This window comes from Oryza sativa, chromosome 2 (assembly GCF_034140825.1).
Source record: "Oryza sativa Japonica Group chromosome 2, ASM3414082v1".
Lineage (NCBI taxonomy): Eukaryota > Viridiplantae > Streptophyta > Magnoliopsida > Poales > Poaceae > Oryza > Oryza sativa.
Window position 1 is genome coordinate 14,529,116 of NC_089036.1, and position 72,089 is coordinate 14,601,204.

Genomic DNA, 72,089 nt, shown 5'->3' on the forward strand with positions numbered 1-72,089 from the left:
ATCATTTGGCCACCATTTGTGCGAGTATGATAATGAATAAGTACCTGTGTTTGATGGTATATGTTCACGAGTGGCTAAACGAAAGGCATCTATTTTGCTCCCTTTATTTAACCTAAAATATTCCTTAAAAAATTATGTGGTTATATGTTTGAATGGAATATCTCTTAATATGCCTTAACATACCCATGTAAGTAACACGTTTCCGCCACTAATTAAACCCTATGTAAGTACCATTACTAGCTTGTTTAAACAAATATTAATTTACTTGTACGCTTGCATATACGTGCATTTGATAGTGGTGTAGAGCTCCTAGGCTCCTAGCACTGTACTATCGAGTTGATTTTCCTCGTCGGCGTATTCCATAAGGCACATTGTCGGTGTATGTAACTGTGCGTGGAATACCTTTTAGGATGACAAGGGTACACTTTTTACATTGCCCTGATCGTTTTGACGAATTGGCCAGCATGAATGTCCTGTTGTGTGTTGATGCTTCACTGCACAACAACTGCCCCACATGCTTGACGCCCGGATGGCCGTATTCAGAAGCAAAAATAAATTAAATTAAATTGTCTCGAGGTGTGCTCCTCTGTGTCCAGTTCTTTTTCGTGCCCTCTCTGATGTAATGTACCAATTAGTACCTAGTTAATCATGAATACGTGCCAGCTCGACCAACAAAGCTAGCTCCTGTGAGGCAAAAAGTGAACTATACGTTGGCATATATCATGGCTGCCCAAAGAGCACAGTACTATATGTCATGTGTACGCCATAGTTTGCTAATGCCACATATTTGATGCCAATACTCCATCCAGCTTGCTGTCCTTCACGGTGCATGTACACGGTTGTGGCTTATTTCGTTTGCTCATCAACATGGTTTAATTTGCAGTTTTGCACAAAGTAGCAAATATTATGTTTTTTTCCTTGTATTTCTTATAAAACCTAAAAAAAATTTCAGAGCTTTTTATTTTTTTAATTTTATTAATAGATCTTCCACGCCACCGTAGCTAGCATGGCCAACCAACGCTGCTACGCCAGTTCGGTTTTTAAAAATAATTTTTGGAAAGATTTATTAATAAAATTAGAAAATAAAAAGAAAATAAAAAAAATTATAAAACCTCCTGCCTTTTCCCACACATATGTCACACTGAAAACCAGACAGCGGTGAGAGAGGGGGGGAGTGGAAGAGAAGCAAGCGCGAGACAAGGCGGACAGGAGGCGTGGCTTTTTTGTGCGGTCCGTCACACACACAAACACACGCGCTGTCGCTTTTCTCGGAGAGGCAGGATTTGCAAGGGTGGTTAGGGCAAGTACTATAAGGTTTTAAGCACAAACTCCAAAGTGCCATGTATGCTTAAATAATGATGTGGAGGAGAGAAAAGAAGAGAGAGGGGAGGAGCCACCCCTCATGCAAAGGGCAACCTCTACACAAATTTTAAGGAACAAGAGAAAATAAAAGGACTGATTGGTGGCAAGTGTATTGAGACTAGTGTATTAAATGCAATGCATTTACATAAGTTAATTTTGATTTTTTGGATGGATGATGTGAATAAAATTGGAGGTGACCACCACATTTATTATAAAACTTGCCCTTTGAGGACGAGGCGGCAACAGCTGCAAACCCAAGTAAAGCCAGCCAGCCTACCCATGCCACACCAGTACACCACAGAATGTGATGGTGATTGTGATCTTTCACAGTAAAAAAGAAAAAAAGGAAGATCTGTTCTTGAAGCCAAACAGCGATTGCTGGTTTTGCTGGTGTTGGCGATGAGATTCTATTATTCCCCTTGCCCCTAGTGGGCGATCAACACCGACACCCACTGCACTGCCCCTCCCCTCCATTCTTTTCTTTTCTTCAACCCACCGCGCGCTCCAATTCGGAAGCTCGGGGAGCAGCAGGCAGAAGCAATGGCGGGCTCGTCCAGGCTCAAGTAAGTGTGCCAATCCGGCATCAATCTCTCATCTTCTTTACCCGCAATTGTTTGGCTGCCTTTTTGGTTCCATTTGACTTAGTTCTTGGTCTGAGCAAAATAAGATTTGTTGGACACATGCTGCAGTTCTAGCACGGCCGACGCTGCCAAAAGCAGCAAGAGCACGCCACATGTGGCCGCCACCGCTAGGCCGGTGGCCTGTGGCATCCCACGTCATGCGGCGGCGCGTGCCGAGAGGTCCCCGGCGTTGGTGGAGAAGACGCCGTCGCCGTCGTCAGCCGACCACCGCTCGCCCAAGATCTCCTCCCGGATCAGTACACTGCCTTCTGCCGAGGTACGGTCCATTGATCATCTTTACTGCTTGCTTAGATTCTTGAGAGATGTTTGTTTGGTTGTAAATTTTTTTTGAGCGACTCCTGTCCTGCGCCCACTGGAATTGAATTGAATTGCTGGCTGCAGAAGCACAGGACTGCCGTGAAGAAGCAGTCCATGGAACAGCTCGCGGCGATCCAGGAGGATCTCAGGAGGGCAAAGGAACAGCTGGCAAAGAAGGAGACGGAGCATCGTAAGGTCGCCGACGACGCCAGGAGGACGGCCGATGAGGCCAATGCCAAGCTCCGGTACGCCCTCGCCGAGCTCAAGAAGGCGGAGGAAGCCTCCGAGACCGAGATGTTCCGAGCCATCGAGCTGGAGCAGACTACCATCGAGTCCACGCAGAGGAAGGATGAGCTCCAGCGGAGGCTGGAGGCAACGCGGCGCCAGCAGGAGGCCGACGCCGCGGCGCTGCGGTCCATGGTAGCGCAGCTGGAGGAGGCGAGGCTAGAACTGGCTGACGCTATTGACGCCAAGAACCTGGCGCTCAGCCACGCCGATGACGCCATCAGAGCCGGCGAGGCGAACGCCGCCCAGGTGGAGCTCCTCAACGCGGAAATCAACCGACTCAAGGATTCGTTTAATTCTGAGCTAGAGAGCAAGGTAAAAGAATCCGCTGAGAAAACCAGGAAGCTGGAGGCCGAGACGTCGGTACTAAGGATCAAGCTCAAGAAAGCCAAGGTTGCCGAAGAGAAGGTGGCTGAATTGGAAGGTGCCGTTGAAGGTCTCAGAGCTGATGTTGCCAATGCCATCAAGGCCAGGAGAGAAGCAGATGGATTGGTTGGTGAATGGAAGAAGAAGGCTCAACTTTTTGAGATCAAACTGGAGCTAGCCAACCAGTCCAGCATCCTCAAGGCTGAATCCATGAGTTCGGTGATGAAGGAATTGGATGCGGCGAATGCTTTGTTGCAGGTAAAAGAGTCTCAAATTGCTCTTCTTCACGACAAGATAGAGTCCTTGGAACATGAAGTGGTGAGGCAGAATGAAGATATCAATGCATCAGGTCAGCGCGTCGATGCCGCGCAGAGAGGAGCATTAGCCTTAAGGACAGAGATCCAGGAGCTTAGGTCAAGGCTTGGCGCGATGGAACAAGAGAAGAGGGGTACTATCAAGGATGGAAGCTTTACAAGCTCCCAAATTGAGGCCATATGTGAAGAGAAGGATAAGCTAGCTAAGGAACTAGAATCTAGCAAATATGAATGCGAGAAAGTTAGAAAAGCAATGGAGGATATGGCCTCTGCATTGCAAGAGATGTCTGCTGAGGCAAGAGAGTCACAGGAGAATTACCTGCACAAAGAAAAAGAGATCGAGCACACCAGGGCAAAATTACAAGAGCTCAACATCAGCCTCAACAACACCAGGGATAACTATGAGGTAATGCTTGATGAAGCAAACTACGAGAGGATCTGCTTGAAGAATAAGGTGGAACAGCTGGAAGCAGAAGCCAAGACCACATCTGAGGAGTGGCGATCCAAAGAGCTTAGCTTTGTTAGCTCTATCACAAAATCAGAAGAAGAGATCATGTCAATGAGAACTCGGTTGGGTAAAGCACTAGAGACGGCAAGAGACATGGAGAACAGAAATGCTCAACTAGAGGAGAAGGTAAGAGAACTGGAAGCTCTGATGGACAAGGATAATAATTACAGAGGAGGCAAAGACACAAAAGCGTACAAAGAGAATGATGGCCTGCATCTGCATGTCAAAGAATCATCTGGTTCAGAGAAAATCAAGGACTTGTATTCTCTGATAGGAAATGACGAGGGAAACACGGAGAAAGATGGGCCAGTTTTGCTAGTTTCTAAGATGTGGGAGAACAGCTACAACTTATCTAAGGAGAGGGACGACGGTGAACCGGAAGTTGATCTGTTGGACACAGACAGAGACATTGCTGCTGATGGCAATGGCAGTAGGTTGTCCACAGAGAAGACCAACAGTAACACCAAATTGGTAGTCAAGCAGAACCAGCAAAAGAAGGCTTTGATGAAGAAATTCGGTGGCTTACTGAAAAAGAAAAGCCAACATTAGGTAATCCTTATCAAATAAAAGGAAAAAATTGCTTGATCTATAACACATATGACTGTTTTATCTCGTTTATATATTATTACGTCCTGCTGACGTGGCAGTGGAGATGATAACTGTAAGCTTAAGAGGGAAGAGAAAACTGAAGGGTGGTATATTTCCTTTCCCTTTTTCGGGTTAATTTCTTACGTTGTGTATTTGTGAGAAGTATTTATGCTCTAGTTTTGTTTTCTGACTGGTTCTCTAGTTTTTGTATCTATATGTATGCTGCGGTTATATGAATGTAAAGGAATATGAGGTTGCACTTGGGTTGTTCTCCAATACATTTCACAACCTATGTATATGCATCATGCGTGCATAGAACACCAACCAAGCAAGGGGTATCAACTATTGGTGTGTACTTTCTACTCCCTCTATATCACAAAATAGAAGTATTCCTTGTATCCAGTGACAATTTTATTAATGGAAAAAATATTATTGGTGGTGAGTGGTAAGTAATATTGAATTTAATTTGCTGATAAGGGTAGATAGGATTGTAGGAATTTATCGAACTATTCTTGAGAAAGTTTAAATCCTAGAGATCAACTAATTTTAGAATGGAGGGAGCATATCGTATATAGTTCTAACAGATTGCGCATCAACTGACAGCGTATCAGCTGAAAATAGAGTCGGAGTTTGATTGAGCCGATATGGAAAGCAGCCGATACAGTTAGACTTGGGTTCGGTTTGGGCCACGAGATAACCAATATTGCGATATAAAGATGGAACTCATTTAAGGCAAATGTATCTATTAATTAGGATATTAATGACAGTTTGAATTTGAGATATGGTAAGAGTCCATCGTATGGACTTATTTGTTGTTTTTATCCATGGGAAAGTTTGAGTCAAGCCCATAATGGACAAGTTTTGTACTTGGGGTATGAATATAAACTCTAGATCATTGTAATAAGGGACGAGAATCCAATCAATACAACTTTCGGCGCATCGCCACTTTTTTTTTTACTTTTTCGATGAGTTCTGGCTTCGAGTCGGGTATTGGCTGCGATATCTCGACAAGAGGTAACTTGTCTTGATGGCTTGCACTATCAGGGCTATTATGTCGATTTTAGCCTTTTTACCGTGGTCATCATTTATCATATATCTTAGTTAATCTAGTTTAGTATTTCGATTTAGTCATATCGGCTGATTCTCACTTTAGGGTTTATGCTGGTATAAGCTAAATTGCTTTACTGTATTAGATTAGCTAACGTATTTACCATCCTAACAAGTGGTTAATTTCTTGATTGTTTAGACTTTAGGTTTCTTAACATACTTTGAGTTGCAACAACCCTAGTCTTGTCTCGAACCCTATAAACTAGCCTGGAATTAATCATAACTAAGGATAGCATCGGAGTTTCAGCTGATCTTACCTAATATACATAATAATGCATATTTCATAATCTGTTTTATCTATATTTGCCACTTATATAGATAGATCACTCTGTATAAATATATCAAGTCTGATTGATCTCAACTAATCTATTATATCTGGTGATAGATTATTATTTGATACATTTATCTAGATTAACCTGTTTATATAAGTTTGTATTGGATTATTATATATTCTCGCTCTAAATATTGGATCATTGGCTATTTCTATAATGCTATCTAAAAGTGATTGATAAAAACAAAAGACATAGTATTACAGCCGATAGGACATATTCAGACTTTTTGCTTTACGTATCCATCTCAAAACCGCAACCGATTTGATTTAACTTATCGGCTGGGTCTTGATGATACGTTATCGGCTCTATTGGCCGATCGGGTATCGTTCATCTAATTACGTTTATTGTCTTTCTTGATACTTGAGGCAAGCCTTGAACCAGCATAGGAGTGAAAGAAATCTCCCAGACCGTTGTGTTTCTCATCAACACTCTTTTAGCGCGCCCGGTGGGACCACTTCACCATTCATCATGCCGCCATCTCTCATTGAAATCACCGACGACAACATCATCCCCGTCACTATTGAGCACTTGTCTGATGAAAAGAAAGCAGAGAGAAGCTTGTTCAACATATGCAGCGGATGTATCTCAGTTCTTATAGTATGACTCGGCAAGGGAAGCTGATTCAGAAGAATAAAGTCGAGTTCCCAAAGCTTGTTGAAGAAAAGATAGATAAGAAGTCTGAAGGTGATGGAGATAAAGAAGAATACAAGCCAACTCTGGAAGGTCACATTGACTTAGCTGTGCATCATGCATTTGATTAATTAATCTGGTGTGCTAGTCAATACATTGACGGGTATGATCAGATCAGTGGTAGATACGACCATTGCTGAGGAGAAAGCTAAGGGCCCAGTATAATTTCTAAAGGAAAAAGTACGAATTACCCCCCTAAACTATTGCGGTAGTCCGAATTACCCCCTAACTACAAAACCGGACATTCTTCACCCCTAACTATGCAAACCGGATGAATTACCCCCCTTGATCCAATCCACGGTGGTTTTGATCTACGTGGCGTACGCATGGCAGTCCAGTCAGCAATTTATTTATTTAAAAAATGTGGGACCCACCTATCATACTCCTATTCCACTATTCCCCCCTCTCTCTCTTCTCTTTCACTCTTCCTCTCTCTCTCCTCTCTCTCTCTATCTCACGCGCACAGCAGCAGGCGGGCGGCGAGCGGCGGCGGCGGGGGATGAGGCGATGAGCGGTGGTGGGTGCGGAGGCGGCGGCGGCGGAGGAGGCGAGCGGCGGCGGGAGCTCGCGCTGCTCAAGCGAGGCGAGGCGGCAGCGGCGGAGGAGGCGAGCGGCAGGGGATGAGGCGGCGAGCGGTGGCAGGGTGCAACAGAGGAGGCGAGGCGAGGCGGTGGCGGCAACGGGAGCTCACGCTGCTCGAGCGAGGCGAGGCGGCGACGGTGGAGGAGGCGAGCGGCGAGGGATGAGGCAGTGAGCGTCGGCGGATGAGGTGGCAAGCGGTGACTGGGTGCGGTGGAGGCGAGGCGAGGCGGCGGCGGCGACGGCGGCGGAGGAGGCGACCCCGCGACCACCGATCCGGCGGAGGCGGGCACTCGCCTCGCACCAACGCCTCCACGCTCCACTTCCGCCTCACCCACCGCGAGCACTTCGCGCTCAACGCCACCGCTTCCGATGTGCTCGCGCACCTTCTCGCCCGGGACACCGCGCGCGCCGCCCTGCTTGCTGCACCCAACAATGCCACGCGCCCGCGCTGCCGCGGCGGCTTCGTGGCGCCCCTGCTGTCCGACCTGCTGCAGGGGAGCAGGGAGCTCCAGCTCCACGAGCACCACAGGCACCACGGGCACGTCCACCGCCCGCCCCCATGCGTCGCGCCCGTAGCCGCCACCGTAGTCGCCTTCGCTCGGCCGTCGCCGCGACGCCGCCGTCCGCCGCCCGCCCTCGTGCACACCTGTAGACAAAGAGAGATTGAGGGGAAGAGGGGAAGAGAGAGAGAGATTGAGAGGAAAGTAGGAAAGAGAGAGGTGGGAGAGTATGACAGACGGGTCCCACCATTTTTTATTAAAAAAACGCTGGCTGGGATGCCACGTGTACGCCACGTAGACCAAAACCACTGCGGATTAGGTTGAGGGGGGTAATTCGTCCAGTTTGTATAGTTGGGGGCGAAGAATGTCCGGTTTTGTGGTTAGGGGTGGTAATTCGGACGACCGCGATAGTTCAGGGGGTAATTCGTACTTTTTCTATTTCCAAATCATATTTTTCCCACAGTACAGGAATGTAAAAACTGATCTAGGTAGGCTGGGAGGAGAAGAGGAGGGAGTGGGCTGGCCCGGAAGGAGGGCAAAAAGGGAGGAAGGAAGAAGAGGGAGAGGAAGAGGACTTCGGCCGGGGGTCGAGGGACAGAGGGGAAGACTCTGTGCCAGACTTGGCCTAAATGAAGGAGATGGATTATTTTTAGGTTTTTCTTTTTTAATATGAACTCTGAAAATTGTTTTTGTTGCTTAATAAATATTTCTGACGCTCTGAAAATTCAAATAAAATTTGAGGGCTCCTTTTAGACCATGGATAATTTAACAAAAATACTCCGGGACACATTCAGATTTTTCATGTACGAGTTTTGATGTTTGTCAATTTCTTTTTGAGTTTTAATTAATTCTATTATTCCTTTTGGAGAATGATTTTTAATTGGGATGAATTTATCAAGACGTGATAGATTCTTTGCATATTTTTAGAATAAAAATGTAAATTTTAGACTTGGGTGGCAAGTGATATGCATATGGTGGTAGTTGCATACCGATAGGGGGGAGTGTTTGTCTGAGTCAATTTAGGACCGAACTACATGTCACCCACTTATGTATACTGTACTATTCCTCCCTCCAAAACCGCGTAGCTAGCCCATCCAACGAGCGGACCCACTTACACATACCACTTCACTTATACTTTTGTGCTCGCTTGGTGTAAAAGGGTTAACCCGGGAGTGATATGGTTGGAGGGACAAGCCCTTATAAGTTGGTTCAACTCTTGCTAAACTAGCAAGGACTAAACGTGCTGTGTGTGGCCTAGATCTGGCGCACGCGGAGTGACGTGAAGTCGCCATGCTGGTGTGTTGAACACGTTGTCCCTTGTTGGCATGTAAGGGAAGTGTCCCGACCTAGATGCTTCCTGGGTGGGGTGAACATGAGGCGGAATTTGGAATACCTAGGGACGTGGTTGTGCCGTGGGGACGTGGTTGTGCCGTGCTCATCGGGGGTACCCCTGATCTAGCTGACCCCCTGGTGTACTCCGGTGCTGGGGTGTGTTGAAAGGAAGGACGACTGTGAGATGGTTGTGCTGCTTCGTACCCGCGGCATGACGAGGAGGGACCACTGTGATCCACGCTGGAATGTCGGGGTAGTGGTGGTGATGCCCTACGGGCCGACGGCTGCACCACATCTGCCGCGCTCCGACAGGAGACACGACGAAGTAGTGCGGCAGCACGGGCACGGAAGTTGCGAAGGATGCTCGCCACGTCGTCAGGCCTGACGGCTGGAGGTCTTGACGGTTGGAGGTCTCGTCTCTAGTCTTTGCAGCAAGGTGTCCGACTCGACTTGCACGTGCTCAACAAATTTTGCATGTTCCACAAATAAGCAAGACAATTAAAATTATGATATAGTTGCACATTTATTCAAAGTATTGAATAAGTTGCACATTTATTACGAATATTGACCAAGTTGCACATTTATAAAAAATACTTAACTAGCACATTTATTAAAAATATTGAACTAGTTCCACATTTATTAGAAATACTGAACTAGTTGCTCATATTCCGCATGTTCCACAAGTAAACACATACCATTGAGTTGTAAGCTGATCGAGGCTGAGGGGCAAACGTGTCAGTAATCGCTGCCTGGTGGGGGACGGTGCTATCTCCTTGTGGCGGAAAACACCTCCATCGTGTGACACTGCGGTATCAACGAAGGTAGGCCCCATAGTAACTCCCATCGTCTGGAGGTTTCTGAAGCGCCAAATTATCAACTGCGTGCTCCCACTCTTGTACAGTCGGCTGAACCATGGTCACAATAACAAGCTCGTAGGAAAGCCCGAGCCCCTTTCGGGAATACCTGCACAGCAAGAAATGGACACATTTATTCAAAATCGTACGTACACATATTTTTGTTAAAAATTGGATTAAACAACTGTTATGTGTACCAACCTCTGAAGACTATCAGCCAAAGCATGACCAACTCTGGGAGAAAAGTCCTGATACATGCCCAACTGTTTAAGAACCCTTTGGACATTGTGTGGCTCGACGTGCACGTCCAGCACGAGGTGACAAGTCGTCCTCCATAGTGCTTGATCCCGCGTGCAAAGGTCCGCGAGACCGTGCGGTGCACGATCATTGACATCGTGTTGAGTGTACGGAGTCTACCGCACACGGTCAGGCGTAAGCTGATCAAAGTTAGCTACGAACTGTGTGTACACACGACGCGTCGTCCCGCTAACCCACTTCGGCTGTAACAAGAAGATAGTACTTATGATTAGTTATATCAGGAAATTATTCAACTTGTGGTGAACCGTATATAATGAGAAGACAAACGAATTAAACAAAAATTACCTCACAGTGTGTCCACAAGGATCCCATAGTGGGACGATTGTCGAGGTCACCAACCCCGGACTTGTACATCTCTCGCAATTCGTAGTTTGCGTACGAGTCCAGCTGAGGCCTCCCAATGTCGAAGCGCTCGTGCGCCCACAACATGAGTAGCAACGGGCATCCAGGGAGTGAATTTGCTTGCTGTTCCTCAAGCAAGCATCACATAGTCCAGCATATGTGGCCGCAAGTACCGCCGACCCCCAACTGTACTGTGGAAACTCTGCGATAGGTAACTCTGCAATCTGCTCCGCGTAGTGGATGAAGTGCTTGTCCACCGAGTCAGTGTGAGTTCCTGTGAACATCACCCATCCAAACAACCACAACAGGTAAGCGACTAAGTGCCGTCGCACGATCCAGTCCTCCTGATCATCAGGAAAGACATCATGTCGAAACTGATTCAACCAACTTTTTGTCGGCCCGTGCCCATCCATGAGATCCTCCAGTGCAACAGGCAGCACACCACCAAAATTGGCCAGAAGGTCGTCTGCCCATCCAGCTTGTACCATTGTTGGGCCAACTGCTGGCCCAGCTATCGGCAGACCCAACAGATAAGACACATCCTGCAAAGTGGGCACCATCTCTCCAACTGTGAGGTGGAAAGTGTGGGTCTCAAGCCTCCATCTATCCACGAGAGCACTCAGAAGCGCCGCGTGAAGGCTCGACCAATCGTGCAAAGGTCAACAAGCCAGCTGCTCTCAACCTACAAGAAGAGAGAGTGCAAGTTATTAATACAGGGAAATGTCAAAATCTTATAAGGTTAAAACAATATATTATTACGCACCTTGGAACCCAACGAGGATCAATACGCCAATATTGATCCGGTCCTCGCATTTTCAGCACATTGCAGAAAGTTCCTCTACTAAGTCGTCGCGACCGATGGTTCCTATCAATCTCCTTGTCGATCAGCTGCACGTCATATTGTTCAGCCATACCTGCATATTGAAAACCATATTAGTACAATGTTCATATGGTAACAGTAAATTAAATGCATGACACATAATTCAGATACATAATTTAGATAATTAAATTGCAACACATTTATTCAATTTAAAATTACAATACCTTCAGATAATAAAAGTGCAGTATATTGCAAATTAAAACTACAAGCCAACAACACGTAGATTTGGATATTAAAAGTGCAGTGCACAGTTCGAAAATTAAATTACAAGCCCATTACAAATAGATTCGGATATTACAAAAAACAAGCCCACAACACATTGATTCGGAAGTTAAAAGTGGAGGATTGTTCAAATTAAAAATACAGACGCGCTAAACATAAATTTGAAGACACCAACTTAAAAGTACAAGCCCACCAAGGCTATTAGCGATCTAAGGATTATTTTTCTTCTTCGACTTTCCCTTTGGAACGCGACGAACATCAGCTCCTGCGGCGTCTTTCCCTACATTGTACATGGCACAATCTTTACGGGCATGGTTCTCCCCACAAAGAATGCAAGCTTTCTTACGACGAGAACGATCTTTCGCTTTAGCTTCATCCATAAGGTTCTTGATCCTACGCGACTGGCGACAACCTTTAGTATCAACTAATAAATGAATCCAGAACCCAATTGGCTTGCCCTGGAGGAGGACGAGTGAAATCGCACACGGCTCGCCAACCACGCAATTCACCTCGCCAAGTTGCCTCCCACGCTTCCTTCATAAAGTACGGAGAAACAAAATGGTTTGCATCAACACCTCCTTTTGTGGAAGCGACAAGAACATGAGAACATGGCTGGTGTAACAGATAAGGCTTGTGCAATTGCATTTGCAAGCATGATACTCTGGCCACAACGTGCATTCCAATGTGATGTCAGTAGTCCCAATGCCGACACCACTCTTGTCACGAAGTCGTATCTCAAATAGCAACTCTCTATTCCCAGCAGGCCACACTCTATGCATTCCTCCCTTCTTGCTTTTCTCATCCATGTACTGTGTAATTGCTGGGCTATACTTAACACTGGGTTTGCTGAGGTTAAGACTAGCCATAGAATACCTTTTACAGAGATACTTCTGTGTACCCCTAGTGATGCCCTCAAGGATAGCAACAAGTGGTAGCGGTCGTGTATTTTTTTCATAACCCAGTTATACACTTCAGCAAGATTAGTTGTTATCACACTATACCTCGATCCATTTGTATCGTACAATAACGACCATTTCTCCCTTGGCTCAAATTCAACCCACTCCGTGAAGCACTTCGTGGCCCTTCCGCGCTTCCTGCACCGAGTAATACTTGGTGCTTCATTAGGAATGGGTTCAAGTCCCTCCGGCTCCTCCTGTCTGGCAACTACGGGCTTTTTCCTAACCTCTTCCATGTGTGTAGTGGTCAAATGATCAAGTTGTTCCCATATAGCATCAAACTTTCTTTGTTGATTCTGCTTGCATAACTTCTTGAACAGGTCCATCAATCTCTTACTCCTAAATTGCCTGTAAAAATTAGCCCCAAGATGTCGCATGGACCATCTGCTATGCAAATCTGGCCATGGCACGGACTCTGTCACATCTTCTTGAAGCTTCTGTATCGTCGATAACAAACCGGCATGTCGGTCATGCAGAACACAAACATTTGGTCTGTTTTGAACAACACACATTTTAATGTGCCACAAAAACCATAGCCAGCTTGATGTGTTCTCGCTTTCAACAAATGCAAAAGCAACAGGAATGACATGGCTATCCGCGTCGACTCCGATCACGGTTAGAATTGTTCCTCTATACTTGCTTGTCGTGAAAGTGCCATCAACACAGAGCAAAGGAATGCAATTTCTAAAGGCCTCTATCATGCACCCAAATGACCAGAAAGCCCGACGAAGAACATTCTCTCTATTTTCATTCACCTCGTGGAGAATAGCCATGTGTGTGCCTGGGTTTCTTGCCTGCATCACCTCCAATAGTGGGGGAAGATTGTGATAAGAATCCTCATAAGTTCCAAACCTCATCTCAAGTGCTTTCTGTTTTGCCCTCCAAGCCTTGACATACGATATCTCATATCCGTACTCTTTCTCTACGTCATGCATTATTGTGAAAGGGGACAAAGATGTTTTTCTAACCACCTTTGAATATACCATTTGTGCCACAAATACCGCTGTCATGTTCCTATGTACCAGATGAGTATTCTCCAACAAACACGTATGTTGCTCAACCCTCGAAGCTACCCATAAAGTGTCATGTTGTGGCTTGTAACCATGCACTCTCCAAGGACATCCAGCCTGTGTGCACTTCACGTCGTACGTCGTCCTATTTGAAACCTTCACCCTGAACTCACGCTTCTGGTCAAATGCCCACCTCTTCACCGCATCTTGTAAGTGACCTTTGTCATGAAACATCTGCCCAACTTGCACCTGCTTACTATCATAACGCCAGTGGGCATCTAAACCATCGTTAACCTTCATACGACTCATCGATATGGTCGTCCAATCATCGGGTATGTTGGTTTCGTTGTCCCACAGTGTTGTATCTTCTCCTTCCACTACAAGCGCAATGTATTCTTCGTTTTCCACTTCCATCCGATCCACTACCGCCTCATTCTCCTTTGCTGCATCAACACGCATAGGCGAATCTGGTTCTTCATCGTCCGAGTCGTCGGCCTCACGATTATTGTCACGAACAATGACCTCTGCTTGTGTATTACCCTCTACTACTTCTTCCCCCGACCTTGCTCAGTCCGCCAAACATTTTCAGCTTGTGCACCTTCCAATGGAGTTTCTTCCACCACGGCATGACTTGACTCCCCCGATCGATCAACACATGTTGTCTTCTGCACCACTATTGCCAGGCTATACCCTTTCTCCCTTACTTTACTAACAAACTTCCTCCAACTCCCAGTTGACGCAACCTCCACTACTCTCCGCTGCCATCCATGTTGACCCCTTACTGGCCACACGGCATTTATGACAAATTTATCGAGCACTGGATCTACCCCAAACATATTATACAACCACCCTAACACATCGTTCAAACCCATATGCTCCGGTGCATTCAGACTAGTATTATAGAAGGCATATACAGTCAAATCCACTCCGCTATCACATATTTGTATAGGAGCATCTCCATAATACAGACGAATGGGCATATCACCTGACATCCTGATAAAACATTATAAATTGTCTTATTATACGGTACTGACCGACACATATCTTACCCTTACGTTTAATAATCATCATACCCAGTTGTACTAACCTCTACCTATTTAAACACATCAAACATTAAATATATGTACTACCATGTACTAACTTAACTAATTTCAGCATACGACTAATTTAATATCTCTACTCACATTTCACAATGACAACTGTTAACGTATCATATGATATGTAGTCACATTGGAGAATGATAAACAATTAACAAATCACAAGTCTTCTTCTATAAGATTAAAAAATCGTAATCCTCATACTTAGGGATTACAAATTTATACCTCAATGTCGTCGCTTCAAGCCGTTGCCTTCACTGCCCTCCAGGCCGGCGCCGCCCTGGCCTTGTCTCTGGCCGCCCACACCCTCCCCTCACTCCCTCCAGCGCGCACGGCGACAGCACTGGCGACTGCAATGGTGACGATGGCGATGTGGTCCTCCTCAATCGGTTTAGAGAAAGCTAGGTTCGGGCTGCCGATATAAAGGGACCTGTCGAATGCCCATTGTTCGACAGGGGCGGCGGCGGGACCAGTCGAACTCCCCGTATTCGACAGGCCGCGCGGCACCGGGTGGTGGGCCCAGTCGAACAACCCCGGTTCGATAGGCCGTCCTGTCAAATGGCTACAGTTCGATAGGGCCCAATCGAAGGCTGGATGTTCGATAAGCCCCTTGTCGTTCCTCCCCCATTCGATAGGAGCCTATTTTTGCGATTTCCAACAGATGGCCGCTAATTTTGCGATTTTCCATAAAAATAATATTAATTCTCAAAAAAATTCCTTCAAGGCATGGCAACATGTGTTGAATTGTGTCTTCTCGGTACAATTGTGCACATCTGGCCAGAGTAAAACTATTTAAATAGTTGTGCCCTCGGTTATGGGCGATCAACCAGATTCACCGTGATTAATCACATTCTATTAATTAACTTGACTTAATGAATTGGTTTAGATCAGGTAGAATGGTTGGGCCTGTTCAACATGGTGTAGCGTTGTTCAGTGGAGATTTAATAGTGCCTTAATTAATCAACCGTTTTACTATTTTAAACTATAAAATGTTTGCAATCGCCTTTATGCAACTAGCCACAAACCCCTCTTTGTTCCCCCTTGCATGTCTGCATCATTGGTGTGGCTTGCTGAATATTTGTACTCAACCTTGCTATTATTCACCCTTTTTCAAAAGTGTAGTGTTTCTGAGTTGAAGACGAAGTTAGAGGACCAAGGCTTATACCCCAGTTGAGTTTTGCCTATGGAGTGGAGCTAAAGCCCCATTAGGATCGCCTTTGTCCGTTGTTGCTGTTTTTTTTCTGTGTGAGGACTAAGTGCCTCTTATGTAAGTATTTACAGTTTATTTATATTTGGATCTGTATATTTACTTGTTGTTTTGTGTACCCTAGCTGATTCCTGGACAGGGACTTAATACACAAAATAGTCTGAAAATTTGGGCTAAATTTCTAGATGTGACAGTTTTAGGCTTTGCAGAGTTTGTACAGATATCCACATGATATGAACACTCTAATTTGTTTTGTGCTCGCCAGGCACTGCCATACTCTTCATGGTGAATGTGGTCTAGAGGTTATAACAAGGCTTTTACATTGACTACCGTCTGACCTTGCATGAGCACGATGAATTTTCAATCCCTACTAAGTCCAGAACATTAGTGTTGTTAGGACGGTTGGCCTATCGAACCTGACACCGTGGCGAAGCAACTCTTCCCATGAGGCATTCAGCATTGTATTGGACAAACTTAGACACCCACGCTGTGAGGCGGAACAGTACACTCATCCCCTCACAGAAAACACACACTTAGGACTAGTTCACTCATCCTAAAATTCAACACACACATGGGTAGCTCCTCTAGATAGCCTACAGTTCACTCGTGGCCACTACCTATACTGCATCGGTCTCCTTAATGCAATGTTAGACAAGTACTCAACTTAATAGGCCAAGGTTACCCCATAAATAACATATGTGGATGTACGGTATATGTGATATCCCGGCCCAATTAGAATGAGGCCTGTGTGGCCCATGAGAGCTGTGTTTAAACAATAACACGCTTTAGTTTCAAATTATATGCATGTATCATTACTAACTACGCGATTATTTGTTTCTCCCTCTTATGCAAACAGACGATGAGTACGGTTCGGCATCGACGTATCATGGAATGCCTACTTACTCCCCTCGCACAGCATTCGTTGAGGACTTCTTTTCCACTGAGCCTCCTCAAGGGGAACTAGGGATGGATTACTGGCACGCAGCACCTCAGGTGACACAGCCGACGCAGGAGATGGGGGCCATTCAGGCTCCCAATGTGACACCACAGCAGGCAGCAAGAGAGAGGCACCCCCCTGATAATTTGACTTATCCCACTGAGCAGGTTAGGCGTAGGAAGAAGGGGGGACCTAGCAAGCGTGCGAAGGGCACTGATCGTCCTTGAGTTATCTATTTCTGTTAAAAATTGAGACATTTATGTTGTGTCCGTACTATTTGTGAACAATTTATTATTAACTTAGTAACTATCAGTACTATTTTTGTCTTTTTTTTCATACCCTTTCCAATGACGGAGTACAAAAGATTCGCTTCGAACTTTGCAGCGCACTATACTACAATAATGAAAATATAAATTCATTCATCCAAATATTTTAACCAAAAAATAAATACTAAAATTTCCCACAAAATATTATTAAAAAATATTAATTGTAGAAAAGTTCCAGAAAAAAATTCACAAAATTCACAAATAAAAATTCAGCCTGAGGACAAGTCGAAGAACAGTTGTTCGACAGGGATCCTATCGAACCAACGCTATTCGACTGCTACCTGTCGAACTGCCCCTGTTCGACAAGGCGCCAGTCGAACTACCCCTCTTCTATCGCGGTCCACCCGTTCGATAAGGCGCCTATCGAACTGCACCTATTCGACAGGACCCCATTTTTGCGATTTTCCACAGGTGGCCACTAGTTTTGCGATTTTCCATAAAAATAATATTAATTCTCAAAAAAATTCTGCCTTGAAGTACCACGATGATACTGCAAAGGGGGAAATGGTAACTCCCCCTAACCAATCGCACTACACACCTCAGGTTTCACCCCCTCCTTAAGCCAAGTCGGGTAGGCCCCTCTCGTGCCTAGGTGAATCCAGAAGCAGCATAGGCCGTCTGTCGACCTCCAATTTTGGAAATCGGAAATCTTCTGTATTTATCAGTACCAATCCCTGGATCAGTAGTTGGTACACACATACATAGCCAAATCACAACATATCATGAATGAATTCAGGCTAAGAGAGTTAAATGCTTACATTAGGGCAAGGCAGGCCAACAACTATCAGAGAACAACAGCGGAAGACAAAATAATACAAGGGCCCGGTTGACATGCCACAAGCAATCGACTGGGGAACGAGACCTAGAATGGAACCGCACTCCGATCATCTTGTTAGGTACGCAAGCATACTAACAAGGGCTTCTCTTCAACACTCTGCTAAAAGATATATATAGAGCAACAATGAGTACAAAAGTACTCAACAAGCCACCACACAAAATGCAATAATGTACAGGATAATACAAGGAGTGGCTATGGTTTCTTTGCGTAAAGCTGAGTTTTCAAATATTGTTTCACAAACCTAAGACCTAGCATAAACTGATCAAGTTTTAATTCCATTATTCATTAAACAGCGATGGTTCTGTCCACCATCTATTGTGTTCCCAAGGATAGCTTCTCGCCACTGGTCATCATGGTTTTCTGGGGTCTACCACTTCTCGCCTCTCGAGAAGTTGATCCACCAGCACAAAATCATCATGCATATCCCATCCATCATTTTAAGAATTTAGAGTCTAGCCAAGTGTAATACATATCCCGGTGCTCAATATCCGCGAGCATGGCTATTCGAATAGATTGATTTACTCACACTGCAGTGGATGTACACTTTACCCGTACTCGTACTCCGCGACTTGCCCATCACATAAGCCTATGTCCCAACGAATGAGACTTGCTACGGCAAAGCCTTTCAACAACCTCACTTTGGCAGTACCCGCTCCATGAACTTTAGTCCTCATGCACTCCAGGCGTCCAAGGTTTCTAGCAGTGAGAGGAGTTCTGGCGCTCGCGAGGGGGAAAGACTCACACATTCATTAAGTTATAGTTAAGTTTAGGTTTGCACATGACAGTCCTACCGATGGCGACACCATTGTAGGCACCCGCCCCTTGCGGTCCTACCAATGGCTGCCCCACCGTAGGCCCTGCCTCACACACAACAAGAAAACCACTATGGCTTGGGTACCGCCTCCGCTCGGCTATTTACTCCGCTAGGTCTATACCCACACGAGAAGTACGGTTGTACAGGGGTTGTTTCATGCTTAACTTCATGGCTCGGTCCTTAACTAACCAGGGACGGCACTAGCCTTTTCCGGACACCACCCAAGTCCTCTAGCCGCCCCAGTCGAAAACAGTTGTTTAGTTTCATTTTTTTCATTTAACAAATCATGTCACCAATGTTCATGGCAATGTGGCGCTCATATCTCCACATGCCGAATCTCAACTACCTTCCCTAAGGTAGTTGCCCAAGCATATAGCATTTAATAAATATGAGAATGCATGATTCTAAAATAGCATTACTAAGCTTTTGTCATAATTGACTAAGGACTCATACGTAATCATGGGTACAAGGAAATAATGAGGGAAATAATAATCAAAGGCATGGCATAATAACAAGTAGGATATTCATCTTGCATGCAATTTTATTTATAAACAAAACAATTTCGCAATTCGGATCAACATGCTAAAGGGATGGGGTGATGACTTGCCTGCTCAGGATAGTTCTTATTCTTGATATAATCTTGATCAACGTTCACCTCCTAGAAGCTGCATATGTTACCTCACAACTAATTGATACACCAATACTATAATACGCGAGAGAAACCAATATTCAAACAACAATCAAATATGCACAAACAAAATATAATTGTTGAAGACATACCTAAGGCTGTTGGTACTACTCGCGTTTGCTAATGGATAATCTCTTAATCATTCTTATTGTCATGGCGGCTTATTTAGGAGCTAACCAGTATAATATGAATGAGGTACATACTACTAATATGTGGTTTATTCTAGCTACAGGGTTATGGGAGGGTTATAGTCAAACAAATAATTACAGTGTTTCATTTGTATTATTATTTTATCAATGGAGTCATTATTTTAATCATGATCAGGTTTTACTTGTCACTATAAATAAAAAAAGGTAATAATTATCCATGCTATATATGTTAGATTTGTGAGGTTAATAATATTATAGTTACAGATTATCTTATTGTATAACTTTATAACTTTATAATGAACAATCCTCAGTTGTGGTTAAACTAAAATTATGTGTGGTCAAGATTTATAACTAGCACTAGTATTTAGCTAATATACTGGTTCTTCATTTATTACCTAGTTTAATATATGCAACTTGTAGATTATCTAAAAGGGTATGTGTGTGCAACAGTATATTAACATTGAACCATTTACTGAATATAGGCAATCGACTATAAGCTATATCATATTGGTGATCTAATCACACTAGCTCTGTTATTATTTCTCAAAAGCAAGTCAACGATTCATCTATGAGTATTCATATTTTAGTTACAGGATATGAGGCCAAATTTGATTTAGATAACCTATAAGTCATGGGTTTAATTATATGGCCATCGAATATTAAATAATACTAGAATTTTCCTATACATCCATTCATTTGAGACATTACTTATATTTAATTTACATGGTTGCTACTGTGACAAAACATGCTAGAAACAAATATTATTACATCTACTCTACTGTATAATACCAATTTTATTTATTAGCATATTTTCAAGTTGACCATAATCTAATCATTTGATATTAATTATGTAATAATTATAAATATATTTTATTAAACAGTGAGTTATATACCATTGGAAAGCTTATGAATTTAGATGAATTTAGGTTCAAGTTTCACTTGAATCGGAGCTAAAATGAATAAGTTATGCTAGTTTAAATATTCAAATTTGAATAATTGCGAAACAGTACTGTTCATATCCGATTTATTTTAATCCGAAACCTATCTACAGCTCAGAGTCACAGACGTGTGGGGTCAGGGGTCTTATTATCTTTTCTACTGAATTATTTTTGCTAGGGGAAATATGGGAGTGGGCCCGACCTGTCAGCGACTTGGCCAGGAGTCGTCTTCTACCTTCGTCTTATTCTTCCTCCCGACCGAGCGGGAGCAGCATGGGAACACGGCGCGCACGGGAAGGCCGGCCGAGGGTGACCCGACGGCAGCCAGGAGAGGCGCGGAGGAGCTCCAGCGATCTCCCGCCGGTGACCACGACGCGTGGCGATGCGGAGGCGAGCGGCGGCTAGGGCAAAAGGGAGAGTTTCCGATCGAATTGGTGGGCGTGGGAGTATCTACGGGGTATGGGGATTTCTTTTTTCTCGCTAGATGGAGAGGGGAGCTCCCGGGATAGTCTACCCACGAGGGGCTTGCCGGCGGCGGAACGGCGGTCGGGCCGGCACGGCCATAGGCATTAATAGTACAAACTGGAGCCGACGCTAGCTATTAGAGGTACAGAGAATGCTATGGTCTCGAGGGTTTACCCAGGGATGGAGAGACAGTGAAGGGCGGCGACGCGTGGTGCAGTGCAGACAAAGCAGAGGTGGCTAGCGGTCGGCGACACACGAAAGTGTTCGACGCGTGTTTCCCGGCGTCCAGCGGTCCTCGGCTTCCCCAATGGCAACGGCGGCAGCACGACACCCCCGCCCCCCCGCCCCCCACTCCCTCCAACCTCCAGCTCTGGACGGGGAGTCCCGCAATATGGTCTTTGGTAGCGGTGAGATTACGCACACAAGGTGTTCGACGCAATGTATTCGGGAAGAAAGCTGAGAGGAATGGGGATTTTTGTTGGGGGCTTAGCTTAGGTTGTAAGGAAACGGTGTGGATAAGATCGCCAGCACATTCCCAGGCGAAATAGAGCTCTAATGGCTATCGGATAAGGGCAAGGAGGTGGATGACACGGATAAGGTTTGATCTCCTCCTCCATTAAGGTTCTATGGCTCCATCATCATACCTAAAGCCTAAAGTCTGTGCGTTCTAGCTCTAGCTGTGGTAGGAGGCTCCGTTTTACCCAGCGGACATAAGGAGGGGCGCCAAAACATCATGAGATGTGGATAAGGTTTTCTCTTCTCTCTCACACTCAGGGATTTGGGGAATCAAATGGCCGGTATTAGGTTTGCAGGCCTCGGAGCTAGGGGTGACGAAGGGCGAGGTGGCGGCCGTTATCCCTCGGCGTCGAGAGGCGACGCGCGATGGCGACATCGATGACGCCGGCGCTCGTGGCGGCATGGGCGGAGCGGCTTCCGCGGCTGAGGTCCATGTGCGAGCGCGGCATGGCGCACGGTCTCGCGGTGGAGTGGCGCACGGTTAAGTAAAGACGGACGCGTGGTGGGGGCTGGGTCGCTGGGTGTTCGACTCACTAGGTTCGAGTCGAACACCTGGCGCGCAATGAATAATGCCATGCTGGAATAAAAAGAGATTTTTAGGGTTTTGGTTTATTTAAAAATCGAGAAAGATAGCTAATTCAATTTGTATTTTCACCAGTGCATTTGATCAACAATATTAAGTATTCAAATGTGAATTTGGTCCAAAATTAATATTGTCCAATATTTTAAATTTTACTATAGCTTTTATGATTTCCTATATACCTTGTAGGCTCTGATATTTATAAAAATTAATTAAAATATTCTAATGTGACTACTATTAATACAATAGCTCATTGGTTGAACTTATTTGTCTAGCAATGTATTTTACATGGAAAAGTTTAATCTATTTTATTCTAGAGGTAATTTGAGACTTGGTATAATATTGATCTAAGTATTTAATTAGATACTCCCATCCTTCAATCTTTATATATAGGGATAAATTTATTTTATGTGAACAATTATTTTATATGAGTGAATTTTATGCCATGAGAGATTTGTTGTAAGTTATAGATATTAATTTAATTATTTCAGTGAAACACTCCTATATATATAGAGTCATTGTAGTGACGACTATTTCGTGGTTACTTAGATGTCAGGACACTATTCAATCCGTAACTTATAGAAATTAATAAGTGACTTGTACTTTATTTGGCTTTGCTATCATGTGCACAAATATTTATGGGATCGATAGATAGCGTATTCTTGCAAATTGTACATCTTTAATTTAATGTTTCATTGTGACAATTTATAGTTTGGCAAGCAATAGCAACCATAACATCCAGCATGATGCAAAAGTTTTAAAAAGTTCGAAATTTTAGTGATTTTTATTGTCGGGAATTTTCAGGGTGTTACACCGTCGCAAGGCCCATCCATACTCCATTACGTCCACCCTTGCCCGGGTACGTTAGCTAGGAAAATCTACGCTACAAAGTGCAGCTGTTGCCCACGCTGGCTTGTGTAAGCGCGGTAATTCTATTCTTCCAGGGTTTCCCCCGAACCGGTCCTTAATTGCCATGGGTGCGACTAGCAAAACCATACACCCAGAGCTCGTTGTTAAGCCATATTTTAGTTAGATAATTACGACCAATAAAACATGACCATATGTCTCGAGCTCATAGCTCATCAAGATGCTAATGCATATAGTGTGATTATCCCATAATGTGAGCTAGTGGTAATTAAAAATGGCTAAGCATATAAAGATTCTAGCAAGATCAACATAAGTGACACAAGCTAGTCAAATTATCACCCAAGCTTGACAAAGGAGGGATCACAAGTAAACATGGAACACGCGAGGAAATAGGTAGTCCCATAATCCCATGTACTCCTAATTAGCAAAACGTGCAATTTTAGTTGCAAAGAGTAAAACATTTGTAAATTAGCAAGGAGGGCTACCGGTTTGAGGAAGAACTGGGGAGTGAAGCTCATTAGCTGCAAACTTGAGGGGGATCAATCAATAAAACATCACGCACCAACAGAAAAGAGAAGGTGAGAATTTCCCCCATACTACCACCACAACCACATCCTCTAGTAAATTAAACTTAAAACAATCCATCACCACTGTGTAGTTTTTCCCTAGCACCTTAGTTCAGCTTTTAATAGAAAAGAAGGAGCGGTAGCAGGCTAGCAGCAGATAAAATGGAGGAGGAAAGAATAGGAGCACTTACCTAGGGGATGATTGCTCGGTGAAGTCGAGCTCCATGGGGCGCTGGTCATGGCGTCTGGGTCTAGAGCTCCATGCGTGACCCTATTCTAGCCATGGGGGGGTCCACTTCTTGGAGCTGTGGGTTGGAGAGCATAGAGAGAAGGATTAAGAGGGGAGGTCTTGCTGGTAGCCTGGGCATTGAGGTCGCCGAGAGCAACATGGTGGTAGCAGCAGCAGTACTAGAGTAGTAGAGTGAGGATTTGAGGGAAAAGATATCCACTGCTAATGGCAAATGGAGGAAGGAAGAAGGGGATTAGCTAGCTGATGCTTTTACCTGCAGGAGTGATAAGAGGGGAGAGACGGGGAGAGGTTTCTGCAGGTGAGAGAATAGAGAAGAAAGGAAAATGTGGACTGATTGCTAGATGTACATTAGTAGGCTACACAGAACACCAACCTGAGCATAGTGACCCAATTCTGTAGTCCAAGTATAGTTTGATAAATTATCTAGCACATCACAACTGGAGTTTCGGTACAATAAAAAGGTTACAAATTTGTAAGCACATTTGTATTTGTAAATTATTGTATTTCTATTAGTATAGTTTAATTAAATCTCGACGCATTTGACGGAATACAACAAGGGAACTAGAGGCGGAGTCTGGTCAGTTGGGAGCGCCAGCTATTTTTGATTTGAACTACGAGAATTCAGGCAAGCGAACCTTTGATCTTGATGATTTGAATTATTTTGCATAAACCTTATTTTGCTTCATGAAACTGTCACCTTGCATAAAATAGATTTACCAAACTATAAGTCGGATATATAAGGATGATGATAGATACTGGGAGGGGCAGTTGATGGAGAAACTGATCACCTTCGGACCTTCCAACACTTATTAGGGTGTCCACAGATGGGGATTGACTGGAAACGGGACCCTTTACATATGGCTATAATATAAGGACTAAAATCACTCTCACATGCATATGTGTGCTGTATAAAAATCATGTCAACCATATCCTTGTTGCAAGGCGAGCAACGCTTTGTATCTTATCAAGTTCTTACACTCCGCATGGTGTGTAATGATAGATAGTGCTAAGATGGGAGACCCTATAAACCCCATAGAACATTAGTACTTGGATGGGAGATGATATAAACCCCATCAAGATAGTAGCACGTGGTGGAGTGGAGTGTAATGTGCTGAAATAAGAGAAGAGCATCTAGCTATCTATTAGTCCATTAAATTTTCTATAAACGCTTCTAAACCGCCACGTGGCGCTCCTACAAATGTTCTTATATCGCCACGTGGCAGGTGGACCCAATATTTTATAAATCATTAAATTATACTAATTTTCACCACTACATCTTATCTCCAAGAATGAAAATCTGTACACGCTCCACTTTCCGTTCGCATATTTATCACGTAATATATTTGAAAAGAAAAACAGAACGTGCACATATATGTACATACTCTCCCTCCCTCCCTGTCTGACCCTCTTCCCTTCCGTCTCTTCTCCTAATTTCTACCTCTAACAACCATACATTATAAAAATTAATTATACATTAAACTTCCTACAAACGCTTTTAAACCGCCACGTAGCGCTCCTACAAACGCTCCTATATCGCCACGTGGTAGGTGGACCTAATATTTTATAAACCATTAAATTATACTAATTTTCACCATTACATCTTATCTCCAAGAAAGAAAATATGTACACGCTCCACTTTCTGTTCGCATATTCATCACGTAATATATTTGAAAAGAAAAATAGAACGTGCACATATATGTACGTACTCTCCCTCCCTCCCTGTCTGACCCTCTTCCCTTCCGTCTCTTCTCTCTCCTAATTTCTACCTCTAACAACCATACATTATAAAAATTAATTATATATTAAACTTCCTACAAACGCTTTTAAACCGCCACGTAGCGCTCCTACAAACGCTCCTATATCGCCACGTGGTAGGTGGACCTAATATTTTATAAACCATTAAATTATACTAATTTTCACCATTACATCTTATCTCCAAGAAAGAAAATATGTACACGCTCCACTTTCCGTTCGCATATTCATCACGTAATATATTTGAAAAGAAAAATAGAACGTGCACATATATGTACGTACTCTCCCTCCCTCCCTCTCTGACCTCCACCCTTCCGTCTCTTCTCTCTCCTATTTTCTACCTCTAACAACCATACATAGTATAAAAATTAATTAGTTAGCTAAATAATCTATTAGTACATATGTTTTTATATAAAAATTATAATATATATACCCTTAATTTTCGGTGACAAACCCAGAAAAAAATATTGGGACATCACTTGGATATATACCCTTTCTTTTCAATGTCAAACCAAGAAAAATATTATTATGACACTGCACATATAAATTATTTAATTATTAATTGATATTATTAATTAATATGGCATGAATTAGTTAAAATCGAATAATCTACCTTGAAGGTGAATGTAGTTACGCCACTATATATTTTGTATAGCAACCAAATAGCAATAAGATATTATAGAAATGAACATATATTTTGACATCTGGAACCATTCGACAAACATGAACCATGAATAAATTTTCATATAAAAGAATAATTTATCTAGCGGCCACAAAGAAACATTAAAGAGTAAATTGCATCGTCGGTACACGAACTTGTCAGGTGGGTGCAATATAGTGCACAAACTTGTAAAATGTTCGTTTTGGTGCATGAACTTGCGTGGTGCGTGCGGGAGAAGTCAAAAAGGACACTATATGACTAATCCTATTGATTTAGGGGCTGATTAGGATGCTATGTAAACATATATATATATATATATATATATATGAGAAGGTTGCCACTAGACTTACACCTATTCAATAAAATATAGAATAGGATTTAGTGATAGTAGAAAAAGATTTAAAATATCGAGCACTGATATAAGGGTTAGAAACATATAAAATTCATCATTTCAATGATGAAGGATAAAGTAGAGACTAAATTTATAAATATTGCATGTCCTATGCATACTTGCTACAGGTATACACGTCGCATCCTAATCAACGTCAACTTCATAAAATTGACATTGCCAAGTTATTTTGGTCCTCATTCGCACGAACCAGACAAGTTCGTGTACTGAAACGAGCATTTTATAAGTTTATATACTAAATTGCACCCACCTAACAAGTTTGTGTACCACCAATGCAATTTACTCAACATTAAAATAAATGAACATGTATTATGTAATCTTAAATCAGTGATTCCACAAAATTTCATAGCGAAATTAGATCGACGGTATTAGGATAAGAATTTATAAACTCACTGGCTAAAGGAGTAATTTATCTAGGGACCACACTATTACACTTTGCATATAATCCAAATTACCGTACAAAATTGTAAAACAATTTAACAATATATGTTGCTTCATCATACATTAATTACTTTGTAAGCACGCATAGAAAAATTGGATATATAATATGTAGGTGAAAAAGAACTAACTTAACTTTGACTAACATAACAATTATGAAAAAAATATTTTACCTTTAGTCAGATGCAACAATATCCAAATAATTATGTCTTTTGAAATATGCACAATTGATAAGACAAATTAAATCAGTTGATCCTTTACATAAGCGCTCTAAAATATAATATATGGTGCCATTTAATGGACTTACAGGTCCTTTTAACAACCAGATGAATATTGCTTTGGCTTCCATACCTTCTATATATAAAGATAATTTTGTCTATTTTATATGCGTAGGCTATTGAAAATGTGAATACTCCTATAATAAGTAGTAGTAGAGAAGAAGAAGTTATGTTTGTTATTCGTACACATGCATAACCAACTTTAAAATCCATTTAGATTTTATAACATACTTATTATAAACACGCTATACTGACAACTCAGACAAAATTGCAGCCATGGAACACATATAATGATTAACTTATTTCGATTTTCTATGTACCAAGAAAAATCAAGGTATATCAAATGTTAGCAAACTATGATACGCATATATTTATATGTATTGTTTCACATAGGGAATATCAATAATCTATGTACCATGATAATTTTAAGCCACTTTGTCAGTTCTACATATTGGCAATAAGAAAAAGGTGGTGTACGAGATCGAAAGTGGATAGGTAGAAAGCAAAAGGTTTAGACAAGTTCAGACCCTCTTGACAAAGAGGTAATACCCCTACTCCTGTTTCGGCGATTGAATTCGTCGAGTGTTGTATTGATCTAACGATCTTGGCTGTGGTTATGCCTTCAAAACACCCCGTGTCCTTGTATAGGTTGGTGCAAGGTTAGAAGGGTAGAAACCTAACCGAATCCGGCATCGGTTTCCTTATATATTACATAACCGTATATGAGTAAGACTTATGAGACTTGCCGTAGGAAACAAGGCAATAATAAATCCCCAGTCCTAATTATTACATAATTCCTAGACTCGACCCACCTCCTATCTTCAATCGAATATCCAAGCGAGTGGGTATGTGGTATCCATAATATCCACACACTTATCCATTATTTTTCATTACACTATTACATAAATGTTTTTTTACATATGCGGCTAAAATGTTAAGCCGCTTGTATTGATGCCTTAGCTGCCTCAACCTCAGTGGCCACTTTTGCAAATAACATTTGTAGTTTACACGGGTGGAGAAACCTTTATTAGTTCCGGATGGTAACCCCCTTAGTCCCGGTTCTCAAACCGGAACTACCAATCCGGGACTAAAGATCGCTATCATTAGTCCTGGGTGGAATAACCGGGACTAAAGATCGATCTTTAGTTACCGGTACCAACCGAGACTAAAGATCGATCTACCTTTTTTTTTATTTGCATGGCCCTGTTGCTGCATGGTTTATATATATATATATATGTGTGTGTGTGTGTGTGTGTGTGTGTACACATATGTATATATATATATACATGTATATATATACATGTATATATAAATGTATGTATATATATATATATATTACATATATACATGAATAATATATATATGTATTTATACATATTTATATGTATGCAAATGCATATGGATATGTGTACAAAATAGACATATATGTATATATTAAAGCACTTAACATTTTATGTGCATATATGACCAAAATATATATTTACAGTAAAGTAAATGTGTACATATATAAATATAGACATGTATTACAATTCATTATGTCCTAGCTACGACTTCGACGTAGTCGTTATCTCAGAAGATAACGTCTTATGAATTGTAGATTTGTCGTAGTAGAATTCACCCTCGGGATTAAGGACTTGTTCTTTGATGAATCCCATGAGTTGTTCTTGAACCGCCGTGATAAAGTCCTTGTGTGTGAGGTTGTCCCTCATGTGAATAACCTATGAATGTATGAAGTTATATTAATTAGTAAACAAGAAATCGATACGTATGCAATGAAATTTTGAATGGTTTATTTATACGTACATCGAGCTCTCTTGTGGTGATGATTTGAGTTGCAAAGCAGTGGCAATACTCACATACGTAGTAGCCACACAAGTTAGTTCCCTCTTCCTGCTTTGCACACTATATACATGACAAACGACGAGAGATTTAATATACACTTATATTTGAATTAGAGATTCAATATAAATTTAGATCATGTACTCACTGGAAATTTGAACCTCTGGCTAAGTTTTTCTTTCCAAGTGCCGCGGACCAAATGACAGAACCGATACCAAGCCCTACATGGAGTTTAAAGCTACGATTTGTACTAGCAATAGCAAAATTCATAATAATAACACTGGAACATATGACATTACCTATCTATAAGTTCAAAAACCTGGTCAAAAGTAGACTCATCTTTATTCATTGAGTCATAGACATTAACTCTGCATGCCTCCAAGTCGAAGAGTAAAAGGACCCAGTGGAATATGCAATTTGTGTTAGATGATATATGAAACACTGTACATGTATATGTACGGGAATGAAATTTGTTCGGTAGACAATAAAAACTAACGCTGTGTTGTACGGCAGTAGTATGAACGTCTTGAAATGCTGCTCCTTGAGGAGATGGACGAGATTTTCCTCAGTGGCCTGTGGATACTTGGTGACCATTTCGACGTTTACATTCCGAGGGTCGATGAATCCAGTATCGAAAACCCCCCGCCGTCGGGCCCATTGAATCTCCATTTTACAACAATAAAGGAATTGTTATTTATGGTGTACATATATACAAGGAGCTAATTAAAGGAACGTAAGAAATATAACTCTCAACGATACGTACAAAATCCATGCGCTCAGAAGAGAGACGTCGACGACGTCTAGCTGGTATAGTTCGTAGATATCCTTAAAATTGATCCAGAGAACATCTTCTCCTTGTAAGAAGTCGGCGTTCTTGATCCTCGCTCCGATAATCTCCCTACCGCTGGTGCTCATCTCTATGTACCGTTCATGGAATTGGTACGTCTGTGTCGGTAGGGACTGTAGCTGCTCAGGTGATGAGGACACAACTAAGCTTGGATATAACCATGACTACCTTATGTATTAATCAACCAAAGGTGCATATGCTCTACATTAGATTTACTTGTTATATATTTGAACAAACGTTGCAACACAATGAGTTTCGTGTGTTTTTGTTTGCAGAGGTACTTGCTTGGGCGAAAGAAAAGAGACCGAGCGTAAGGAATGCATGGATGATTGAAGAAGTTGATTGGGGACCAAACCAAGACCTTCTCCAAGTCCACTTCCATCTCACCACATCACTTTTGGTCCATAGAAGATAAGAGATAAAGTTCTACACGTTTTGGATTCGGATTCGGGCCTCCTAGCAGCATCAACTTCAAATGGATCTAGGCGCTGATCTAGAAGGAATTTCGGGGTCCATGAGTACTTGTTGAAAAGCTTATGGAGTCTACTTTCAGATGGTTTTGGTCCTGCATCAAAATTCCTACTGAGCTGCCGGGAATCTGCAAAACAAGCCATGTATCTCATCCAGTCCGAATCTGATTTGGGTTTTGGGCCTTGTAATTGTGTCGTGGGCTTAGCCCAAGGGGGTGTGCGCCCTAGTGCAACCCTAGGACGTCCCTAATCACATTTATTCAGTAGCCGTCATCGTTTAGAGTTGGGTTTTACTTAGATTATTCTGTTAAGAACAGTTTCGTCGCTAGATCGGTTTGTGGAACCCCAAATTCGAGTGCTTAATCATTCATATGCAATTTGGTTGCAATCTATCTTGTTCTTTCTTGTGTTCTTCGATTCGCATGCAGGGATTAGCCTTCTCGGCGAGGTCAACCGGGTTTCAGCACGGTTGATAACCAGAGGAGACGTAGTGCTGCGATTGCGGGGCTCAGTAGCGTGTTCGTTCAGAAGCCGGATCGAGTTGTGTCTCGACTCCGTCCAAATCAATTGTTTATCAATACCTATCGGAAGATCAGGACCTAACATCCCTCATCAGTAGGTATCAGAGCCCGGTTGCCCGTTAGGTAATTTAAATTCCCATAACCAGAAAATTGCCACACAAAAATATTTATTCTTTACCTAGACAATTTGAACTGTTGCATTGTTCTATTAGATTTTGCTTCGTTGAATTTTAGATTGCATCGTCGTGTCGAGTGCTGGTTTAGTTTTAGATTTAATTTTAGTTTTGAGTAATGCATCTGTTCATCACTTTGGTCCAGGGTTCATCACTCAAGTGTGTGAGTTGTACGTCAGTTTTGGGTCCATTTTTTCATCTCGTTGGTTGTTGCCGGGACATTGAAAAATTGAATCGTCTCGTCATCGGGTTTCCATTTTTGTGATTTGGAGAAATTTTTTATGAGTTGCCGTACTGTGCACGTGAGGAGAGTACTGCGCGCGTGAGGAGAGACTCCGGATCAAATCCGATCTATCCGTGACCGTCCATATTTTCCTCTTTATAGAAGTGTTAAGTAACGGATTTGAGATATTTTTTATAAAAACAGAACATACATGACATGAGCAATCCATTTTTGAGATGATCCAATTTTAGTTTTGCACTTTATGTTTGAGTCCTTGTAATATTTATATTTACATTTGAGTCCCTGTTCGAGGTCAGTGGTCAGTTTCTGTTGAAAACAAAAACACACGAAACTCATTGTGTAGCAACGTTTGTTCAAATATATAACAAGTAAATCTAATGTAGAACATATGCACCTTTGGTTGATTAATACATAAGGTAGTCACGGTTATATCCGAGCTAGTTGTGCCCTCATCATCAGGCTTGACAAGCGGTTTACCGAGTTCGTACTGGTGTCTCACTTCTGCCTTAGGGATTGGTGCGCTTTAAGCAACTGAGCCCTAGTTAGCCCGGTGTCAGAAATGAATTTTTTTATTCCAAATTCTTGCCCGGTCACTAACAACTCGACCTCCTGGTTTGGTTGCTCTCCAAGCTGAGGGACTTTTTTGGACTTTCCAGAATGTGCTTTCCTAAGTGTTCGCTCATAGTCCGTTAGCTTTAAGGCCTCCTTGAGTGGTCCCGACATCTTCTGGAAGAACTTCTTGGCACTCGGGTCTATAGGAATCTTCTTTTTTGGACTCTGAGGCTTCAATTGCCTCTTCACTTATTCTGCCACGTAAGCGTCGAGCTCCTCTTGCGTGCAATCGTACGGTGGCTCCTTGTTCTTGGCAGCGTCAACTTTCGCCTTCTTCGTTGCCCTTGTGCGGGCAAGCGGTGGAGCTTGGTGAGTTCTTGACTTGGAAGGTGCCGGAGGACATGGCAGAGGAGCCTGAGGAGAAGTCGATGCAGGAGCCTGAGGAGGAGACGGTGCAGGAGCCTGATCAGTAGGAGACGGTGCAGGAGCCTGAGGAGGAGATGGTGGAGCCGGAGGGGATGGTGCACGAGACACCGCTTGTCGCCCAGGGAGGATGATGTAGCGCTTGCGCCATAGTATAATGGCGTGGCTTGTGTCGCGTAGATACGTCTTACCGTCTCCTCCAGGGTAGTCCAACTCGAGTTCCTCGTACGCGGCTTCCACCAGTTCAACTTCGACCCTCGAGTATCCTGCTGGAATCAGCCTGCAGTGGTAAGTCCCTGAAGGGTCCGTTGGGATGGTCATTCCCGACGTAACCTTCACGTGATGAGAGGTTATCTATTAGTAATCAACCTAAGCAGAAACTTGCGGAATGTACAAGTCCAAAAAAACATAAAACTACGGGCATACCTTGATTGATAAGTTCTTGAAGGGAATATGCAGCTCACATGGTGTCCGCTGCGTGATCTCATCAATGGGGCAAGTGGTTTCGTCCTGAGTTTGCACGGCGTCCATGCTCTGTGATCCTACCTGCCCCGTTGAGGCGCAGCTGCTACGATTGCCTGAGGGGCTGACCATTACAGGAGGAATGTATGGCTGGGCATCATGGCACCGATGTGCGGCCATGCGTTCATCCACCTTCCTTGCCACCTCCTCTTGCATGCTGAGCTCGTAGCTCGATACCCTGTACTCAAGATCTGCAATCTTCGCCTCGGTATCTCTCTTGCTCCTCATCCGACTCTTGTACGTGTGGATGTCCTCCTTGAATCCAATCTTCCAAGGAACCACGCCTTTCCCTCGTGTTCGTCCAGGATGCTCGGGAGTCTGCAGGGCGAGTGACAGCTCGTCCTTATCTCTGTTGGGTCAGAACGTGCCCTGACAAGAGGCTTCCACTACATCCGTTAGTCGACTGGCAGCCTCGCGTATCTGATCGCTGAACACCAGGGAGCCGTCAACAGGGTTAAGCGTTCCACCGTGAGCATAGTACCAGAACTTCGATCGATCCAGCCATTTAGCGGTGGCCGGTTCGACACCCCTCTCAATCAAGCCGGCCTCCATCTCCTCCCACTTCAGCATTGTGACGCTATAGCCATCTGACCCCAAGAGGTGATGGTACTTCTTGGCGGCATTTTCTTTGTTTCTGTCCATCATCGCTTGCCCTTGTTGCCCTGTCTTGTAAGCGACGAACTCGTCCCAATGATCCCTTAGCTTCGGGAATACGTCGAAGTTCGGTGTCAGCCCCTTCAGGATGTATTTCTTGTAGAGATCTCCCTTGAAGCTCTGGAATTGTTCTACCATTTTCTTAAGAGTCCACTGTTTCACTATGTTCTCCGTACCCGCAGGGAGCGTGAACGTCTCGAGCATTGTGATCCACATCGTATCTTTCTCTGATTCCGGGACAAAGCTGTCATAATCCCCGCGTGCCCTTGTTCTGCGCCAGTACACCTTGCTGACAGGCACGTTATCCTTCACAACCCAACCGCTGTGTCGTACAAAATTCTTGGCTGCTTCAGCCGGGGCACTAGGTCGATCGTCTTCGTCCACCTCAGTTATGATGTGCCGACCCTCTATCTTCTTCGCGGCACCTCGTTGTCCGCGTGCCCTCTTCTGTCCAGCGGAGGATTGACTTCCACTAGCCTCCGCCTCCTTGTTCCCCTCCTCAGTCCCCTCTGCATCACTCTCCACGTTCCCCTCCTCGTTCAGGTACTGGTTTGGATCCTCGTTCCCCTCTTCTTCGTTCCAGTACTGGCTGCTTCCCTCTGCGATTGTATCGTATAGTATATGTTTGTCATCGCGATCAGCCATCTGTTCATACAAGAAATATTTGCAGCCGTTTGTTATTTACGTATATAATATTTGATTAGAACTCTAATAATCATATATTAAAACTCTAATAATCATATATGCTAAGTCTAATAATCATATATGCTAACTCTAATAATCATATATTAAAACTATAATAATCATATATGCTAACTCTGATAATCATATATTAATACTCTAATAATCATATATGCTAACTCTGATAATCTTATATTAAAACGATAAATATTAATACATGCTAAGTCTAATAATCATATATGCTAAGTCTAATATTCATATATGCTAACTCTAATAATCATATATGCTAAGTCGAATAATCATATATGCTAAGTCGAATAATTAATCATATATTAAAACTCTAATAATCTTATGTGAAAACTCTAATAATCATATATGCTAAGTCGAATAATCATATATGCTAAGTCTAATAATTAATCATATATTAAAACTCTAATAATCTTATATGAAAACTATAATAATCATATATGCTGAGTGTAATAACCGTATATGCTAAGTCTAAGTTTCTAATATTAAAACTCTAATAATCATATATGCTAAGTCTAAATAATCATATATTAATACTCTAATAATCATATATGCTAACTCTAATAATCATATATTAATACTCTAATAATCATATATTAATACTCTAATAATCATATATTAAAATTCGTAATAATCATATATTAATACTCTAATAATCATATATTAAAACTCTAATAATCATATATGCTAAGTCTAAGTTTCATATATTAAAACTCTAATAGTCATATATGCTAAGTCTAAATAATCATATATTAAAACTCTAATACTCTTGTATTAAAATTCTAATAATCATATATTAATACTCTAATACTCATATATAATTACATCACTTGCCTGCGCAAATTCCTACTAGGGCTAGCTACCACTTTGGCTTAAGGGACGACGACGACGTCTTTCCTACAACATGGAAAAAAATGTGTTAGTCTAAACACAAAGGAACATATTTTGATTAGTGCGCTGCATGATTAAACTAGGACGGAGGGGAGTAGAAGTTTAGGTTCATGGATTAATTTGTGAGACATGTAACTTTGCGTTCATTCGCGTTTTATTCCCGTTCGTTCGCGGTTCGTTCACATTCGTTCGCGTTCATTCACGTTTCGTTCTTGTTCATTCGCGGTCCGTTCACATTCGTTCGTGTTTCGTTCCCGTTCGTTCGTGTTTCATTCCCGTTCATTCAAGGTTCGTTTACATTCGTTTGCATTTCATTCCCGTTCGTACACGTTTCGTTCCCGTTCGTTCCAGTTCGTTCACGTGTCGTTCGCGTTCGGCAGTGGCGGCCACGGCGTCGGCAAAGGCGGCGGTGGCAAAGGTGGTGGCGTTGCACGGCACTGGTGGCGTGGCACAGCGGCGTCGTCGGCGTTGGCATCGGCAGTGGCTTTGGCACGGCGGCGGTGGCATGGTGCGGCGGCGGCGGCGGCGTCGGCGTAGGCGTTGGCATCAGCGGTGGCGTGGCGCGGTGGCGGCGGCGGCGGCGTTGGCGTCGGCGTCGAGAGTGGCGGCGGCGTCGGGAGCGGCGCGAGGACGACGACGACGAGCGAGGCGGCCGGTTTAGAGAGAGAGAGAGAGAAAGATTGAGATCGCGGAGCCTCTCACCCCAATGCGGCGGCGGCGTCGACGGCGACGACGACGACAGCGAGATGACTGCGGCGTCGGAGCAAGGGATGCCCTAGGCGCGGCGGCGAAGGTGATGCAGCTGAGATCGGAGAAAAACATCTAAGTGTTGGTGGAGAAGACGAGTGCGCCTTGGGCATATATATACCCCATGATCTTTAGTCCCGGTTAGTGAGAACAACCGGGACTAAAGATATCTTTAGTCCCTATTCATGACAACAACCGGGACTAAAGATCTTATCTTAACATCTTTAGTCCCGGTTGTTCTTACGAACCGGGACTAAAGATATCTTTAGTCGGACTAAAGATATCTTTAGTCCCGGTTGTTATCACCAACCGGGCCAAAAGATCTTTTCCCGCTATTTCCAAATTCTTTTTTAACACGGTTAGGGTTAAGAACCGGGACTAAAGATAATAGCATTGCATATTAAATTTCATTACATATGGGTTTCTAAAATAGTAAATAATGCATTAAAATGATTTAAAGTCACAAAATTAATGACAAAACCTTGAAAATATATTGTTGTCTATAGTAAATTAAGTGGATAATATATAATAAGCACATGAATGATTTAAAATTGTTAAAAATTCTAATAATCATGTGTAAATACCACATGTATGATTTAAAATTATCAAAAATTCTAATAATCATATATAACTAGCATATGCATGATTTAAAATTGTTAAAAATTCTAATAATCATATGTAAATACCACATGCATGATTTAAAATTTTTAACATTCTAATAATCATATGTAAATACCACATGAATGATTTAAAATTGTTAAAAGTTCTAATAATCATATATAATAAGCATATGCATGATTTAAAACTTTTAAAAATTCTAATTATCATATATAACTAGCATATGCATGATTTAAATTTGTTAAAAATTCTAATAATCATACATAATTAACATATACCATACAACAATTGATTTATATGGATATTCAATACATCCAAAATAGTTTACATCGTGTACACAACAATTACGGCAATACATTGGCGGTGACGGTTGACCACACGTAGTTTCTCCTCACTATTGTTTCTTCCTTGTGATCACTAGGTGAGTAAGGGGTGTCTTCATTTGATAGGAGGATGCTAGGGTCAATTGTCACCGTGAAAGGGGGTTGCCCATCAAACTGATCGTAATCCTCGTCAGTCTTGTCCTCTACTTCGACGATTTTTCTTTTGCCTGGGAGAACCACGTGGGGCTTTGGCTCGTCAGGCCCTTTGCCCTTCTTTCCTTTGCTAGACATGTCCTTCATGTAAAAAACTTGCGTTACATCATTGGCAAGGACAAAAGGTTAGTCCGACAACCTTGTTAAGGTCAATCGTTGTCATCCCACTGCCATCAATCGTTACGCCTCCACCAGTCAACCTAACCCATTGGCACCGGAACAGAGAGACCTTGAGAGGTCGATAGTCAAGTTCCCATATGTCCTCGATGGCACCGTAATACATGCCAGTTGTACCATCGTGTCCTATGGCATCTATACGAACAACACTATTCTGGTTCGTGCTCTTCATGTCTTGGGCTCTCGTGTAGAATGTATACCCATTGATCTTATATCCCTAGAATGTCGCGATCGAGCCAGATGGTCCCCTCGCTAGGAAGGCCAGTTGTTGGTCAATCGTCTCGTTACACATGAGATGTTGTCACAGCCACGCGGGGAAAGTATCAATGTGATACCGTGTAATCCATGCATCGGACTTACCGATGTTTCTGGCGCGAACTAGAGCCAAGTGCTCCTCGACGTAAGGAGCCACCAATGAAGATTGTTGCAGAACCATGAAATGGGCTTTACGGAATAAATTGTTGTCCACCGTCATTATTGATTTCCTTCCGAGAGTCCCCTTTCCCGTAGTCTCCTTTCATGGCGTGATTCAAGCACCCCGATTGGGCGAAGGTCTTCAATAAATTCTACGCAGAATTCAATGACCTTCTCTGTTCCATACCCCTTGGCGATGATTGCCTCTAGACGAGCACGGTTACGAACATACTTCTTCAGAACGCCCATGTACCTCTCGAAAGGAAACATGTTGTGTAGGTACACAGGCCTGAGAATACCAATCTCTTTGACAAGGTGACAAAGCAGATGCGTCATTATATTGAAAAATGAAGGTGGAAATATCAACTCAAAGCTGACAAGACATTGCACCACATCATTTTGAAGGGCTTCTAATCTATCCAGATCGATGACCTTCTGCGAAATTGCGTTCATGAAAGCACATAGCTTTGTTATTGTTGCCCGGACATTGTCTGGAAGGATACCCCGAATTATAACTAGTAGCAGCTATGTCATCAACACGTGACAGTCATGAGACTTTAGGTTTGTGAACTTCTTCTCCTTCGTGCTTATTATTCGCTTTATATTCGTGGAGTATCCAGACGGTACCTTAATGCTCTCTAAGCATTCAAACATACTTTCCTTCTCTGCCTTGCTAAGAGTGTAGCTGGCTGGACTAAAGTAATGGCTTCCTTTATCCTTTGGTTCCGGGTGAAGGTCGCCGCATTGTTCCATATGCTTCAGATCATTACGTGCTTCCAGTGTATCTTTCGACTTTCCATATACACCCAGAAAGACAAGCAGGTTTACGCAAAGGTTCTTAGTGAGGAGCATCACGTCGATTGCATGGCAGACATCCAAGAATTCCCAATAGGTTAAGTCCCAAAATATAGAGTTCTTTTTCCACATCGCCGCATGACCATCTTCGCTCTCTATAGGCTGGCTGCCAGGCCCCTTTCCAAACACTACTTTAAGATCTTTCACCATAGCAAACACTGTTTTCCCGCTGCGATATTTAGGCTTCGTACGGTGGTCCGCCTTATGTTCAAAGTGCTTGCTTTTCTTCCGTACCGGGTGGTTTGTAGCAAGGAATCGATGATGACCCATATACACAACCTTCCTACAGTGCTTAAGATACGTACTTTCAATTTTATCCATATAGTGAGTGCAAGCCTTGTACCCCTTGTTAGATTGCCCGGATAGGTTGCTAAGTGCAGGCCAATAATTGATGGTTACGAACAGCAGCGATCGTAGGTTAAACTCCTCCTGTTTGTCTTCGTCCCACACGGGGACACCTTCTTTCTTCCACAACAGTTTCAGATCTTCGACCAGTGGTCTTAGATACACATTGATGTCGTTACCAGGTTGCTTGGGGCCTTGAATAATAATCAGCATCATTATGTACTTCCTCTTCATGCATAGCCAAGGGTGGAGGTTGTAGATACACATCGTAACAGGCCAAGTGCTATGGCCGCTGCTCATCTCTCCAAAAGGATTCATGCCATCCGTACTTAAACCAAACCGTATGTTTCGTGCGTCCTTTCCAAAGTCTTTAAATGTTCTGTCGATGTTTTGCCACTGCGAACCATCGGCGGGGTGTCTCAGCATCCCGTCCTGTTAACGTTCTTCAGCGTGCCAACGCATCATTCTAGCATTCCCCTTTTTCCTGAACAAATGCCTTAGCCGTGGTATTATAGGGAAATACCACATCACCTTAGCAGGAATTCTCTTCTTCGTTGGCTGCCCGTCAACTTCACCTGGATCATCTCGTCTAATCTTGTATCGTAGTGCTTTACAAACAAGGCATGCTTCTAGGTTCTCGTACTCCTCACCACGATATAGGATACAATCATTCGGACATGCGTGAATCTTCTGAACTTCCAGTCCTAGAGGGCAGACTATCTTCTTAGCCTCGTACGTTGTCTCGGGCAATTTGTTTCCCTCCAAAAAAATGTTCTTGATGAATTTCAATAAATCGCCAAATGCCTTGTCACTAACACCATTTGTTGCCTTCCATTGCAAGAACTCCAAAGTGGTATCCAACTTTTTGTGCCCCTTCTCGCAACCTGGGTACAACAACATTCTGTGGTCCTCTAACATACACTCCAATTTATGGGCCTCCTTTTCACTTTCACAGTCCTCCTTGGCGTCCTGCAACATCTGACCAAGATCATCCGCAGCGTCGTTATCGTCAGCATCCCTGTCCACCTTGCCCGTTTGATTTCCTTCAAATTCAGCGTACTAAGCCCAGTCCGGAATGTTCTCGTCTTCCACTTCATCTTCTTCCATTTCAACCCCTTGCTCACCATGGGATGTCCAACAATTATAGCTTAGCATGAACCCCGACTCAAACAAGTGGATCTGAATAGTCCTGAATCTAGAATACTCCTTCTGGTTCTTACACTTATTGCATGGACAACAAATAAAACCCTTATGCTTGTTAGCTTCGGCCACTCTCAAAAAATAATGCACGCCATCAATAAACTCTTTGGACCGCCGGTCAGCGTACATCCATTGCCGATCCATCTACATAAAATGAAAAAAAAAATCGTACATAAATAAATTTTCGTACAATAATGACAGTCATACAATAATGATAAAATAATTAAAAACTCTTTCAACAGTTATAAAATAATGACATATCATTATTCATACAATAATTATAAAATAATCCAACAAACAATTCTTATTTATTATTTTTGAAGTTTTAAACTAATATTAATGTTGTACTTCTTTGAATTTTCAATTTAGTTTGTTTTCTATTTTTTAAGATTAATTTTCATTATATTTTAAACTATGAGTTAAAAACTCTTTCAACAGTTATACAATAATGACATATCATTATTCATACAATAATATAAAATAATCCAACAAACAATTCTTATTTATTATTTTTGAAGTTTTAAACTAATATTAATGTTGTACTTCTTTTAATTTTTAATTTAGTTTGTTTTCTATTTTTTAAGATTAATTTTCATTATATTTTAAACTATGAGAATAAAACTTTCTTAAGTAAACAAACAAAATTCCTATATATTCTTCTTCCCCACACAAATTTTCTCTCTCATCAACTTACAACAAAGTTTTGGAGACAAAAAAAATATGTGAAACATTGCTCCCAAAGTAATATAACAACAAAAAAAACATTGGAGGATGAAGTTACTAACCTTCTATACACCTCCAATTTATATATAATCACCAAAAAAATTTCACAAGAAATTTTGGCATGACCTCCCCTCTTTTTTGAAGAAATTTTGAAGCTTGCTCGGGCTGAAGGAGGAAGAAGACATATATAAAGGGGATCTTTAGTTCCAGTTGGTGTTACCAACCGTCTGACCGATCAAAGATGGTTTCTCCACTGGTGTTACTCCTGGAACTTATTAATCCACAAGCTAACATTTAATGAATTAACTCTCTTAGCTACAGAAAAAGTTCATTTGACGTTCTAATTATATTTTTCTTATCTTCTTTATTTTATGTTTCTCTTCATATATACAAGTCGTATTTTGCTTTGATAAATGCCAAGAGACAAAAGCTAATAATAAATCCATCGAGTCAATAAACTCATATCCTTGTACGTAGTAGCTTTATAGGTTTCTCTACATCTTGTATATATACACGCCACTAGCTCAAAATAGTTTAAATTGTTCCTATTAAATCTACATGTTAAGACCCAAGTGGACTATATGTTTTTCTCTAAAATATCGTACAGGTCCTACGTATCATGAAGAAACAATGTCCAAGATATGTATATTTCTTCCGTCTTTACTCATTGACATGAATGCATACAACAAATTGCATGCTTATGAACCAATTAAAGTGATGACTCGAATGTTACAAGTAAAATACATTTTGTTAGTAAAAGTTTCTTTGAGGTTTCTTAAGAAAAAGGAGACAATGAGACAATGGACGACATTCAATTAAAAAAAGAGAACATCTTGCTTTTAATTTAAACTTAATTTGTTAGACCTGTTTTTCTGCACAAATTATACATGTGCCCGCGCGAATGCACGGGCTACCTTCCTAGTTGTACTCTAAATATTACAAATACGCGACCGGTAATATATAGATTGAATATGGGTACAGTGATACAAGCCTGCGCAGTGCTCAATTAAACCTTGATTCACGCCTGTCTCTTGGATTAGAGGCTACGGGTGCCTATTGCGGTTCTTTCTAACTATACAAGTGATTAGTAGTTTTTCTTATAAATTAAATATGGACTCTTCTTACAAGATATTTTTTAAAATAATAAATTATAATCGAGAAATGATGACTTGATATGATTTATGAAATCGCATGCCATACATCCTTGCTAATAATACTGCTTGCTGAGTACTTGTACTCACCCTTGCTATTAACTATCCTCCAAACACTTTTGGGCAAGCCACTTTTGGGCAAGCCAGTGAGTTAAATGGTGGGTTGGAGGGTCAGTACTATGCCCCTTGGTGTGATGAAAATCAAGGGGATGTTGTTTATGACTATCACGTGTATTATGGAGGATGGGATGAGTTGATGTACGCAGGGGAGTGGTCTAGTAGCTATGTCAGTGAACCTGGGATATCGAAGCAGGAACTCCCCCGTCTAAAAAAAAGACAAACCATAAATTTTCGTGTCCAATATTTGACTCTTCGTCTTATATTAAACTTTTTTATAATTAGTATTTTCATTGATGTTAGATGATAAACATGATTAATACTTTATGCGTGACTTGTCTTTTTAATTTTTTTTATATTTTTTTCAAATAAGACGGACGGTCAAACGTTGGACACAGAAACCCAGGGTTTGTCTTGTTTTGGGACCGAAGGAGTAATGACTAAAGTACTGCTAGCTCCTGCTTAGAACTTGTATTATTAATGGGTGAACTTGTAAGGCCATGTTTCAGACTTTAACCCTGCATGGCATGGTATTGTAATGTTATCTGAACCTTCGCTATCTCTGATGTGGATCATTATTCGCAAAAGCGCTACTGTGGCGAAACATAATTGATGGACTAGTGACGTCATTTTGGTAATGACGGCGCGGGTCGTCACAATATTCTTACTCTATAGGACCGAAATCTTTTGAAAAATATTATTTCTGTAAAAATGTATTTAAAGCCACTCATAAGTCATCACGGAAGAGAGAGCGGGTGGATAAATAAGGAACGAGAGGGAGAGAGAGGGGAGTATGATAAGTGGGCTCTATTTTATTTATTTTATTTTATTAGAAAAAATGCTCGTGCATTGCAACGGGAAAGGCTATTTTAATCTTATTTTTGTTATATGGTTTAGTTAAGATGAAATTCACTGTGTTAAATTCGTTTGGATATATATATTGTTAGAAAATCATGATCTGCAACTAGGAGTCTGATCTTCTCAAATTAGCATGCGAATTTTTTTAAAGAGATTTCTTATACGATTTCTTCTGTATTTCCAAAAGCGAATGAACTTAAAAACCAACTCAAATATGGATTTGTATTTCCAAAAACGAACGAATTTAAAAACCGACCCATACACAAATGGCGTACCAAAGTACCGATAAAAACATCTTCAATTTATAATAGTAGAGAAGAGATATAAGTAGTAGATAGATAGAGAATAACAAATTAAAACCGACTCAAACACGGATGACGAACCGTAGGAGCATCTTCAATTTTTATAATAGTAGAGATTTGATAAATGGGATGCCACGTGTACACCACGTCAACAGATACTATAGTCAATATTGCTCTGGAATTCAAATTATACCGTTTTTAATAGTTTAAGATCATGATATCGGGTATTACGTACTCTCTCTGTCCCAAAATATAACAACTTTTAGCCATCAGGATTTATCCCAAAATATAACAATTTCTCCAGCAACATTCTCTTTCCAACCAATCATAACCCAATAAGAGCAAAATGGAAAACTTGTCGTGAAAAATTTTCTCCAAAAATTTGAAATTTTTGAGTATGTTACAAGCATTTAGCTGTTCTCTTCCCAACCAAATACAACCCTCCACCATTCACTTTTCCCATATACCTCCACTACTCATCGAATCACAACCCTCCACCATTCACTTATACCTATTTTCTTAATAACCGTATCCCACTTAAAAACTTTTTATATTCTGCGACGGAGGGAGTATTATAGTTGACAAAGGTATATTCAGGGAGTCAAAGTGGACTTATCACTGCGGCTTTGATAAATCCGAAGTGGACTGGAAACCGACACCGTGTGATCCGTGGGCGGGCCTGGACTTGTTCTCCTTGTCGGATTCCAGCCCATATACCACATCACAGGCGCAGGGGCACAGAGCAGGGCGACCCGTCGTATAAAACCCTAACGCCGCCTCCACCAGCTCTCTCACCCCAGAATTCCCAAATCCGCAACGCACGCACGACAGCCAGAGAGAGAGAGAGAGTCAGACCGCCGACACCCGACGACATGGCCGTCGCCTCCGCGTGGGCCAAACCCGGCTCGTGGGCCCTCGCCGCCGAGGAGCAGGACGACCTGCCCCCGCCGCCGCCGCCCGTTCCCGCCGCCGACTTCCCCTCCCTCGCCACCGCCGCCACCACCAAGGTCCCCAAGAAGAAGAAGCCGCAGCCCGTCCCGCTCGGCGAGTTCAACAGCACCAAGTTCGTCGCCCCCGCCTACCGCGGGCCCACCCAAGACGACCTCCTCAGCCTCCCCACAGGCCCCCGCGAGCGCACCGCCGAGGAGCTCGCCAACGCCACGCGCGGCTTCGGGGCTCGCTGGGGCGGCGCCGGCGCCGGTGGCCCCCGCGGCGACGACGAGCCCCGCCGCGGCGGATCTGGCCCCCAGGACTTCGGCCCGTCGCGCGCCGACGAGGCCGATGACTGGGGCGCCGGCAAGAAGCCGCTCGAGAGGAGGGAGCGCATGGGAGGGTTTGGCGTGGACTCTTCGATGTCGCGTGCCGACGACGTCGATGACTGGGTCTCCACCAAGAGGGCGGCAGCCCCCGCGCCCATGGAGCGGAGGGAGCGTAGCGTGGCGTTCGGGGCCGACTCGCATTCCCGCGCTGATGATTCCGCGAGCTGGATCTCCAACAAGGGCTATTCTGCGGCGCCGCCACCGCCCTCCGACAGCCGGAGGGGCGGTCCAGTCTGGGGTTTCAACAGGGATGGAGGCCCAGACGCCGACTCTTGGGAGAGGAGGAGGGAGGAGGTGAGCGGTGGTGGTTCAAGCGGTGGTGCCCGGCCACGCCTGAACCTTCAAAAGCGGACCTTGCCACTGGCTAATGGCACTGATGGAGAAGGGAAGGAGGACAAGGAGGAGGAGAAGGGAGAGATGCAGCCTAAAAGCAGGTCATCAAACCCGTTTGGTGCAGCCCGCCCTCGCGAAGTGGTTCTTGCTACCAAGGGAGATGACGGGAGGAAGGAGGAGGAGAAGGAGAAAGAGGAGGAGAAGCTGGAGATTCAACCAAGGACCAGGACTTCAAACCCGTTTGGGGCTGCCCGCCCACGTGAGGAAGTGCTTGCTGCGAAGGGTGAGGACTGGAGGAAGATTGATGAGAAGCTTGAGGCCATGAAGATGCGCGAGGCACCACCACCTGAGAGGAGGTCCTTTGGGAGGAGAGGTTCCCCTGTTAGAGGAGAGGACAATGGGAGCCGTCCACTGCCAGAGAGTCATGTCGAGGGAGCTTGGAAGAAGCCTGATGCAGTTCAGGCTGTTGGAGAATCCGAAGATGGGTCTGATAAGCTTAACACGGCTGAGGCTGCGAGAAAATTTGAAGAAGGGTTTGATAACTGAACTTTTATCCTTCTTTTATTCAATTGGCTAATTCATCATCGATTGCTCCCTGTTATTGAATTAATAGTTAATTGATCTCTGTTAGGTACTAGTAGTTTTTATTGATCTCAGTTATTTTTTGTCTGAGGTATGCTTTCTATTGCTAGGGTGGAAAACAAATATTGAGCCTGTTACTGTGTGCTATCTGCTTTTCAGTATGTGTCCCTCTAGATTCATTGTCAAGTGCATGTCCTAGCAGATTACCAATTAGTATGCAGCGAAGCTTTATTTTTACTGGCTTCATTAATAAAATAAGTTCCTCTCTTACTAGTCAATTTAGCAACAGTTTTATTAAGACAAATTGCATTCATATAAACATAGTGGTTGGTATGGTAATGTTTGATTTGATTATTGTTTGTCTTTTGCTGGGAATGTTTTGTTTGCCAGATTTTAAGATTATCATTGCAGTGAATTGAAGAACATTGTTTGCTTGCTTGATGTGATATTTAGACATGAGCCAAATACCCGTGCATTGTAACAATCTAGCATAAATATATGATTTCAAATTGAATAGTTCACACTTAATTCTAATACAAACGACGTGCAAATGATACAGTTATGCAGAGAAGATTGTTCAGATAAAAGAAAAATGAACACAGTTATGCATAGTATGGTGGTGGTGCAAACTCATTTCCATCACTGCTAGCTTCTTTTACAATATACTAGTAAATATCACCCTGTAGTTTTGGTTCGTTACATGTTCTTATGGTCTCAATATGACAAATGCTTAGCCAATAGCCACTTAGGTAGTTGGTGTTGTTCTCCATTTGTTCCACAATCTAAATTACAAAAAGTTTCTTGTCTGGTGTTTATGCTCCTTTTCTTTTGGCTTCAAACTTATGTACTTGAGTGCTCAAATTCGTGTTGTGTTGGGTTGCAATCTAATTCTGGAGAATATGCGTCTGGTGTGGCATTGTACTGAACAGGAAGGGTCCTGTTCCCATCTGAGTTAACATCCTGTGTTCGCATACATCTCTTCCTTCTAATGCATGGAATTATAAGCATACATCCTGTTTTCAATTCTTTGAACCATATAGTTTGGTGATGGTGGATATCTTGAATATGGTATAGTTTGGCATAAAAAAAAACACAGTAAGGTACCTACATATGTTTTTCCAAGCGATTGACAATATTGTGGCTGCGAGTGGCAGATGTAGATCCAACTATCAGAATGAACAATGCAACCACAACCTTATAATAGGGAAATACTGAAACAGACATCATGACATGTTTCTTATGCCTTGCATGAATTTTTTTTTGGTTAGTTTATATGTGATGTAGTAGATCAGCCACCAGGAAGAAATTTATCATAGTAATTTACTATAATTTCATTATTGTGAATTTATATGTTTGTCATGGTTTGCTTTGTAGAATGTGAATTCGGTTAATATGATTGTTGTAATTTTAGTAAGTCACGTATGAGTTAATATTCATTGTTATTAGCTGGTATGGTTTGTGCACCATTAGTGTGTTCTTGCTTGTTTCTGATTCATGGACCTCACATGGAGGAAGTCTTCGCAAGCCTGCAACTGTACCCCTATTGCCTTGGCCCCTTCTAGTTCAGTTTAATTTTTGCATGTCATCTCTTATTGAAAGAAGGAAAAATTGTAAATATACTTTGCATTTGTCCACTTAGGTTGAAGAATCTTGTTTGGCTTATGTCTCTTATTGAAAGAAGGAAAATGTACCATTTTTCTAGGTTGATAAAGCTGCGTTGTTAGCATTCTCTACTATAGGGTTATTGTTGTTTTCACAAAGTTCATGTTGTTCTTCCATTGTCATATCACTTGAATCATATTTCAGTGTTTGTCTTCTTTCATGTTCCCTCTATCTGCTGAACATTATTTCATTGCAGGTCTGATGCTACCAAAGAGACTGCTGCAGCAAACTAATCTATGCCGGTACTTGCGAACCCAAGGATTGCAGATCTCTTCTGCTAAATAGCCTTTCTATTATTTTTTTGCTACTTGTGTGCTACAGTTGTAACACTGAGTCAATTTTGCGTCCATGTTTCTTATCTTTTCTTAGCACCTGGTAATCGTGATTTATGGTATTGAGAATTTTGATCTGGAACTTAGGTCTTAATCATAGTGGGTAGTAGCTATTCATTCTATTGTGACTGTTAGTTGTCATGCTATGTTGACATGGTGATAATGTCTCGAAGAAAGAAATAGTGCTTTTTTAACCTTGTTAGCTGTGGAGATGTGGAGTAGCATTTGTTTAGAATTTTGCATTTACAATGCGGCTGAGGTTTGCGCCAGCAAGTGTGACCGCACCTATGATTTCTGCGCTACCTTGAATCACGGTGAACGCTTGGCTGAGGTCCTGTTCGCGAAAAGAATTTTTTGTCACATCGGATCTTTGACCGAATATCTAAGATATCAGAAGGGGTTTTTGGACACGAATAAAAAAAATTAATCTCATAACTCGTATGGAAACCGCGAGACGAATTTATGTTTTAGCCTAATTAAGCTGTCATTAGCACTTGTGTGTTACTATAGTATTTATGGCTAATCATGGACTAATTAGGTTTGAAAGATTTGTCTCGTGATTTCCATACAAACTGTGCAATTAATTTTTATTTTTATCTATATTTAATGCTTCAAGCATGTATCAAAGATTCGATACGATGTTTTTGAGAAAAAAAAATTTATGGCTAATCATGGACTAATTAGGTTTGAAAGATTTGTCTCGTGATTTTCATATAAACTGTGCAGTTAATTTTTATTTTTATCTATATTTAATGTTTCAAGCATGTATCAAAGATTCGATTAGATGTTTTTGATTCGATACGATGTTTTTGAGAAAAAAAAATTTAGTAACTAAACTAGGCCTCATTTCGATGCCTATGGCTATGTGGCCTGTTTGACATGCATAGCCGGTCCAATGAATCACTGCGAACGTTCGGCTCATTTGGCTTGTTGGAATAAACTAGATAAAACAGCCCCCTACGTATGTCTGTAACATTTGATAAAGCAGCCCCCTACGCATGTCTGTAAAAAAAAAAGTTAAGTGGGGTTTCATGCGGCCTTCCATGATCCACTAGTCGTTCTCATGCTAGATTAGCCCCTTTGTTTGACATTCATATGGATTTTACAATCTGTTGGGAATGCATAATTTTTTATTCAACGAAGACCTTCAGTTATACCATCATTTGGCTCGTACGTTAAACCGATGCTAGCCTAGTGTCTAGGGTCCTCCAGTGTGGTTTGTAATATGAGATACCAAACCTAGTTTGATGAACATCTGCATGTGTCTCTTCATGATACTCAAAGTGACACATGCAGATGTCCTCGACCTCCCTGCCACACATGTAGATGTTCTTTTCCCATATCATTTTTCTAATCTGCCATCAAATTCGCAAACAAAACAAAGATTGCATTGCTCATTTTTCTCACGTTGGATTGGACACTTTTGTAAGCTGAAATTTGTATTATGGAGTTTGTTGTTGTTGTTGCAAAAGTCAGCTAAAGGTAAACAACTACTCCCTCCGTTTAATATTACAAGACAATGATAGAAAGACTTATAATATGAAACGGAGAAAGTAATCAAAAAGCTTCTCCTGGTGGAGTTGATTGATTGATGCCTATTTAGATTTCCTCCAGTATTCTCAACGCAGATTCCGCATAGATGCGTTGTCTGAAAATTGAAAACCACATTACAGGAGCATAAAGTTAAAACAAAATTTAGCCAAAATTTATAGAATTGGAGGGAGATAGGGAATGAAAGGTTTTTCTTTCTTGGCGTACTTCTCTTGGGTGTGTCTAGGGCCAGCCGGCCAGGGCGATTGTGTTTCATGTATCCATCCCATGGAACCTTCTTAAGGCCAACCTGAGCAGCGATCATATCCCTCACCCCATCAAAGTATTGGAAAATGATGTGAGCAATTGTATATTTTATTCATTTATTTTAAATGAAGAGCCAATTCAATTGCGGTCTCTCCTGGCATAATTTGCTGAGGGTCCAAGAACCAAACATCACACACAACACCCCATGATGTCATAAGTCGAAACAATTCAACTGCAAAAGAATGTCTGACAAAGCGTTGGATGTTTAGTTTATACTTCGTACTCAAATAACCAAGACGGCCAAATTAAGCAGATCTGCACAATTATTTTTTGCATTTCCTCACTTCTTACTGTCCCAAAAAGTGTCAGTAAACTCTTTGTTGTATTTGATAGCTATTGGGCATACAATGCAGCCAAGCTCAAAAGCAGCCTGAAAAATCACAGTGCAGACAAATATGCAAGCCGTGGTTAGTCTGGCAAGAAAGATGACCAAATATATCTTATGGAAGAGGATGGCTGATTCTATTCGACCGTCTTGTGTATGCTTTCTGGGGTACCCGATATACACTGCCAGATTGCTACTACCATATTTGGTTACTGCTCAAAAAGAGTTTAACGCGGGTACTCTGATACAGTTTTGTTTGAAGAAATTGAGTCTTGAATTTTGTCTTGTAGAAACTCTGTACAACTTAACAATTTGAAATATCATTTGTATGGGCATATCACATATCCATATATGATTTTTTTTCAACAAAAAGGAAATGCTTACCTTCTTGAACATGACTGTATACCGATTGTTAACGCAAGTTCCTTCTGGGAATATCATAAGAGGATTGTTGTCTGGAAGTTGGACATGCTCTTGTAGGTTGTAGCCTGGTAATGAAATTTCTTCGAGTAAAAGTAAGATTACCAAATATAGGATTGCTAAGGATAGCATTTCTTACTTTTCTTCCACCATGTTGAAGCAGAAGGAGCGGCTGCTTGTCCTTGGCGTTGGCGCGGGTGTGTGGTTGGGTGATGACGATCTGCTAGCCATTGTCAATAATAACGAAATTAGGGCCCTCCTGTGTGTCTCCTGGTAGAAGGCATCCCATGCGCACCACCTGAAGTAGTCAACAATGCAGGGAACTTCTTGTTAGAGTGGAGCCAGAAGGTCTTAAGGTAGGACTTGGATATGACAACTTTGCCGGTGATGGCGGTGAAGGGGTCGAACTCCACGGTGTCGATGACGAGCACGTGGTCGAAAGATGTGGTGTGCGTGTCCGCGCCGCCCCAGCGCCGCTATCAACACAGAGCTGGAGCGTGCCAGCGCTCTGAAGGCTAGATCAGAACGTGCCCTCGTTTAGCAGGAGGAAAACGACATACGCGTCACCGCCACCACCATCCATTAAATTCGCACCTTGGAGGAGAATTTGAAAGACTTGGGCCCTCTTCACTGCAAGCTCTCCACGTGGTGTGCTAAATTTGGATTGTCGCACCCGAATGCTTGCCCTTTGTGCGATTAAGATGGGGAGACAATGCAACACATCTTCATATCTTATCTTGTGTCTCTGCCCGTCAAGTATGGTTCTCTAGTCCTAGAAAATATCAGATTGACGATGGCAGCACCTCAACCTTAGGCAACCTGTTTTTTTAGTGGGTGATCCAAGGTAGTCGAGCATTATACTAAGGAGACAAAGAAATGATTAAGTTCCTTAATCAGCCTAGTGGCACAAGAAATTTAAAAGTACTGGAATAATTGTGTGTTCATTAATATCACACCAACGGCACAGTTGTCTTGCAAGCATTAGCAATAGAGTGTTCGTATTGGCTGATGCCACATAGGTCGCTTTCTTTTGATGGTTAGCTGCTCATGGGAGGTTTTTGTGTGTCACGTGTTTTTTAATGTCTTTTTCCTAGAGAGTTCCTTTTTTGTGGACCACTCTATTGTACAAATTTCTGCTTCTTGAAGCACAAGCCTCTCGCATTTTCTTGAAAGAAAAAAGAAATGTTCTAGGGTAGGACTAGTGATCCTTGTATTGTAAAAGCATAAAGGACCGATGCAAACGACGACCCCCAATACAGTCCTATGGAAGAGGCAGTACACCATCATGCGCGCCACATTTTGCAGCAACATTTGAATCCGATCTTCCAATGCAACCATATAGATCGATGGCAATACACATTGCCAGTATATCACGAAGATCCCTCGTGCTTCAAAGTAAAAAAAGATAGATATATACTGGTTTACCGCACCATATCTTGGTTTCATTTAACAATGACCTATTTATTCTTCATTCAGATCCAACATGCACCCGCATGTTGAACTATAGTAAATAAACGCATATGAGAAACAAAACAGTATTTTGTCCTGAGCCACTAAAATTCTTGGCAACATTTGCTACAGTACATTTAAAGTTTGTGGCCTTTGCGGTGAGACACCTAGAGAACGTGTATCTTCTCGTGGACACTGTAAAAAATATGGTAATCAGCTGCTGGACACCCGCCTCATTATTTTATTATTTTTGGTGGAAACGGAGAGAGAAACAATGGTTAAAGATAAGTTTGCCCATGGGCCCACTTGTCAATCACACATCTGGCTTTCTACGTTCCTCTTCTTGCTGCTGGGCCGACTCGCCGCGTGGACGGAGGACAAAGAACGACGTGCCCACGAGGAGGGTGAGGGCATTGTCTCTCGCGGTGGCGTCGGGCAACCGACTGCGTCGACTGGCCTTGAAGGTGAGGGCCCCCCATGGGCCGACAGTGGGACGGATAGAGATGATCGGGAGGCTCGACTGGCGGAAGATGGCAGCAGCGGCATGCGTCGGGTCCCCCGTGGGCCGACAGTGGGACGGATAGAGATGATCGGGAGGCTCGACTGGCGAAAGATGGCAGCAGAGCGGCATGCGGGAGGCTCGACTGGCGAAAGATGGCAGCAGCGGCATGCGTCGATGGTGGGACAGACGGAGTCGACCGGGAGGCTCAATTAGCAGAAGGCGGCAGCAGCAGCATCCTGGGGAGGGCTCGAAGCGACAAGGGGCATCCACCCCTAGGCACGGAGCTCTAGGCTGGCATCGACGGAGTCAGGGTGTCGGTGGAGACGACCCTAGGGCGCGAAGGACGGTGATTGCGGCGGGCAGAGGTGGTGTACTGCTGATCGATGGCAGTGGCAGTGAGGCGCCGCTAGCCTTGACGTGGTACTCACGACGGCATCCACCGAGAGGCTGGCCAGTGACGAGGAGTCCAAGACACACGGTGTGGAGGGCCACCCGACAAGGAGGGTGAGGGTGCTGCTTCTCCCGCCGCCTCTCTGCCGGTCGCCGCCCCACCCATCGTCTACCCCCTCCGCCGCCCACTGTTGCGCTCACTTGCCACCACTCGGTCCTCTATTGCCAGCAGCCTCCCAAGCTCGCTAAGAAAAGAGAAGGAAAAGAGAATATAAGCAGGAAGAATAGTGTCCAGGGGCATTTCAGTACTTTCAACACTCTTTCTCTATTTTCACCAAAAATAATAAAATAATACATCGAGAGTCCTACAGGTAATTACCACATTTTTTAATGTTCACAAGAAGATATACGTTTTTTAGTGTCTCACAGCAAAGGCTACAAAATTTAAGTGTCCTGTAGCAAAATTTGCCAAAAATCTTTGGATAAAATAAGGTACCGACATCACAGTACAATAAAAAAAAATACCGATTCTACAGCAAACTGTACTGCGCTATCAATCCGAATCCTGATACAGCCACACATAACAAGAGAAAAATCTTATTACAATTGCAGGAAAACGAGTTAGGCAGAGAGATTATCAAAGAACTTCATGTAGTCATCAAATGACTCTCCACGCCGAATCTTAGCAATGGACCCATCATCTTCTACCTGCATTACAAATAACAGGGCATATTGGATGGGAACCAACAATTATAAACATTGCATAAAGGGAGCATTTTGAAAACCTATCAACAAATGATTTCGGATGAAAAATATATAGGTCAGTTTGTACCCAATATTCAGGTGGTCGCAACTTCAAGTTGTAGGTTGAAGCCATGCTCATGCAGTAGGCTCCTGCGTCATGAACCACCAAACCAGCTCCCTACAAGCGCAATATGTTTGTAGGGTACCAACAAGGATATCAAAAAGAAAACACAAGATATGGTCAAACCTTATCAGGTGTTGGAAGTTCCCTGTCTTTGCCAAGGAAATCTGCAGATTCACAAACTGGTCCAACAATATCGAATGTTGCTACTTCTGCATCTGGGGAAGGAGAAACCAGTTCGATATGCTGCACCATGTGGATAGAGATGACAGGTAAATAACATGATAAAACAACATAGTACGAAATAACTGAATGTATATTTCATGTTTATTTTGAACATTTGTTGGAAAAACTGTATGCAAGAAAAAAATTGTTGGAAAGATGTTATTTATATATAGGTCAGATGGAGATGTAAAGATCAGAGCTAAACCTGAGACCAACGTTACAATCATCATATATTTATGAATGGTGAGCATCTTATCCAAACGAACTCAGCTATTATGAACAATGGACAAAACCAACACTCTGCTTGCAACCACTATCAGTTGTATCACTAAACAAACCTGGTATGCTCCATATAGACTTGGTCTGATAAGCTCTGCCATGCTGCCATCAACTACAATGAAATTCTTTGTACCATTAGATTTAACACCAGTGACCCTATTGACGAAGCAGCAAGTGTTAGCTATGAGGGATCTCCCAGGTTCAATGATGAGTGTAAGATCTCGTGACAGAACTAATTCTCGCACCTACAAAAAATCACAGGGGCACATATAAGAATCACGCCATATGCCAAATTTTAACAGTGCAAAAATCCAAAGTAGGAAGTGATCTATTTAAATAAATAATGTGCCTACGAAGATGAGAATCGGAAATATAACATGGATATTGAGCTCACAGTGTTGATGAGGTCCATAGGTGTAGGCAAGACTGCATCCGTGTGGTGATAATCTATGCCCAGGCCACCGCCAATATTGAGATATTCCAGTTCAAAACCTTGTGCTCGAATTTCATCAACATAATTCACCATAAGACCTGCCGCATCTCTAAATATATCGACCTAGACAACAAGAAAACAATATCATATACCATACCATGTAGCTCAAATGTATTGTCTAATTATTTGAACATGGTCTGAAGAAAAAAAAGTTATTTAGCAAATAAGCATAAGCCCACATCTTTAACAGGGGCTTGTCCCTGGATAAACAGAAACAAACACATTAAGTTTGATGAAGTTTCAAAGTCAGCATAATAAGTCTTTTTGAATGGACACACTGCTGCACAGAAATAGTATACACACAAGAAAGGAATTATCCCTTTCTCCTAATTTCTTCAGTAAGCTTTATTCACATAAGCTGCAAGTTCACAAGCAATGGAGAATGGGAGAGGAGAGGAGAGAAGAGCACGGGTTCTTTGATGCTGTCCATACCCGGTGCTGCATCCCTGATTTCCATTCCCCGAACTGATCATTATACTACTTGTCAAGAGAAAAACATTACAGCGTCCAAAACACGAACACGATGCTTTCCATCACCGTTGCTCCACATCCACTGAAACAAAATCACGTCGGACATGCTCACCGATGTCTCACCCGATATCACATGCGAGAGCCCTCTTCTAAGTTAATAAGTCTTCCAATTTTAAATATTTGTGATGAACCTTAGTTCGTTATGGGATAAACATTACAAGGTGGACGGCTGGAAATGGATAGACTAGAGACTATCAGCTGTACTTAATTCTTTAATAATCAACCAATAGTCAGAGATTTTAAAATTTCAGAGGACTTCATTTAGTCCCAGCTGTACTATTGATTTACAAGGTGGCACTTAGTTTATCTCAGAGGACTGGGACTCAGATAAATTCAGCTGTACTTGCTTGTTAATAATCAATCAATAGTTTCCTGACTATATAGTGAGCCTCATAACAACCACTGCTACATTATGATGCACCGATACAACAGAAAACAGCATATTCCTGTACCAGATATGTATCCGAGACAGGAGTACGCAGTCAATACAGTATTGCAGAAATATTGATCATATAATGGCGAAACAAATCAAAACTATTAGCAATGCTTCCTCGATTCAAATTAGATGCTCAGATATGCAGTCAAGCCAACCCTCATTCGAAAGCCCACAGATGGTAGTCTAACCCAAGACCACTAACCCTTGTTCGCACCTGTGTGCGACTGTGAGTGCTGTTCCCCTCATTCTCCACCTCCATTATAGCATCACCCTGCCTACATCACCTTCAGTGAGCAACCTGCTCGCCTCAACTACACCATGTGTGCAGGAGGCTTTTCTATGACAATTGAAAGTTAACAAATTGGAAAGATGTGTCTTGATTTAAATGTTTCTTATCAAACTTAAAATGTTTTGGATAAAAAAAAAACTTAGGGTGTGTTCGTTAGTTTGGGGTTGGGAACCCATCTCCCCACACGGAAAACAGAACAGTCCATTAGCGCGTGATTAATTAAGTATTAGCTATTTTTTTAAATGAATTAATTTGATTTTTTTAAACAACTTTCATATATAAACTTTTTGCAAAAAATGCACCATTTATTAGTTTGAAAAGTGTGCGTGCGGAAAATGAGGGAGGGGTGTTGGGAACCTAGAACACCGAACACACCTTAAAATGTTAACAAATTTGGTTTCATGTTAAATGGTCCCCATTTTATCCCATTGAACTGACACATCTTAGTTTCCAGAGAGTGAGACACAGAGGGTAAAATGAAAAGCTGGTCCGTTGGAGCTAAGAGTCTGACACCTGCATGTGGAGGTACTCATGCCTGTGACTTGAGGCTTGAAACATTGAAAAAAACAAATCACTTTTTTCTAAAATGGCCAGTTCAGAAACAAGAGCAAAAATATTTTGAACATTCAATCTAGTTCCGCAAGGTCAGCTATGCCAAAAATCTAGTTCATGGTCATTAACAGATCACGTACTATGTTATTTCCATAATGCTTTCAGTACTATACAATTGGATAGAAGGTAAGTCTCAAATTTCAAAATGTAGATGTTTCAGACATTGGCACAGTAATTAAGGAAGTCTTAAAATGACCTTGTTGCCCATAATCATAGCACATTGGAATGATATCTTATTTATTCATGAGATGTATTCAATTTACAAGGGGAATAGAGGAAAAAATGGGACAGGTACCTAAAAGTCATATAACAATTTACATTTTGAATCAGAGCAGTGTGGTTCCTATAATTCTTAGTGATTGAAATGATCTGTTGTTGCCATTCGCATACACTAAAACAAATGGCAACAATAACTTTCTAAATAAACTCAAATCAACAAAAAAGCACATTTTTCAGAGCATAATGCAGCCCAAAATGCAATTTCTTACTAGCAATTTCCAACTGTTACTTAATTGTTCTCAACTAGCTAGAAGTATGGATTAATGTTAATCATCTGAATGCCATATTAACATGCTTGGATGGATATAACATCATATGGAAGCTACGGCGAGACGAATTATTGTTTGAGCATGATGCATAAAAGCATGTCCGCTGGCTCAGAAGTACTTACAAGACATTTTAGCTCATTGCACAAGGATTAATGTGTAGAAGAACTCCCCTTGCAGCTGTACAAGAATGCTGCAGCTGTACAAGAATGCATGCAGCCATCACATGCTTGCACAGGAGGGGAGAGGAATATTACTAACCGAGAAAACCCTGGCATATGCTAACGGTTGATGGTTTTGGTTAATAGGTTTAAGTTTGTGCGAAGTATTTATCAAATGGAAATTCCACCCAAAATTACTTTCTCAGAAAAGCAGAACTATTCTTGAAAAAGAATGTCTAAAACGATATATAATGAATGAAGTGGTAACCATAAAAAGGTACAACTAATGCAAAGCAAGCAGCATGTTTTTTAGTAAATTTCACAAGACCCCAGGTATTGGGGCATCCATAACACAAAACCCCAGTTATTGTGATTTGTTTCAGGGAACCCCATGTTTCGGGGTAAAATGTTTCAAAAAACCCCATATTTATGTAAAATACTCATGTTTCATTATTACATATGATTTTTTTTCATAAATTCACATTTGTTGACTCTCGTCTAGTTTATTTATTTTTTCTCAATTTTTCACTGCACAAAAAAACTCAACATAATCATAAGTGATAATGACATAATAATTGGTTAAGTATACACATAAATGATCAGACCACGATGAACAACGATTATTGAAAAGCAGCTAACGTGTATATGTACTTAAAAAATGGCAACTAATGTAAAGAAATGCAGCATGTCAGGTTTTGGGGCACTAGCATTATAAAACCCCACGTTTTGAGGTTTCCTTCACTAAATCACAACTTATTCAAAGAGCTCACAGAGTAAAGCAGGGAGAGGCGGAGCAAGTTCTACAATATAGGGCTGTGACTGCACAATGGAAGCCGAGTGCCTGGTAACAGAGGCAATGTGATCTTAGGATACAGGAACCTACGTTTCGAGGCTCCGAGCCTCTGATTTCTGGGGTTGTCTTATCAGCTAACGGGAACCTAACAGGATATGATGGAACTGAGTTTTGTGATACATGCCGGCATGTTGCAAAACATGGGATTTAGTGAAGAAAACCTTACTACCTGGGGTTTTGTTAAAATTTACACTTTTTTGTGGCAAAAACAGAAGGCGAGTTGCCTGTACTGTATGACAAAATGTCTGTTGAGCACAAGATGCTAAGGTACAAAACACCACCACGAACAAGCTCACCATAACAAATACCTACTTATTACAACTCAAAGTTTCCAACAATTATAACCAAAGAATAGTACATCATAATTCATTTACCTTTGTAATGGTAGATCCCAGATGACAATGAACACCCACCAGTGTGATATCATTTGAGTATGACTTGATAGAGTCTAAGAACCATTGTAGTTTCTCATTACGGATACCAAATTTGGAGGTTTTGTTTCCAGTCGCAACATAAGGATGGACCTGTTGACAGAAAAAAAAGACAAGCTTGTAAGAAATAAGCAATCTTAAGTTTGCTCCTCAAAAGAAGATTATCTTGCTTCCAGTTCTTAATACAATTGACATGCCTTTTTACAAGTAAAAACAAAGATACTTTCATACAATTTTAAATCAACTGCATTAGTATCATCATACAAAAGACTATGGAGGAACAGGTAACACTATATGCACATACATTATTGGCAAATTTCGCTACATGACATCGTGACTTCGCGGTTTTAGCTGTAGGACACCGTATGGAGTGACTTTTGGGGGAAGACACTGTCAAAAGTTGGATATTTGCTGCCACATATTACGTGCCCACCAGCAAATATCCAACTTTTGAGAGTGTCTTCCCCCAAAAGTCACTTTGCACGGTATCCTACAGCTAAAACCTCAAGTCACGATGTCCCGTAGCAAAATTTGCCTACATTATCCATTCAATTAATTAATGCAAAAGAAATGCCCTAGTGTCTAATCAAGTACTAGGTTGCTATATTTTAGGACGGAGGGAGTAGTACATGTTTGATACCGCGCACAACTAAGATCAATAATCACCTATGTAGTACACAACTTTTTTCAAGAAAAAATGGAAAACACAAGGGTACCCAAAACTATATAATCTGATTTCTAGTATTATATGACAATAACACAATAGCATACCAATATAACTAAATCCCCCACTGTATCCTGAGGTGGGAGGAAAAACTTTACCTGTGGATCCACATCTGGGTTTATCCTGAGCAAAACAGGGACTTTCTTCCCAGCAACTCTCGCAGCAGTGACAATATTCTCCAAATCAAATTCACTGTCTATGTTTACAAACACTCCGCTCTCTGCAGCTAAAACAAGATCTTCCAATGTCTTTCCATTTCCATTAAATATACACCTGAACTTAAATAAATACTTAAACTAGTTAGTTACTACAATTTTGTTTGGTATCAATTGACATGAACTGAAGTACTTATTTGTTACAGATAAAGACTTTAGAAAACTGTGCAATCTATAACTTGGAAACATTCATAGATACGCTTAGATTTCATCATGGATTGTCACCTCGCATGCTCTGTGAAATATGAAGATCGTAATTTCTTACACTACATTCTGCCATGTAAATTTGGCTGTGCTCCTTGACCCAACACATGGTCTTAAGTTCGGACCATTTTGGTTATAAATTCTAATGCTTGTGCAAACATAGTGTTATCAAAATCATATTCACGAGTCAAGCTCTGTGAACAAAATTGGTAGAATTAACAAAGTTGCCTATCATCGTAATATGGCAAAAAAAATATAAATATAGCATATTAATGAACCATTTTCATACTACTTTCTTCCGGTCCAACTATTGCATTTATATGTCTTTTGACACTGAAATCGGACCTTCCCCAGAAAGTCACTAGATGGATATTTTATAATTAACATGAAGATAAAAAAATGGCTAGTGTCCATGGAGAATAGTCAAAAAGGCCTTTTGTCCACCAGCAAATCATTGTTCATTTGCATTCCAATTCCAATCCATCAAAAAATCAAATATAGCGGGAGATAGAAACGAAAAACGAAAAGAGAAGAAGATGCACCTAGTGGGATCGAATCCTGCCCGGAGGGCAAGGCGGAGCTCGTTCCCGCTGACGAGGACGGCGCCGCAGCCGAGCTCCCGCAGGAGCTGCAGCACGCGGAGATTGTTGTTGGCCTTGACGGCGTACCCAACGATGGAGCGGAGCCCCTCGAGGGCGTCGCGGTAGGCGGTGAAGTTCCGCACCACCTGAGGCTTGCTGTAGAGGTAGAAGGGGGTCCGCTCCGCCGCCCCCATCGCGTCCTCCACCCTCACCCCCTCGCAGTACAGGTGCCCATCGGCGCCGCGCCGGAAACAGCGCTTCGGCGCCCGACCGTCGGCCGCCGCCGCCGCCGGCCGCGGCGGCGGGGACGGCGCTGCCGTGGAGAGAGAGGCGCGAACGGAGGCCGTCAGGCCGTGGCGGCAGCGGAGAGATACGGCCGAAGGGCTGACGCGGTTGCTGTGGCTGCTTGGGTTAGGGTTTAGAGCAGGGAGGAGCGCGCGAGAGAGAAGGTTGGCCGCCGCCATGGCTAGGGTTTAGGGTGAGGTCCGCAACCAGTCTCCACTTCTCCAGCTCCAGCCAGCAAGGGAGCTCTACAAAAATTCGGTGCAGGCTGACTATGCCGAACTTCAATGGGCTGGGCTGGGCACAGGTTTCAGAATGCGATGAAATGGGATGGAATAAGTCTATTTCACGTACCTCAACTCTTGCCCTTGGTCGAATCGTGTTCCTCAAGTTTAAAAACCGGTGCAAATGAACTCATTGATTGTTAGGGAGGTGATTTATTCTGATGTGGTAGGTTGACTTAGTCTCAGTCGTCAAATGAATGGAAGGTAAAAGTGGATCCTACACGTAAAAGGTAAAAATAAAAATATGTGGGGCTCACTTGTCAGCACCACTACCCCTTTCAATTCTGACGTGTCGTTGCCATCGGAGGAGGGGCAGTGGTCCACCGCGGCGATTGAGCACGCGGTAGTCGGGCAGAAGCGAACAACGACGACGACACAGGCCCAGCGAGCGGCGAGCCGAGCTCAAGGAAGAAAGAGGGATGGGGAAGGCTCCCAAGGCGGCGACGCACCTCGACCCCCACGGCATGGAGGCCACCTGCGGCGGTCGGCGGCGGTGGCAGCAACACAAAGAGCGTGGCGACAACAGCACTGTTGGAGGGGATCGCACACTACTATGAAAAGCATTTTTCCGTGCGGTCAAAATAATTTTTCCGTGCGGAGGACTTGCCCGTATGCAGCAATACGTCTGGAAAAATCAATATTTTCGCGTGCGGGTGGCCCAACCACATGGGATAATCATTTTCCCGTACGGTCGGGTTAAGTTGACTGCACGGGATAATCGATTACCCCGTGCAGTCAAATTATACCGTCCGCACGGAAAAAAACAAAAATAAAAAAAAGCAAAAATCGCCGCGGGCGCCGCCGCGACCAGCAACAGCCGGCCGGCGCACGTGCATGCGGAGCCGGCGGCGCCACCTCATCGTCGTCGTCGTCGTGGCGCCCGCCGCCGTATTTTGGTCGTAGAAACCGAAACAAGCAGCAACTGCAGTAGTACTAGTTAGTAGTTACAGCCATAGAAACCATCCGTAGGAAAATCAGCCGCTGCCGCGCGTGCACGCGGAGCCGGCGGCGCGCGCAGAGAGAGAGAGAGAGTGACATCAAAGAAAGGAGAGAGCAAGAACTCAAGCACTGGCTATATCGGCATGGAGAAATTAGTAGCGCAACAGCTTCAACTACCAGAACATTAGCAATAGCAGCCACCACCAGTGGTTTGGCTGGGGATTCAACTCAAGCTTGAGAGAAATCATCAAGAGACTGGAACCAGTAGTTCAACATCACAACCACACCACTTTGCTGTCGTAGCAGCCATGGAGAAGAAAGAGAGTAGGAGATGCTTGAGATCTAGCGCGTGCACGCGGAGTCGGCGGCGCCGCCTCGTCATCATCAAGCCCGCCACCGAGAGCCGCGTGGGGCCCCGCCATGCGTGCACGAGGAGCCGGCGGCGCCGCCTCATCGTCGTCGTCGTCGCGCGTGCCCGCTGCTGAGCCACGGGCCCCGCCGCCATCCGCACCCGTAGCGCGTGCAAGCGGAGCCGGTGGTGCCGTCTCGTCGTCGTCGTCGCGTGCGCCCGCCGTTGAGCCGCACGGGCCCCGCTGCCGTCCGCGCCCGCCGCGCGTGCACGCGAAGTGTTTCCGCAAGCGCACGGATATACCGATGTAGCACTTCTCCATACGGAGTATTCTAAGGGTATCGAATCCAAGGGAACGTGTGTGGTCAGATCTTCCTCCAGTTCATCCAAGGACACCAACCAGGGAAAACTTAATTTTAATCCTAACGCAATACTTCAGGCACTAGCAACCCGCTGTTCCTAGATGCAATACTTCAGGCACTGGCAACCCGTTGTTCCTAGATGTCGCTCTACTACGTACCCGGACAGAGAGGACTTAAGTGATCTCGAGGGCTGTCACCACCTCTACACCCACCTCAAACATACTGTGGGATACGCAGCAATTACTGGATAACAACTGTCTGAACACTATATCTAAGCAATTACTATCTACTTTAGTGTTTATAACTCACCAAAGCAATCACTATATTTTAGTTGATTATAGTAGACAATAATCCCGTATGCTATTTAGAAACTAACCATGAGATAATTCTCACAAGATAAATCTAAATTACTTAAGAAGAATATTATATTAAATTTAGAGTAATAAACGGAATAAAAGAAAATAGGAGAAGATTACCGACAACTCCGGAATTCTTCTGACTTCTTCTACTCTACTCTCTTCCTATTCTAGTATACAATATAGTACAATAGAGCCTCTTATAATTAAGCTCAAGCTTGGAAGTGTGTGTTGAAGTGAGTGAGATGATGTCCTTATATAGGGGTAGGTATGACGGTTGGCGAAGGGGAAATGTCCGAAGTGCCCTCCAACCGTCATTAGGGATGCATCTGGGACGTCCACGCCAAACCCCACATCCAACGGTGGTGGTGGTGGTTCGGCCGAACCAGGGGGTTTGGCCGAACCTGGGCTGGGCCCTCCTGGCCTGGCCTTCAGCCCATGTTCTCCCCTGATCCTTCTCTATTCATTCTTCGGTATTTTGGGTCGATTTACTGATGTTTTGATGAAGTTCACAACCCATCCTTGCAGGGATACACATTTATCCTCACTTTAGTCTGATTTTCCTCCCAGCATCTGAGTTTATCATCTAAATACAAATATATACCAACACTTGTGGAATATGTGAGATTAAGCACCTATCACTATGTTGGATGTTTTATTATCCGTACTTTATGCAGAATTTGGCGGTATAGAATCGGCATTTAATTGCCGCCAACACGGAGCCGGCGGCGCGCGCAGAGAGACAGAGAGAGAGGAGAGAGAGGAGAGAGAGGGGTGGGGAGGAGAAAAGGAGGCAGAGAGAGGGGAGGGGAGGAGATCGAGGAGAGTAAAGAAGGAGAGAAAATAAAAAGGAAAAAAGAAGAGAGAGTGTGAAAAATTTGAAATGGGTGAGAGAGAAAAGAGAGAGTATTTTTCCGTGCGGTCCACTTAAAAAGCCCGCACGCGAAAAATGATTTTTCCGTGTGATCTTCTTAAGTTGACCGCACGGGATAATGAGAATTATCCCGTGTGGTTGGGTTAAGACGTTCGCACGGAAAAATGCATTTTCCCGTGTGGTCGACAGTTTCGCGCCGGTCCCCCCATTTTTTCGTGCGGTTCCAGTTATATACTGCATATTAAAAAAAGGAGGAAATCTATCATGTATGTATTAGTGGTAAGAGCTTGACAAGTTGGGCGGAGAGTGCGGTAGGGGCGGAGGCCAGCGGCAGCAGCGCGGCAGGGTCGGTGGCGAGGGAAGAGGCTGACGGTAGCAGTGCGAGGGGATGGAGGCCAGCGGTAGCAGCGATGGATGAGGAGGTCGATGGGCGTGAGCGGCCCCCTCCCAATCCTGTGGTGCGACGACGAGCAAGCGGCGGCGGCGGCGCCCTCCCGGACTGGGCGTCGCGCGCGGCGCTACCGCCAGCGGCGTTCAAGAATGGGTTGTATGTCAGTACATATGAACCGCCATAACTTGTTGGCCTTGGCATTGAACCTTTATCTGTCGTCCCCTCTTCACAAATCTCCGCCGCACACCGATGGTTGTTTCTGTTCGTTGTACACAATGTCCGGCTTGATTCCAAGCTGCTCCGTCAGTGCAAGAACCTGTGAGAACTAAGAACCCAAGATGCAGATTAAAATCAATTTCTTTTACTATTCTTGAGCTAGCAGAACAGCGAGGAGAGGATGGTTTAGTGTTTGTGAGCTCGGGGCGTCAACGACGTCGGGAATGGTTTTAGTGTTTGTTGGCATCGAGAAAGCCCGTGAGTAGGGTGTTGAATGTGAGATGGAGAAACTCAACTAGATTGGATTAATCACGGAGTGTTTACAATACTAGTTAAGTGCTCGTGTATTGCAACGGGGATAAAAATGTTTTAAAGCTAACAAAGTTCACCGGTTTGCTAAACTACATTCTAGTGAAAATACTTACGATTTTGAATTTGACCATCCAATCAAGCAAATACATTTGTCTCCATTCATAAATTCTTTAGGTGGAAACAAGATCTTACATATTGGTGCAACGAAGTGATCCTAGCATGAAACTCGATTTATTGGCCTCAACCCAAATATATTGCCAGTTATATGGATATTCATGTTGACTTCCTACTGGATATTTGACATGTAGTTCTTATTCAGAACTGCTCACTATACTGATTCATGTTTGAAAGTACTTTGGCACTGTTATATTATTGCTACTAATGACATATTTTATGAGAAAACAAAGCTCAAAGTTTACAAACTCACGCAGCAAATCGATACTAACCCACTCAAGGTTTAAACACTTTGATTGCTACATCTTACTGCATATTGTCCAATGGTATCCAGTGGTTAATACAACAAGAATAAGTTAATTGCAATGTGGAATTGTTCATTGAGATTGTTGAACATACAAATCAACAATGATCCTGATCCTAATCTTCTTTCTAACTTCAGAAACTAACTGCCAAGGCATTTTAAAGAAAAACATAAGTCTAGGCAGACTCATTTCGTCAACAAAACCATTCCTTTATATTTCAAATAGGCAGTGTCAACATTTCACATACAGCTGAACAAGGAGATTTTGCAATGGCTTTTTATGTCCTGTCCACCCCTTTGGCGTCAAGCCAGAATCTCTCCTGTTGAGGAACTGTATATTTTCCATCAAGTTGGATTTAAAGTGCATCTCAGATGTCCTTCATCCAAATCAAGACCCTTGCAGCTTCCTCTTTTGCCTTCGATTCAACAACACTTCTATGATGACACTCCAGCTTCCAAAGCAGTTCCTTTTTACAGCTCTCTCCCCCTCAAGATATGCCAGGGTACACTCAAGACCTGAAACAACAGGTATTCTCTCACACTAAAGAAGCTTTGTAATTGCTTGCCAATGAAACAGCTTTGTAATTGCTTGCCAGGTTTTTTCATTGGCTAAATCTAACAGTGCTGAACAACTGGTTCTGCTAGCACATAAGTTATCCCTGAAACAACACATCTCATGTTATAAAATGGCCTATTTATTCTCAACAAGTATATTGGTCATTTGCGTAGATAACATATGAATTTGAAATAGGAAGCAACCATGGCACGAAGTCCAGAGAGTTTTATATAGTAGCTAATAGAGTTCTATATAGTACAGTTATTGGATTAGAAATAATAGCTAATAGAAACGTTGTTGTTTGGTAGGTGACGCTGTATAAAACAGCAAGAGCAAATATAATAGAGTACAAGCAGCAATATATAACAGATAGACATGAACAAAGAGCGAATATAATATCATTTCAGCCTTCTTACCATAGAAATATACGAAATTATTGTTTGATTGTACTAACCAAATTGTCCATGTCCAGGATAATAACACCAAATATATCCAGAGTTAACAGACTGGTAATCAACACATGTTGTTTCTACAGCAGTGGACCACAGTTGATCTCTACATGAAAAATCATGCAAGTAAATAATGTTCTGAAAACATACCTTCAAATCCTTTATCAATATTCTCAAAAAAAAAAGTCTGACTACACTGACGAGCAGCAACAACGGTTCTTTGAATTTCAGTGAGGCAAGGAATCCAATATCCAATAAGTAAGATTGCCATTCCATTGTAGCATTATAAAGGAAACAGTAACCGATGAGATTTTTTTCAGATTCAGAGATATAGTCAATAAAACAGTTAGTTTTCTCAAAATTAAGAGACAATGTGTATTGTCCATTGAAATAGGCCAAGGGAATTTGCTTTCTCACCGTGGCAAATCGATATCCGTCTAAAACACATAAAAGATCTGTAATGTGCCCGTGCTAACGCTACGGTAATATTTAGTAATGCAAATCAAATAATTTAGAAATTGTATTCTTGCCCTTACTTTTCAGTTCAATTGTGATTTTACCCTTACTTTTTAGGGTTTGTGATTTTGCCCCTACTATTTTGAAATGAAGCAACCATCTGCCCCTGGTTTTGACGGTAGTTAGGTGGGCCCAAAATTTTCGAATTAAATAAAGGGAAAAATTATATTTTAATTTGTGAATTACCAACGTACCCCTAATTTCAGTAAATAAGTCAATCACATGTGAGAATCAACATTTCCCCGATCGAAAAACCCTAGATCGAGGGCAGTGCGTGCAAGGAAGCAGCGGCAGCGATGCACAGGGAGGCGCGGTGGCCGGCGAGCAAGCGGCGGCAGTGACGCGGCGGCCTCGCCAGCCAGAGCGCAGGAGGCGAGGCGGCGGCCTCGCTGGCTAGCACGCAGGAGGCGTAGCGGCGTGGCGGCCTCGCGGGCCCGGCGTGCAGGGCGGCACGATGTCCTCGCGGTCCAGCTTGCACGGAGGTGCGGCGGTGTTAACAACCAAATTTGGTAATCTGAGTATCGGAGATGAAGATAGGAGCGGAGTAGGATGCAAGATGGAAATCGTTCCGGAAACAGAGCAAGGATCGGCTAAAGTACGAATCGGCTACGACCAGGATTGGCAGAGTCCGAGTTGGACAAGGTTAGCCGATTGAGCCAAATCCAACAATATGACACGGCATACGTTGTCGGGTTGAGTTAATGTGCTTCATGAAGATTGCCATGCATGGGTAGAGTCCTGAAAAGACAATTGTATCTATTAATTAGGATATTTCATGTAATTTTCTTAGAGATATGTTTAGGCAAAAGTCTGCCGCAAGGACTTATGGTATCTTAGAGTTTGTTAGAGATAAGAGTCGTGTCCAACATGGACATATTTTGTAATCTCGGGTATAAATAGACCCCGAGCCCCATGGAATCAATCTAACACACGTTCAATACAATCTCGGCGCATCGCCACCCTTTCGACGAGTTCTTGTTTTCGAGTTGAGCTGCATCGGTTTCGATCTTCAACTATAGGTAAAACTTGTTATGACGACTTACGTTCTCGGGATTAGTGCTTCCATCTTTATGATACTCTAATCTTGTTTATATAATTCATTGAGTTATCATATATCTTATGTAATCTTTGGCAATATCGCTATCTAACCTTCAATTGGCTAACGTCTGTTGCCAGAAGGCAGCCGATCAGGTTAAATACTAACGTTGACTTAGATTATATAGGATATCTATCACTCTATAAAACATCCAACAGCTTGATTGTCTAGATATTATCCTTCTTTTCATACTTATAGCTGCATCAGTTGAGTTTGATCTTATGAGTCGTGATTAGAATCTCAATTTCTAGCCTGCTTTTGGTTGCTGATTAGGGTAGCATCGGGGTTTCAGCCAATCTTATCTGATTTAACCACTTTTATCTTATATGCTCGATTGACATGTTAAATCTGCCCTTTATGTTAAGATCTTGCTGCATTTAAGTATATTAGGCTTTTGTTTGGTATATTTTGCTTGCTGTGATATCTTAATATAGAGTGGTATCGGAGTATTAGCTGATACATACTAGATCTATCTGATCAGCTATGCTATGAACATATATAGTCTTGTTGTTAGTATATATTTCAATCCAAGTGATTCATATTGTCTAGGCATGGCGACCGATCTATCCCAATCACTTGATTTAAATATATATCGACATAACGATTATATATTGTTAATATCTATAGCCGATCGAGTAGATTTAGTCCTTTCTTACTTATTCATGATTGCCGATCGATCTACATATGACATCGGCTCAAAGATAAATGATATGTCATCGGCAACTAGCCGATCGGCTATTGTTTATGGATTTAACTGCGGTTTCTTTGTCTTTATCTCTTGTTAATTGCAGGATCAAATCAACTGGCACACTCACGAACCTAAAGGCAAGCTTTTGGACATGCACTGAAGTTAAGCAGATCTCACATGCCTCGTGTTTTTACATCAATAGGCAGCCGTGAGGCCAATGCGCAGGGAGGCGTGCGGCGACTCCGTCGACGACTGCGTGGGCGGCATTTGATTAGGAGACCTCAAGTAGTTGTGTGAATTCCACGGGTGGCCGACCGTCGCCGGGGCTGTGGATCAGTGCTGCTGGAGGCAAGCAAGTGCAGAGGCGGCGGGCAGGCTTGCGCGTGGATTTGGGATTTTTTTTTTTTTGCTTGGGTTCTCCTTTCTTTTTCCTTTTTTTGTGTGTAATGTCTTTGCTCATGAAAAGATGGGTAATAAATTGATTTGTTTGGACAATTGGTCGCCTTCTTGTATATATGCAACTTATATGTTCCTGAAAAAATTGGCAAAAAATTGATTTGTGTGGAGGTGCCATATAATCTCAAAGTTAAAGTTCCAGTATGTATGTCAGATCCATCGCTGGATGCATTGACACAACGGGGCAAAAACACTGCATCCTCACAAAGAAAGCAAAGGGCGCACCTATCTTTCTACTACTAAATTAACACCGTGTGAAGAGGACTTAACCGAGTAGGGGCAAACTGAAGCTTCAATTTGAAAAAACATGGGTAAAATCACAAACCTTAAAAAAAAGGGGTAAAATCGCAATTACATCTTGAAACGGGGCAAGAACACAATTGCCTCGTAATTAAAAGATATATATACCTTGACAAAACAAATCTTAAAATATCTTAAGTCCAAATAACCAAGCAAGGACATACATTATTGTAATAAATTATCCTAAAAATTAATTTTATATTGCTATAAATTTATTGGAGGCTAGAAAGAATTACTAACATCTCTGCGGGCTTGCTTCTCGGCTTCACTTGATGCCAAAGGAAATCGATCAAATATGGATATTTAAAATATCCATAAAACAAAAAAAGAAGTTTCACAAAGCGCATACAAAACAGTCCATAAAACTGAAACTTCTTTCCTTGCCATAGCACACGGGCTTTCTATTATTACAACCTGAAGCTTACAAACTATCGACAAATTTAAACAATTGGAATTTTCATCACATGAGTTAATAGCCAAAAAAAATATTGCTGCATGCTTCCACTGTACAGTAAATAGATTTTGGATGAAAATCATTAAGATGGTATATGGAAAGGAAGTTACAAAATTGTATATGCTAATCAAGTTAGAAAACTCATTTCTCATGTATAAGTATGTGAATGAACTTACGATTTACAATGAGAACCATGTATATACTAATCCTGTAATCCACCTTATTCTTTGCTCTAATCTCTTCCTGTAGGCAAAGTGATCTCTCTTTGTTAGTTCATAGATCCTTTCTTCCTATATAGTTGATACCCACTGGCTATAAAGCTTGCTCCGCATGCCTCCATGTCATCAGCCAAATAGAGCCCTTGGATTAGAGATCACTAAAAATCAGGACCTTTCGATATTACAGTATTTTTGCATGTCTAGCCGAATAATTGCCTCCTTCCTCCGAGCAGCCGAAGCGCATCCCCTTCACTACGCATGGTGCAGCGCCACCAAGTCCTGTACGATTCTCCTCCCCTTCCTCTTCTCTAAAACCTTTGGTTATCTCCCCAAATTCAGGTAACTGCAAGGCATCAACTGTGGCAATTAAATCAATTATCAATTCCATCAACACACTTGAGTTTTCTCATATATCGATTTCTTCGACCTGCATCCGGTTCCTGGCCGTAGATGTCTTCTCACAGTGTTTGGGTATGACTTGAGATGTTTATCTTCATGTTTCCTTTTTCTCAAGTTCTTTTCTTCTACTTTTATCTAAGCCCCATTGATCAGCTTATTGCATCGGTTTGGTATTGTTTGAGCTAAATCATGTTTATACGTGCAGAGCGTCAGCAGATTTGGTTCATTGGTTTCGTTCAAGCTCCACTATTTCCCAATTAGTTCTTCCGCTGTATAGGCTTTGCACTGTTCATCCTTTGTCCGATGTACAGTTAGGTCCTTCATGCTACATCTTGCATGCATTCCTACTTTCCTGTGGATTTTATAGTACTTGCCTCTAAATTTCACCTTCAGTTTTCAGTTTTATTTTCTTTGATGAGATATTTTTTTTCTAATGCAAAGGTGATTTATCAAATTTTCAGAACTGCAATACGTTATTCTCTGTTTAATTCTTATTATCGGACTATACCATATTATGCCAGTGGCAATCATATCAAGCACTTCTAATATTATGCCAGTGGCAATCATACCAAGCACTTTTAATCAAAGAATAAATGAACGCAATTCTCAGCAGCGTACAGCATCAGGCATATTCTGCTATTCTATAAATGTGTCCCACTAACCTGCATTTAATATTGTCTATCTTGCAATATCAATTTTTCTAAGTGAATATCTTGCTACCAATTTACATGGGACTTTTACTAACCATACAAAACACTTCTACGTTTTGCAAATGAACTTTACTATTTCATCACACTTCTACATTTTGATAATGTTTTGCCTATTTTCATTAAGTACTGTTATTACCACCCTACAGGGTGACTTTCTTGGATCATGTCATCAATTATGATGTATTCTTTAGTTGTTGTTTACCCACATACAAGCTCTGATGCCCAATATTCAGCTACATGTTCAGCTAATGATAAAGTGTCCAATCATAGGCTAAGTGCCATTTTGATAATGTTTTGCCTATTTTTATCAAGTACTGTTATTACCACCCTACAAGGTGACTTTTCTGGATCATGTCATCAATTATGATGTATTCTTTAGTTGTTGTTTACCCACATACAAACTCTGATGCCTAATATTCAGCTACATGTTCAGCTAATGAGAAAGTGTCCAATCATAGGCTAAGTGACATTTCAGTGTACAATCATAGGCTAAGTCACATTCTTATGTTGGACACTCAATTGTACATGTTTTTAATTTCAGGCTTGAATATGATCTGCTAATTACACAATATCCATTGCCTCCATGGTTTGTAACTATCTGCTCACACTTTTATGAACCCCGCAATGCTCCTTCACTAATCAAGTAATCACTCCAGTTGGTAGCTAGATTAGGGTTTGAACGGTACTTAAAAGGAGTTCAGAAGCAGCACACCACTTAACCAGGTAAATGCACAACAGGTAAATATACAACAGTTTTTTTTGTTAGAGATTCATTAATTGTGGGAAATTAAGATGTTCAGGAAATCACACATTCACACTTGACAAGTTGATAGCTACTTCTAGATATACAAATGCACTACCGCTGAGCTGAGATCTGCTTTTTTCAATGAAGAACTCCCGTTATTCGTACCAGACTACAGGTATATATTTGTACAAAACATTTATATTGCCCTTCTTCAGAGTTGTTTGCACCGTTCCTACCCCTAATTGATTACTTTGTTGTGTAATGCTTGAGCATTTGTCAGCACTTAAAATATCATGATCACTTCTTACAAATCCCACAGCAACACGCAGGGTATCACCTAGTTAAATGTAATTGAGAGACCAGTCCTCATTCATTGGTTGAACTTGTTGTAAATATTTTTTTTAATTTTTAATATATTGTTTACTGTGGGGCTTCCTCTACAGTGTTTTGCTAAAAAAAAAAGAGATCAGTTGAAAAAGAAGTCAAATCCTGAGGTTATTCATTGATCATTTGTAGTGGAATTTATAAAATATAGAAAAATGGGAAAAAAAAACTAATTTGATAATCAGATGTAGAGATGAGACAATAACCTGAAGTCTTGAACTTCTATGTTTTGAGTGCGAATTATGAATCATGTGATGATGAGCTTGCCAGAGTTCTTCTTGCCTGGGCAACTCTTCATGATGGTGGCGTTGACCAAACTATGCAAGTTTTTGCATTGACTCCCTGAAATTCTACTCAAAATCACTAAATCAGCATATTATACAATGAAATATAATGTAGGATTTCTTTTTTTTAAAAAAAATTTATTTTAGAAATATTTTTTTTTCAAAAAAAATGTGAAAGTGCGAAGATGAGACTTTTTTTGAAGATTACCCCTATTTCCATTAACAGA

At 42.2% G+C, this 72,089-nt stretch overlaps 4 protein-coding genes, 1 long non-coding RNA gene and 1 pseudogene across 6 annotated transcripts; 2 read left to right on the forward strand and 4 right to left on the reverse strand.

The window, feature by feature from the left end:
- Nucleotides 1-1,732: 1,732 nt before the first annotated feature.
- Nucleotides 1,733-4,622, forward strand: LOC4329232 (WEB family protein At5g16730, chloroplastic). The gene is made up of 3 exons (XM_015768495.3): nt 1,733-1,925; nt 2,052-2,259; nt 2,385-4,622. Exons 1-3 carry the CDS (start codon nt 1,903-1,905, stop codon nt 4,320-4,322), a joined length of 2,169 nt encoding a protein of 722 aa, XP_015623981.1. The 5' UTR covers nt 1,733-1,902; the 3' UTR covers nt 4,323-4,622.
- Nucleotides 4,623-6,939: 2,317 nt separating this feature from the next.
- On the reverse strand, nt 6,940-9,011 carry LOC136355224 (formin-like protein 18). The gene is made up of 2 exons (XM_066307618.1): nt 8,966-9,011; nt 6,940-7,718 (listed from the first exon to the last, which is right to left on the reverse strand). Exons 1-2 carry the CDS (start codon nt 9,009-9,011, stop codon nt 6,940-6,942), a joined length of 825 nt encoding a protein of 274 aa, XP_066163715.1.
- Nucleotides 9,012-9,432: 421 nt separating this feature from the next.
- Nucleotides 9,433-24,005, reverse strand: LOC107280097 (uncharacterized). Of its 2 annotated transcripts, XR_010739047.1 has the most exons (8): nt 23,666-24,005; nt 19,313-19,370; nt 17,812-17,987; nt 14,809-17,705; nt 11,182-11,332; nt 10,362-11,100; nt 9,960-10,258; nt 9,433-9,867 (listed from the first exon to the last, which is right to left on the reverse strand). It is a non-coding gene; the product is annotated as an uncharacterized lncRNA (long non-coding RNA). The 2 variants fall into 2 exon arrangements; XR_010739046.1 differs by lacking the exon at nt 19,313-19,370 and having other exon boundaries at nt 9,434-9,867.
- A 4,801-nt stretch (nt 24,006-28,806) lies between these two features.
- LOC136355163 (uncharacterized) lies at nt 28,807-34,152 on the reverse strand (annotated as a pseudogene).
- Nucleotides 34,153-43,942: 9,790 nt separating this feature from the next.
- On the forward strand, nt 43,943-47,571 carry LOC4329233 (eukaryotic translation initiation factor 4B3). The gene is made up of 2 exons (XM_015771461.3): nt 43,943-45,334; nt 47,242-47,571. The coding sequence occupies exons 1-2, from the start codon at nt 44,022-44,024 to the stop codon at nt 47,276-47,278; spliced, it is 1,350 nt and encodes a 449-aa protein (XP_015626947.1). The 5' UTR covers nt 43,943-44,021; the 3' UTR covers nt 47,279-47,571.
- Nucleotides 47,572-52,626: 5,055 nt separating this feature from the next.
- Nucleotides 52,627-60,272, reverse strand: LOC4329234 (probable diaminopimelate decarboxylase, chloroplastic). The gene is made up of 8 exons (NM_001416596.1): nt 59,726-60,272; nt 58,863-59,037; nt 57,984-58,133; nt 54,084-54,245; nt 53,749-53,934; nt 53,312-53,431; nt 53,153-53,242; nt 52,627-53,028 (listed from the first exon to the last, which is right to left on the reverse strand). The coding sequence occupies exons 1-8, from the start codon at nt 60,226-60,228 to the stop codon at nt 52,942-52,944; spliced, it is 1,473 nt and encodes a 490-aa protein (NP_001403525.1). The 5' UTR covers nt 60,229-60,272; the 3' UTR covers nt 52,627-52,941.
- Between the last annotated feature and the right edge of the window lie 11,817 nt (nt 60,273-72,089).

Coding starts and splice junctions, on each gene's coding strand:
- LOC4329234 (NM_001416596.1), bottom strand. CDS start 60,228: ATGGCGGCGGCCAACCTTCTCTCTCGCGCGCTCCTCCCTGCTCTAAAC. Junction 53,935..54,083: donor CTATGGACCTCATCAACACT/GTGAGCTCAATA, acceptor GATTTTTTGTAG/GTGCGAGAATTAGTTCTGTC. Junction 53,432..53,748: donor GTCTATATGGAGCATACCAG/GTTTGTTTAGTG, acceptor CACATGGTGCAG/CATATCGAACTGGTTTCTCC.
- LOC136355224 (XM_066307618.1), bottom strand. CDS start 9,011: ATGAGCACGGCACAACCACGTCCCCACGGCACAACCACGTCCCTAG. Junction 7,719..8,965: donor CGGCACAACCACGTCCCTAG/GTATTCCAAATT, acceptor CTTTGTCTACAG/GTGTGCACGAGGGCGGGCGG.
- LOC4329232 (XM_015768495.3), top strand. CDS start 1,903: ATGGCGGGCTCGTCCAGGCTCAA. Junction 1,926..2,051: donor GCGGGCTCGTCCAGGCTCAA/GTAAGTGTGCCA, acceptor CACATGCTGCAG/TTCTAGCACGGCCGACGCTG. Junction 2,260..2,384: donor GTACACTGCCTTCTGCCGAG/GTACGGTCCATT, acceptor TGCTGGCTGCAG/AAGCACAGGACTGCCGTGAA.
- LOC4329233 (XM_015771461.3), top strand. CDS start 44,022: ATGGCCGTCGCCTCCGCGTGGGCCAAACCCGGCTCGTGGGCCCTCGCC. Junction 45,335..47,241: donor GCGAGAAAATTTGAAGAAGG/GTTTGATAACTG, acceptor ATTTCATTGCAG/GTCTGATGCTACCAAAGAGA.